General features: G+C 40.1%; 1 protein-coding gene across 1 annotated transcript; it reads right to left on the bottom strand.

Annotated features, from left to right (window-relative positions):
• Positions 1-15,603: 15,603 nt before the first annotated feature.
• Positions 15,604-32,742, bottom strand: LOC307126558 (uncharacterized protein). Its single transcript, XM_079817151.1, has 3 exons — positions 32,682-32,742; positions 31,897-32,077; positions 15,604-18,853 (listed from the first exon to the last, which is right to left on the bottom strand). Exons 2-3 carry the CDS (start codon positions 32,015-32,017, stop codon positions 18,066-18,068), a joined length of 909 nt encoding a protein of 302 aa, XP_079673277.1. The 5' UTR covers positions 32,018-32,077; positions 32,682-32,742; the 3' UTR covers positions 15,604-18,065.
• Between the last annotated feature and the right edge of the window lie 39,347 nt (positions 32,743-72,089).

The raw sequence follows: 72,089 nt of genomic DNA on the forward strand, positions 1-72,089 counted from the left end.
TTAACTTGGCAAAATGCAAATCTGCAAAGACGCATTTGTCATCCGTCACCGTGACATAAAGTGGACTTTTAAAGCTGAAATGATGAGTGAATTAAGCATGCATGGAATAACAAGAGAGGAATAACATGGATTTAACTTTTTGGCAAGGATGTAATGCATCACAAGTAACGTTACAAGGAAGGGAGACGACGGCTAGGTAAGACAAAAAGTTATATTTTTTCATAACTTGTTTATTGACTTGTTAATATCAGTTATTGTGGAATATGTGACAGTCGGGTCCAGTCGGGTCTGTGTCTTCCCGCCGGGTTCGGTTCCAGCTTTTAAATAATAGACGGGTCCAGGTCGGTTCCGGGTACTACATTTTTGGCATTTCTCGGATCTGCACGGGTCCGGGTCCAGCTTTTGAAATAATAGACGGGTCCGGGTCGGTTACGTTAAGCAAATCACGGGTCTCTTCGGGTTCGGGTATGAATTTTTGGACCCGTGAAGACCTCTACAGTGAGGGTCAAATCAGTGACAATGAAAACAGTGGCAATAGCACCCACCTTTCCCCCACTGAGACCAATATTGCATCTGGGGATGGAGGTCCTCCTCCACCAAAGACCAAGAGGAATTCTGCAGTATGGAACTCTTTCACTGTTTCTGAAAATGATCCCTCCAAAGCCATTTGCAAGCTTTGCAAGTCCAAGCTTAGCAGAGGTAGAGATGCAAAACATTACAACACAACATCTAACCATCTGCTATATGTTCATCAAATGAAAAAGCCCACTGTATCAGCCACCTCCTCCTCCTCTCCTCTTCCTTCTCGGGTCACTGGTGTTCAGCTGGGTGCTGCTAAGGGCTCACATTCATCTTCCTCTTCACCAATATTCACTGCATTTGCAGCAAAGCAGCCATTCTCAGCAAACCATCCCTGGTCAAAACAAATTACAGAGATTATTGGTAAAATGATCTGCACTGATCTTGAACCTTTCTCTGCGGTGGAGAGGAAAGGCTTCAAGACACTTGTTGGCTTTTTAGAGCCCAAGTATAAGATCCCATCGAGGCACTATTTCAGTCGAACTGTAGTGCCTGAGCTGTATGAGGCAATGAGAGGGGAGTTGGTCCAGTCACTTAAGGCACCTGAAGGAGGTGTCATCAACCTCACTACAGATCTCTGGACCAGCAATCACAACGCACATGCATATCTCTGTCTTACTGGGCACTGGTGTGAACGTGTAGGGGAAGCTTCAGTACAGAGGAAAGCAGGGCTGCTAAATGTTGGTGTGCTGGACATTGAGCACACATCAAACAACATTCTGTGCTGCCTTAAGGAAAAGATGAGAGAGTAGGAAGAGTCTGTTGGTCAGTCTGTCACAATACGGTTTGTTGTTTCAGATAATGCAGCGAACATGGTAAAAGCTTTGACTCAATATGGGCACATCCGTTGCGTGTCTCATACGCTTCACTTGGTGGTGATCAAAGCACTGGAGAAGGACAGGGTTGTGACATCCCTTCTCTCCAAAGCCAGGAGCATATCTGGCCATGTTCATCGCTCAAGCAAAGCCAGCAACAGACTACATGAGCTGCAAACACAGTTGAACCTCCCCCAGCACACGCTTATAACAGATATAAAAACAAGGTGGAACTATACGTTCTACATGCTCCAGCGGCTGGTGGAGCAGCGGAGGGCTGTGCAGATTATGACACAGGAGACTAACATGGGTAAAGCTCCAACAATCATCTATCCAAATGAGTGGGGGTTAGCATCAGACATGCTCACTGTTCTTAGTCCTTTTGAGGAGGTCACACGGGCGCTCTCAAAACACAGCGCCTCCATCTCTGAGGTCATCCCCCTCCTGCATGGCCTGTGCTCCATCATCAGGTCACTGCATGCTGGTGAGGAATCTGAGGATGTATCTGATCAGTTCATGGCTGGTGAGGATGATCAGGAAGAAACACAGAAGAGACACCTGCCACCAGCAGCACTTCAGTCTTGTCTTTCCTGCAGAAAAAGAAATCGGCTATTCCAATGAGGACACATTTACCATCAGGTGATGTGGAGGCCTACCTGGCAGATGGGGACATTAGCCTTACAGATGACCCAGTGAAATACTGGTCAGGCAAGCTTCAGTGCTGGCCCAATCTTACACGCTTTGCCCTGCAGTATCTCAGTTGTCCACCTACAAGTGTCCAGTCTGAGCGTGTTTTTAGCACAGCTGGAAATGTGGTCAGTCCAAAGCGTGCAAACATAGACCCTAGCCATGTGGAACAACTGGTCTTCATTAAAGTCAATGCAGATCTTAAAAACAGCGTCGGACTATTTGATCCGTAGAACACACAGTCCCCCCAGCCCCCCTCTCACTCTTTCTCTCTCTCTGTCTCTCTCTTACTCACTCACAGACACACACACACACACACACACACACACACACCTGGTGTGAAAAAAAAAAGAACCAAAAAAAAATCACTGATCATAAAAAAATTACAAGTTAAAAAAAGAAAGTTATGTTTAGATGAAAACTCTTGTTCATTACATTTTTCTTCATAATTGCAACCACATGTGTTGTATTAATTGTTACAAAACTAGTTCTGTATATAGTTTGTTTGTTATCGTGATCAAAACCATTGATCTGAAGCTCAATGCTGATGCTGTCATGTAAATAGTTTTCTAATCAGCAATAAATATAACAATTTCTGATCAACCCATAGCAATTGCATGATTAAAAATAACATACTGGTTAAAGCCCCGCCCATTTCAAGACAACCCGACCACTTCCGGGTTAAACCCCGCCCACTTCCAGGTTAGGCCCCGCCCAGTCCGAGTACAGATACTAGGGGTGTAACGATTCATCTACTACATCGATGTATCGATTTATTTTCCTATGATCTAACTACATCGATCTGTGCTCGGCAAGATGGCCTTCCGGACGACATATATCGATCTAACATCGTTTTAAAAGGCAATCAATCGATTGTATCGATCATAGGAAATAACGCATTGGATTTAAGCACGTCAGACTTTATATGGATGTTTTTTCTTAGCACTTTTAATGATAAAGCCGTTAAACGTTACTCGATTAAGTCTGCCTATCTGTGACATCATCGCCACGCACCAGCAGCAGCGCTAAGAAAACAAAACATAGCATGGCGGATGACAGAGAAGCCAACGTGCGAGAAATTATCAAGCCACCAGGAGAAAGAGCTAAGTTAGTAACGTTTTACCTGTACTTTCAACCCTTGCTAAATGTTACCTGTGAATTCCTGACACCAGTGTGCCAGCAGAGCGAGTTTTTGTACTGCTGGCGACATAGTGAACGCACAGAGAAGTGTTCTGCGGTCAGATCATGTTGATATTTTTGAAAAAGAAATCTGTAGAGTCATTGAAGAGTAGTTGGTTACATTTTATCTTTGTTAAATATTGTTTGTTTATTAAACTGAGAGTAGTAGCAGGTTCAGCCAGTTTATTCAACCTGAAGAAATGTTGGTTGCACTTTATTTTTGATATTAATATTGTATTTGTATTATTTTAATGTTGTAAAACAACAGCAAAAGTAGCAGGTAAACCTACTATTAATGAAACCTGAAGAGTAGTTAGTTGCACTTTATTTTTTATACTAATATTGTAATATTTGTATGTTGGAAAACAAAAGCAGAAGTAGCAGGTTAACCTACTGTTGAAATGTTGGTTGCACTTACTGTGCTTTTATTGAAAATGTATTGAAAATTGAAAATGAGAGCAGAAAAGGTTAACTTCCTTTTAATTCAACCTAAACTGTTGGTTGCACTTTATTCAAATAAAATTTGACTGCATTTGCCATTAATTGTTGTTTACTTGTTTGTTTATATCCATAATTAATTGATACCTGATTCCCTTACAAGAAACAACAGGAATCTAGAAAACTTCACCTGCATTGAGCAGTATCCAGATATTTATTTCAGTCACACAATTTTTGGCTAAAAAGTTACTGAATCGATTTCAAGTCACTGAATCGTTTCGGATCGTATCGTTCTAAATGAACCAATATCGTCCTTGAATCGTATCGACAACCTCAAATCGTGATACGAATCGAATCGTTGTTAAAACGAATCGTTACACCCCTAACAGATACAGATACAGATCATTCATATGGTTAACAGATACAGATACAGATAATGCTGTACTCGCTCATCCCTATAAAATATATAAGTTCTTGTAGCTCTATCCCTGTCTCAAATAATAAAAGATGAACAGTTGTTTCTGGCATTTCTATTCACCTTCAAAATTGACGCAGCATTAAAATTTGACTCGTCTGGACTTCCTTATTGTCTGTGAAATGCGTAGTAATATGTAGATAACTAGCTAGCTAGTGATAGCTTAGTGACAGCAATGAAACGTCCAATGCCGTCCAATATTAGTTGATAATATCAATAATACGAAGTAAATTTATTTCGTTTGACACCTTTATGGCTGAGATGAGAAGACTTACCTCTAAACTGGGCTTTCTTTTGATCGTCTGCCTTTCTCTTTTTCCGTCCTTGTGCACTCGAGGGTTTAGACCGCTTCATTTTTGATGAACGCGCCAGTGCTGAGCACTTGCCTGACATAACGCCTGAACGCCTGTGCTCGACAATACTCACCATCAATTCCATCTAATAATCAGGTTAAGTAATTAAACGTGCGACTGAGGGGGCGCCCAAGGATGATCATGTTTAATAAACAGTATGTTTTATTTCGCTTGTTTTAATTCTATGCTTAATGGGAAGCAAGTTTAAGGGTGCCACTAGAGGGCGCCTGGCTGCACCCCCAACAAATTTGTCGCCCTAGGCAACCGCCTATAGCAAACGCTGGCCCTGTTTGGAACAACTTGAGGGTGAGGAAATGATGACAGAATTTTCATTTTTGGGTGAACTGTCCATTTAAGCAGTCATTCTGAACCAGTAATCACTTTTGTGAATTTCACAAACGTTAATTTTTTTATTAATTTACTTAAATTATGACTATATTATCATGTAATTATTTGTCCCATTTTTATCTAAATATTTTTTTTAAATGTCATAAACTTTATATGACAGGATTATTTGTTTTGTATGATTATAGCTAAATTATAAATTAATAATAACATTTATTAGGCTATAATCTATTAATTAACCTGTCTAAAAAATAATAATTCTGTCTGCCAAGCTCTGATAATGTATGGAATATTATATTAATATATTATCCATTAAAAAAAAAAACTATAGACTTATACCTTTAGAAGCAGGGATGTGTGTGTCACATAAGCCGCGTTTCCACCGAAATTACCCGGAACTATTTGTACCAGGAACTTTTTTCCCAGGAACTTTTTCTCCCCCAGATCTGCTACAATCTGCGTTTCCACCGCGGTCTAAAGTACCGGGGAGATTAGGCAAATTAGTCCGGTGACGTGGGAATGCGCGCGACTGCTTCTCCCAGTCACCGACGGACAGTAATCACTTTTGCGCGATACTGTCTGCAACAATAACAAGTGTAGGTGATGCAAGCAGCGCTGCTTTTGCTGATTATGTACACACATTACCAACACTGCTTATTTAAACGTGCACTTTCACCTGGTTTGACCATTTTAATGCAAAATGGGATGATGGGCAATCCAAAATCTGAATGTGTTGTAATAGCTCAATTCCAAAACAAAACATTTTCTATAAAAGGATAATGAGGTTTCAGTCATTCATGACAGATGTGTGAAAAGTTAATTGAATGAAAACAATAGACTGAATTAAGCAGTTGAAAGATTAGGTACTAGACTGCAAGTATTTTATTTTTTTATCACAATAACATCTCTTAACATTCACAAAAAAATAAATAAACCACATGACTAGTATTACAATATGCTTCATTAAATGCATAATTTTAGAGACTTCTTCCTCAAATTTGAAATGAAGCAGGACCACACTTATGGCTTCACTTAAGTTGTGGTTATAAGTTATTATACTACATTCACATAGTTATACATTTAAAAATATAATATTTGGGTTTTCTAGATATGTTTATGTGCATATTCAGAAAGACTTGCGAGCAGCAGCCCTTTTATTTGCTTCCTACACTATATGAATACAATTAGAATGTGGTTATATAGTTAAAATGTGGAAATTAAAGACACAGTGACATTTTACACATTTGACTTTATTTTAGACAGATTAGTTCTTACAAAATTAAAATAAAAGTGTGCAAAGACAAATAAATTACTAGAACAATAAAATGAAAATATAAAATGTGAAAACAACAATATAAAAAAAGTGTATTTTTCAGTAACCTTTCCAAGAGCTGTGCCAACACGTACAATATATAAAGTACAAATGTGGTAGTGCAAATGCTTCATTCAAGCGGCTGGTCATTGTGGCTACTTCTTGAACAACTGGACAAACTGTCCAAGAACAGACAGAAACCCGGTCTGAAAGTCCCTCTGCTTTCTTCCGCTTCTGACTGGTGGAATGCCAACTCTTGCCTCCTCATTTCTCTCTCCTCGGCCTGGCTATCCAGTAACAGCTGCATATATTGGTCAGTTCTTGTCCATGCTGCAGGACGGCCCGGTTTGCGTCCGATCCATGTCCCTCAGTGCATCAAGAAAGTCACAGTCCCTTTTCCTTTTCCCTAAGTAGAAAAATTGCACAGAAACACATGGAAATTAATACACAAGGCAACCATGAAACAATAGAAACCATCAATTAATTATTTAAAGTGTTTTCACTACAAATAATGAACAATTGTTTGGCCAGCTTGAACAATGCCCAGTGTGCAATTTTTATCATGGGCAATTTAAGTTTACAATTAAAAACAACAAAACCATTAAGGATTACACATCAGTTTTAAAATATATACACATTTTTGTCAGCTTTATAAAGTACTGGTGACCGCGGGGGAAAACACGCTGGTCTCCGTTGCCTGCGATTCATCAGGGCCACTCATTACGTCTGGAAAAGCACGTTGAAAAAAGTTACTACAACGTGTAAAAACGTGTTTTTACTATAGTATTACTACAATATAACTGTAGTAAAACCCTGGTATCAAAACCATGGTTTTTAAAAATACCAGTTACTACAGTCATGGTTACTATGGTTTTACTGTAGTATTACTGCAATATAACTGTAGTAAAACCCTGGTATCAAAACCATGGTTTTTAAAAACCATGGTTTGCACCAAAATACCACGGTTTACTACAGTCATAGTTAACTACAGTTTTACTATAGTAAAACCATGGTTAATTTTCGTAAGGGAATACATTTAGTGATTTCTCTAAGTAATGAACAACATTGATTTTGCTTATGTAGTGAGGTCATGTGACTGTGTTAACGCGTCATGATTATTTAAGACGTGGCCAATGAGTTGTCGCTCCATTGAGTATATAACCCGGTTGTTTATGTCTCTTAGAATGCGTCATGGTCGAAAGCCTGCCCCTTTTCCGTCGTTGTCACGGTCTACGGAGGTATGTGTTGCTTTTAGCCGTGTAGTCTAGTTGCTTGAGCCTAGTATTATCCTGTGACCTTGTGTGATCTCATTTGTTTAGTGTTCCGTTGGGTTACTGAGAATCCGGGTGTGTGTGGTGTGCTGTTTACTCCCAGGTAAGTGTAATGCCGTGTTTGGGACATTGTGGGAAGTTTGGTTTGACTGACTTAAGTTATAGCCATTCGTTTCAGTGCGGCGTGCCTTCAGGGCTCCCATCGGTGTGGCATTGCTGCTTAACGTAACTCTGATTGGAGCGCCAGCTGTTGCTGTTAACAAGCATATTGAATGAGTTTTGTATATGCTGTCAAAGTGTTACTTCATTGGATCATCGAGTAGGTAAACCGCAAGGTAAATTTACTGTATTATAGGGTTGGTAAACTGTTAGATAACCTGGTTTTAACTTTGTGTTTGTTCTGTTTAAGGTCCTTTTGGACGTTGAGCAGTCAGTCTAACAAGGCTCCCTCCCAACATTTCTCTCTCTCCACCTCTCGCTCTTTGAGCCACGCTGCTGCTTTTGGCGTCCAGTTATGTCCGTGTCAAAACATGTCTAAGTGGACTTGTTTTTCTTGTGGCTCTGTTATGCATGAATTTTGATTCTATCCGTATGAGTCTAACTGCACAATCTGCAGGCGTATTGCAGTTACATCTACGACTGTGTATTTGTTTATTTTTCTTTAGTGTGTGGTTTGCAATATTTCTCCTTTGTTGATTATATTGTGAATTGTTTCTTTTTTTTCATACAAGTTATTTAATTTAGCACATTTATTTTGATTGTGTTTCTTTGTTTATCTTTATTTAAATTTGTTTAGTTAATTGATCTATTTAAACTTCTTGTTTTTGTTTTATTTAGGAGCTGAGGGCTTTGCCTCACTAAAGGGTGTCATTATTGCCGTGTCACTAGCTTTGTGTCTTTTGCAGTGAACTTGGTGGGTGTGATTCTGATTGGCGTGGTTTCCTTTGTAGACCTGTAGATCCGTTTACTTCTGATATTAGAGGATTTCAGAGTGAATATTTTACCTTTAAGTGGTTGCTTATGCTCACACAACAAAAAGTGTAATTTTAGAAATACCCATGAAAGCTGCAACTGGCTAGTACCGTGATGGAAATCAGATTATCCCGTACTCTGCGCTTTCATGCTTCAGTAGTGGGGTCCTCGGTGTGATCTATCATAACACAACAGCGGGCAGGGGAGATGAGGTTGGGACAGGTGGGGTCTTGTTTACTCTTGTAGATCTCTTATTCAGATGAGTGAACCTTTATTGTCTTATTGCGCCTTAGATCTCTTGAGTTCATTCTCAGGTGAAATCCATTCTTACAAAACCATTTATACCAGATATAAATTAATTTAAAATGCAAATAGTGACAAATGTGATAAAAATAAACTTGAGAGTTCATATATGTGTCAATATTAAAATGCATATCCATGCTTTTTTTCTGATATTTAAAATGTGGACATAAAGTTATTCTAAGTCTAAAAAATTGAAAACTTTATAATCTTTCAACAGTTATTGACTTTATCATCGTTATTAGTTTATGGCTTTAAAACGGTCGGCCATTTTAAACCGCCATTAATCAGCCTGCCAGCATGCTAGAAAAAAAACGGCTAACATGCAAGTAAGGGATTTCATTAGCCTTTTAGACATGATTTGGACCTAAAACATTTTCATTATTTTCTGGGATGTTTTACCGTGACAGGGCCTGACCCTTTAGCTCGTCCTCCTCAAAAAAAAACATTCAGAAACAAGCATAAAATTATACAGTTAAATGACAGAACTCCCCCTTGATCAGTGTCAGCTTCTCCTCAGTAAAATGATGTCACTTCCTCTGAGTCATACCCTTAAAGGCGTATCACACACATTTAATGTAGAGTTTTATGTAAACGTGACAGGACTGACCGAAAACATGGGGATAGTTGTAAAATAGTATTTATTTGTAGAATTTATGTATAATTTCATGTTTTTAATTAATTGATGTGAATAATAATAACTTAAACTTGTTATTGATGGAGTTTTTTTCATAACAAAAGTTTTTAGCATAACAAAACTATCAAAGCTGCAGCTCCAATTCGGCTGAGGACAAAGACAAGTACAGGATTTGTAATTTTAAAAAGTGTTTTTAATAAATAAAAAAATATCTGAGAACCTAATGAATGACATATTCATTTACAAAACAACTCAACCATCAGTCAGTTTTAGACATTTTTGGATGAAATACTTTGTATGAACTGTAAACAATTCAAGGACAGATAATGTACGTTTCTAGATAGAATGTCCCTGATATATGTTTTAGAAGTCTCCCAAAGTAGAGAGGGGTCTTCAGTAGACTGTACATTTATATCCATAAAGATTTTAAATTCACTGGTCATATAAGATACAAATTTCCCATCTCTTAGAAGGCGTGAACCTCCATCTCCTACTTCCTGCAAAATGTCCAACAGTAGTCAATTTCAGACAAACCATAGCATGATCACTAACAACAATGTTCCCGATTTCGCAAGATGAGACATATTGTATGAGGGACTTCGGGACAAATAAATAATCTATACGAGTGTGGCATTTATGAGGAGGGGAATCAAATGTAAATTGTTTGTCCGAAGGGTGCAAAGTGTGCCACACATCGAGAAAGCTCATCTCATCACATATGGCAGATAGGGCACTGGCCTGGTTTGGTAAAGCAGAGCTACGCGAGGGATGCTTATCGATTAGGGGATTGAGCAAGCAGTTAAAGTCACCCCCCACTAAAGCTACAGGGGACGATATTTCTGTGAATTCTAAAAATGCTTTTGTTAAAAGAGCAGGATAATAATTAGGAGGGCAGTAGAGATTCATCACAGTAATTTCTTCTCCCTGTAAGATTCCCTTAATAATAACATATCTTCCATGTGTGTCCTTGACACACATCTTTATATGAAATGGTATTGTCTTACTTATAAGTATTACAACACCTCTACTGCTGGTGGTAAAAGAGGAAAAGAAACCTAGCTAACCCAACCAGCTGATGCTCACCATCATTAAGATGCGATTCCTGAAGCAGCGCCACGTCAACTTTCTCCTTTTTTAGTAAAGCAAATACTTTTTTCTGCTTAACCTTGCCTCGCAAACCCCTCACATTCCATGAACTATTGATGGTCCCATGAGGAGAATGGGTGGCCGAAGAACAGCTCCTCCAGCCCAAGCTCGCACTGAAATGCTGCCCATGACTGGTCATACCCTCCTTTTCCTCTATTGTTCTCAAAAAGTGACCTTAGCCTGCCCACCATGTGCTTGGCCACATTCTGCACAATGCACATGGCCCCACCATCAGCAGCAAGATCGGTAAAAGGAACAAGCAAAGGCTTGTCTCTAAGCAAATTCCCCAACTTCTCCTCATTAAAAGTGGACTCAGCATCCATGACATGCTGAATATCTCTTTCAAAAAGACCAGCCTGCTCAATTTGAGCCCTTACTGTAGGCCCATGTATGTCAGATATGTGTCTGCCCTAGCCCACATATTTCTCAGGTGCCTTGGGTGACATGCTCCACAGGTGACCAAGCACCCACTGACTGGATGCACACTAACATTTGGCAGTCTGTTGTGCGGTGTGTTAGCATACATTTGGACAAACGTGAGTGTGTATCCAAGGTCAGTCTCCCTAAAAACCCCCCGAAGTGCCCTGGAGATATCAATATCCCTGTGATCAAGGTTGGAGGAGAAGTTTGCAGTTTCATTTATAGATAGAGCTGAAAACAGACTCCCTCGATTCCCCACCACCTCCTGCACACCAAACCTTGACCACATTAAATGGATCCTAGGGTCTTTTGCATGTACAGTACATGCTGTGTGCACAGACACAGACACAATGTACTCAAATCAAGCATATCATTACTTTTCTGGCCAAACTTGGTCAGTGTTAGCATAACATCGATGTTTAGCCCTTCAGTAATCTTGCTGATGCTCTTTTGTAGGATATTGAAGCGGGACAGGTCATGAACATTGGCCTTGAGCACTGATGGGCGATCCATGTTCCGTGGTGCCATTGCACGCAGTGCAGACTTAAAGTCCTCTGCAACTGCATTTAAAATCTCAGCAGTTTTACACTTGGCAACACATTTCTCCAAGAACATATCATCTATTGTACCATTTGTTTTTGGCACAACAGAAATGTTCAAGAAATACCCACCTTCTACATGGCCCAGGGTCCAACCACAGCACTGGTGCAGTGCACTTATATGTTTCTGCGTTAGGGTGCTGAGTTTGATGTGTTTCTTGAGAATATCAAAATGATCCTTCATCATGTGTGCATGAAATTTCGGCAGGAACACATAATGCATGCGTCCAACCGCCCCACACAACTCCTTGAGCTGAACAACCACCCCATCAATATCATAGCTGAAGTGCAGACTCTCACAGTCAGCACTGGTGCAGTGAATGGAGATTTTTAGCTCCTCATCATGTAAAAACTCTTCCATTCCAGGAAACTGTGACACAGCAGACAAAATATTGTCTGCATTGACTTTTCCAGTGTCAAAAAGCACTGCCATGTCTCAAATTCTATCTGATTTGTCAAATTGACACTGAATAATTCCACCTAACCTCTCTATTCAGTCTCCTCACACCAACTAACTGCTGCAGTCTGTGACCCTCCTGAACTAGACGATGTTCGTAAACAAAGAAAAAAAATAACTGCCATTCCCACACTTGTCACAGACAGTTCAGTTTAACCAAAAAATATGCATTTTAAATTTTTTTAATAGGTTTTAATGATCATACAATGAATATTAATGCTCCAAAAAATCATAATTACACATATAATAATACATTTAAGGTAAAAATTAGTCGTTAATGTATAATTACTGAATAATTACAACTTTTAATCAAAAAATGCTCTTTAAAAATCACAGAACATACTACTTCATATTTCAACTCCTGATCTAGGACTGACATAACAGTAGTCACGTTACTCAAGCAGATTTTGCCAAAAATGCGGATGTTTTTTTTATGTATAACAGCCATTTTGCTAAATAATTAGTATGATGAAACCCTATGCCGAGATCCCCTAAGCTCAGAATGACATGCATCTGGTGTCATCTTAAAGGCCTCATCCGGACCTTACTATTACCCCTCCCATGCTTCAATACGACCTTCTAGTTAGGAGATATGACCACTTCCGGTTAAAATAAGAGTGTCAATATCTCTTGACTCCTACATACCAGAGAAGTCAGAGTAGACTCTTTGGAAAGATGAGAACAAACCCTTTCGAAAGTTTATGTCGATGACAGCGTCCTGGGCGGAGCTATGGGACACAATATATTCAGGTTTCAAAAATGTATCTCGGCCTAGGAAAAACAAGGTGTCATTGGAATGCACTCACGGAGACCTTTCCAATGACACCAATTACAAGCAGATACGACTTTTCTACACAAATATATTAGGTCCCATAGCTCCGCCCCCTAAGATCAGAATGACATGCATCTGGTGTCATCTTAAAGGGTAACTAAACCCTAAACCAACTTTTTTTAGTTAATGATCTGTAATACTGGGGCTTTATTAATGCTGTTCATTGATTCGAGTAAATGTTTTGACATTTGAGTATAAAGTGTTTTAATTCTATAAAATATGGTGTAAAACCGCCAAAGTGCTGCCCTCTTAAGGTTGAACGGTGGCTACTGCAGATGAATTTTCCTATTGGACGTTGTGGTACATCGTGACGTAGGATGGTACCTCCAACGGCTCACTATCCGCGCCCCTGGCACGAGCTCACCACGCCCTCAGAAATGTTTTTCCCAATCACATGATGAGAACGGCTTTACTCCAGTATGAACTGTCATATTACATGAAGTAAACATTATGAATGAAACTCACTTGACACTTGCTTTAACATTGTATTGAAGAAAATACGGTTAAATAATGCAGTTGTCAGTACACGTCAGGCTTTTCTTGCCATATTATTGCCGCCCGTCATGTGTACAGATAATTTTCACACATGAGACGCGCTTTCAAACCCTGACACGCAAGTGGTTGCCGCGGACGCAGATGGATTAGGTCAGTTCTCTTGTGCTGCTGCTTCATTAGCATCGTCTGCATCGGGAGTTAACGCAGTTTGAGCAGCGGCTCGCATTGATAAGGCTCCGGGTTTGTGTCTGTTACAGACAATCCACCCTCCTCCACTTCAGGTGAAGGTAGGAGAAATGACCGCTCTGTTGCAAAGCTGGCGTCACTCCAGTCATTCTCCATCTTTGCGACTCGCGAGTCTGACAGCGGTCAATCAACCAGTCCCTGCGGGTCTCAGGTGCACGCCCTCCGCTCAGCACCACCCTCGGTTTGTCCCCTCTGTGTCCGCCGGGATCTGCCCACTTTTCCAGCATTTTTTGAAAATTGCCAGTGGGTGGAGTTAAGCTCTGAGCAGGGGTTTAGTTACCCTTTAAAGGCCTTCAATATGACCTTCTAGTTAGGAGATATGTCCACTTCCGGTTAAAATTTGGACTGTCAATATCTCTTGACTCCTACATAGCAGACTTGTTTGTTGGTGTTTATTGGCATTTGTCTGTGCAGTGTGAACTAGAGGGTGACACAGGAGTGGATTTTCAAACCTCTCCCGTCCCACTCCCACAAAAAAACTGGGGGGAAATCCCGTCCTGTCCCAATCCCCGAAAGGTGATTCCCATTATCCCCACTCCGTGCTGTTGTTTTTTAGCTGGAATCTGTTAAAACTGTAAAAAAAGAAAGAAAAGAAAAACAACAACCCCGGTCCAGATCCCAGCATGTCCACCTTAGTTGAATAAAAATCCTTAGTTGTATAAAAATCCAAGATGTAGTTTGTTATTAAATGTCATGTAAATCATCCATGTAATAAACACACACACACACACACAGCACGTGTACTCACTCGCACACATTCTATAGCCAAAGTTTCACTGTTGCTCTGCAAGAACAAGAGATTGTCCACTCGTTCCGGAGTGAGGCTGGTGCGCCTCTCCTCCATGAATCTTCCAGCAACACTGAAGCTCCTCTCTGACGGGGTACATGTTGCTGGGATTGCCGGGAGCTTCCTGGCCACTGGCACCAGCCCACCTGACATCTCCTGCCAGGAGTTGAGAAGGGACTGACTGGTCATCTTTGTAGGCTCGTTCATATATTTCAACACCAGCTCGCAGCTCCGCGGTCCTCCCTCTCCTCCTCCTGCACAGCTTGAGAAGAAACTGTGCAGCTCTGTGTCTGTGGCCACTAGGTGTGGAGGATCTTCTGAGAGAAATCTGAGCGGCTCTGTGTCTGTGGCCACTAGGTGTGGTGGATCTTCTGAAGGAAATCTGAGCGGCTCTTTTTTTCCACAGGCTAGCAGAGAAAGGCTTACCAAAACAAAGTTACTGGGTTGAACTTTTTCACAATTTCTGAGTTGGTAGATGCACTTGTGATCCGATTATAGCACTTAAACACGGAAAAGTCCGATTTTCATTATATGTCCCTGTTAAAATTAACCAGTTATTAATAACGGTTTTACTATACATGTTTTTTTGTTTTTTTTAAACATGAATTTCAACATGAAGCTCATTATAGATGCTGCTGTCAGTCATTCCCGCTTGAAAACTAGGATCAGCCTCTCTTCTGGACCTTTTCGAGGGGGTAGAGGTAGCAAGAGGGCCTTTCTCTAATGGTATGAATTAAAAAACTAATTTAAATATATGACTATGATATTTAATTAATTAAGCATTCTGTACAATTATCGAAATATCTAAATTATTATAACGAGTGCTTATTTAGCAAAAGGCAACTCAAACTGTTAGGGTTAAATTTTAGACACATCCTTCATTTGAAGGGATAGAAAAATCCTCCGGACTTTACCGCATCACTCTCAAGGCACAAACTGCGTTGCGGAACAAGGCCGAAGTCCACCTTTCTCCAGTTCTCGTAGTTTGCTACACACAAACAGCTTTGATGTGTTGGAAGCAAGCCTGCAAGTGGCAGTGGCAGCATCGTGGGGAAAGCAATGCAACACACCCAGACTTTTACACCAAAACAAACACTTACAACCCATGAACGCCTCTCTCATCTACTACACAATCTCACAGTTTGACACTTCTGTCACTGGAAATAACTTTTATCCTATTTGGGTAATTTACAAACATTTCCGACGGTTTATATTTAATCTGTGTAGACTATGAGGAAAAAATACAAAAAAATTATTTAGAGCATTCATTTTATTTTAGTAATTATGCGTTGATCACAGGAATAAATTACACTATAAATTCACATAGAAAACAGTCACAACAGAACTGTCTCAATATTACAGATTATTGTGAATTTTTAATAACATAAATGCAGCCTTGGTGAGCAGAAGAGACTTCTGTAAAAACATTACAAATCTTACCGTTCTCAAACTTTTGACCGGTAGTGTGTGTGTGTGTGTGTGTGTGTGTGTATATTAATCCTGGTGGGATTGAGCTATGAGGAAGAGCAAGTTTACTAATACTTTGTTCAATTTGAATAAATTAATTTGCTTTGCAAGTCATTTTGTGATTCTGCATTTCCTATTGTACGTTTTTTATTGCGTTATTTAGGTCTTAAATTTAATTCATAATGGTCTTAAAAAGTGAAACCTGCAGACGCCCTGCTCTATTGTCACAGTCAGACACTAGAACTGAAGCTGCAGGAGTCCTGGAGCCCATCGCTTTCTGCAGAGTCTCGGTGTAAAGTCATTCTTCTGCTGTGCTTGTGTTTGATGATAGTTTACAATGGCTTGTAATACTGGAGTTCAGTCAGAGCATTACAGAGAACTGGCCTTTGCTCTGTGTTTAGCTGCTGAACTCGCTGTACCACAGCTGGAGGATGACACTCTTCAACCAATCAGCGGCAGCTTCTTGTGGAGTCTGACTGAGCGGTATGTCTATTTTTATTTGTATAATTCTATTATATTTTTAGTGATGAAACTTATTTTAATATAGTTTTTGTGTAATTGTGTTAAAGGACAACTCCAGTGAAAAATGACCCTAGGGGTAATTAACACATGGTTACCGACTAGATCGTTCTCTGGGATGCGTTTTCATGAAAATCGAATGTAAAGAGTTTTATCTCTAAAAACAGATGAGCTTATAACGCTAGTCTATGGGGCGCAGAATAAGTCAAATTAAATCTCTAGTTAATTCCACTAAAAGGCTCAAAATAGCCTCACACTAACACGGGAGCATAATGAGGGTCCCTACATGCAAACCGAAGCACTGAGAACTGTGTAATTGTACTGAAGGGTCAAGCCAAACATCACTTGTCTCTTCATCAGACACATATCCTTCAAGAATTATATTAAATATTTAATCAATATTAAAATAAGAATGAATGATAATCAAGTTATAACAGTGTCCTACATTTGATAAATCAGTTCTCTATATTCAAGGAGTGATTTTGAATATTGTAGTGTTTTAGTTGCTCTGTGCTTTTGAATCCAGCTCTGATGTCTGTGTCAAGATGTGCTGACAGGCAAATGTCCTTGGTGTTTGAAATGAGAAGAGCTCAGCATGTGTTAACTGTATGTCTTCCTAAAGCGACCCCCGGGGTCATCTATGTTACAGCTATGTGAATCTTTTGGGGACTCAAAATGTAACAGAAATGTACCTCTCTGATATACTTTTCTTTCTTTATAGAATAGAATAAAGTCACTTCTGTACTAAATGTAGTATCAGCATGTTTTGGAGAAGTGCTTTGTTGATAGTTAGTTAAGATGTTCCGACCTTGATGGAAACTGGTATTCTCTGGAGTATTGTGTGTGTGCGTTGTATGATTTGTGCAGATCCAGTATTGTATATGGGCCTTCCTGCAGGCGATGCCAGACCTATAGACGCTTTTCTGTGACCTCCGAGGTCACTGGAGACTAATCTGGGCCTGGGCGACATCAAGTCTACGCATTTTTAGAGATATTTGCTCCTATCTGTCTACGTGTGGAAAGTTGCTTACGTTGCATGTTGTAAGAACCAATCAGAATCATTCCACATGGCAGTAATGACGTGTCTAGACCTTGAAAACAGTATAACTGTTCAGAAAATTGTATGTACGTTAGACGGAGGCGGGGAGACTGTTAGAGGGAGCGCGGCCTACGAACTCCTCTTGAGCTGGCTTCTGCTGATGAAACTGCAAACTATTCTTCAGTAAAATTTTCTTTAAGTAATCTGACTCCTGACTCCTGGTCTTCATTTTTTCACTACTGGTCCTGGGTCCTAAGCTGTTACCCCAACAGTACGAACAATTTAATAAGAAGATACTTTATAAAGACAGAACATTACGCGTATAGAGACAGGAGCCATCTTGGAAAACAGTCTCGACGAGTCGAGCCACGATTGAATAATCCGCCGTCTCTCTAGTGTGTATCCTTTGGAAGCGCTAGACTCTGTTGCGTTCAGTTTAAAAAAAAATATTTTTATTAATTTATTTTCTCTGTTGCGTTCAGTGCTTTCTTCCGGAAACAACGGAGCATATGAGATTCCAAGTCACAGTTCATCACTTAGCACAGCGTTCGTGGCTCGACTTGTCTACCGCCTAGCAACCACCCGAGTACCCTAGCAAATGCCTAGCAACCACCTGAGCACCCTAGCAACCGTCTAGCAACCACCCGAGCACCCTAGCAACCGTCTAGCAACCACCCGAATACCCTAGCAACGGCCTAACAACCACCTGAGCACCCTAGCAACCACCCTTCAACAGACTTCTCTCCAGTGTGAACTCTTATGTGGGCGTTAAGATCTCCTTTACGTCTGAAACTCTTTCCACACTGTTGGCAGGTGAAAGGCTTCTCTCCAGTGTGAACTCTCATGTGGACTTCAAGGCTTACTTTATGTCTGAAACTCTTTCCACACTGTTGGCAGGTGAAAGGCTTCTCTCCTGTGTGAACTCTCATGTGGGCGTTAAGATCTCCTTTATGTCTGACACTCCTTCCACACTGTTGGCAGGTGAAAGGCTTCTCTCCAGTGTGAATTCTCATGTGGACTTCAAGGCTTACTTTATGTCTGAAACTCTTTCCACACTGTTGGCAGGTGAAAGGCTTCTCTCCTGTGTGAATTCTCATGTGCCTGTCTAGGATTTCTTTACTTCTGAAACTCGTTCCACACTGTTGGCAGGTGAAAGGCTTCTCTCCAGTGTGAATTCTCAGGTGGACTTTAAGGTTTGCTTTTCGGTTGAAACTCTGTCCACACTGTTGGCAGATGTAAGGCTTCTCTCCTGTGTGAACTCTCATGTGGACTTTAAAGTTTCCTTTGTGTCTGAAACTCGTTCCACACTGTTGGCAGGGGAAATAACTTTTAGTTCCTGTCTTTTGAGCTTTTTTTTGTGAGGAAGTCTTTTTAGCCTGTGTCGAACTTTCTCTAGTCTTGAAATCATGATGTTCATCATAATGGTCTTTCTCTTCTTTCCTTTCATTAAGTTCATGACTGGCCTCTTTTAATGCCGTGAGATCTAGGGCAAAAACAGACACAAAACAATTTAGACATTTAAAGCATCAATAGTAGGGTACAGGGTAGTATGATATATAACCTTTCCTATCCTAGGGATCAGGGGTGGGCAGCTTTGGTTCTGGAGGGCCATGGTCTTGTTGATTTATTGTACAGTCACACTTTTGATCTATTCATCCAAAAACTTTGTGACCTTCCACTTTATAGAGTAAGCTCCATTTGTGACTGGATTCCGTGATTGAAAAAAATATTTTATCAAAAATCTATATTACCTATATATAACATTTCCTGCCACTGATGAGATTTTCTATCATTTATGACACAATGCTTTCCCGCCATTGACGGGAGTTTCCGGCAGTCTATGTTTTCACTGGCGTCATAGGGGACGCTATTCTGTACATCTTCTGAATCAGTACAGAATATCCGAATCGAAACACAACAAAGAAGAAGCAGAAACAAGCGATAGAAGCTTTGATCAAGTACAGCTTTTTAACGTTACTGAATGAAATGTTGAACCCATCAAGAGATATTAGAAATATGAAAGGTATAAGAAGTATAAAATGCAAGTTTTCACCAACATCCACCATGGATTTAATATAATAGCGCAAACTGTATTGTGGCGGAAATAGTCAAATGTTTTTTACATTATTCATTTCAAGGTTCATAGATTGAAATTCAAGCACTTTCAAGTGCTTCACACTTTTTTAACAATTTAAACCAGAAATCAGTCCGCAGGAAGCTAGATATTTAACTTTATAAAGGTGTTAAATATGGATATTTTTCTTACACGTTTCACTTCAGAATGCATTTATGGATTAGACAGGACATTTTTTAAAGGGGTGATGAATTGAGAAATCAACTTTCCCTTAAGCTTTTGATATATAAAATGTCATGGTAATATAATAGAGAGAAAGCATCGAACATCAGGGAAAACAGCTAGTGTGTGAGTTCTGTTTACATTTTCCTCATTTGATCTGTAGTTCAGCTGTTCTTTAGAACGCTGTCTGTTTGTTGTAGTCTGGTTTGTTATTGTTTGACCTCGTGCGAACTAACGCGTTTCACTGGGCGTGGCCATAAGCCAGCGTGCTATATAGAGCGTTCATTGTTTACTTTGAGTCAGAGAGAAGCATCGAACATCAGGGAAAACAGCTAGTGTGTGAGTTCTGTTTACATTTTCCTCATTTGATCTGTAGTTCAGCTGTTCTTTAGAACGCTGTCTGTTTGCTGTAGTTGGCTGTTTGTTGTAGTCTGGTTTGTTATTGTTTGACCTCGTGCGAACTAACGCATTTCACTGGGCGTGGCCATAAGCCAGCGTGCTATATAGAGCGCTCATTGTTTACTTTGAGTCAGAGAGAAGCATCGAACATCAGGGAAAACAGCTAGTGTGTGAGTTCTGTTTACATTTTCCTCATTTGATCTGTAGTTCAGCTGTTCTTTAGAACGCTGTCTGTTTGTTGTAGTCTGGTTTGTTATTGTTTGACCTCGTGCGAACTAACGCGTTTCACTGGGCGTGGCCATAAGCCAGCGTGCTATATAGAGCGTTCATTGTTTACTTTGAGTCAGAGAGAAGCATCGAACATCAGGGAAAACAGCTAGTGTGTGAGTTCTGTTTACATTTTCCTCATTTGATCTGTAGTTCAGCTGTTCTTTAGAACGCTGTCTGTTTGCTGTAGTTGGCTGTTTGTTGTAGTCTGGTTTGTTATTGTTTGACCTCGTGCGAACTAACGCATTTCACTGGGCGTGGCCATAAGCCAGCGTGCTATATAGAGCGCTCATTGTTTACTTTGAGTCAGAGAGAAGCATCGAACATCAGGGAAAACAGCTAGTGTGTGAGTTCTGTTTACATTTTCCTCATTTGATCTGTAGTTCAGCTGTTCTTTAGAACGCTGTCTGTTTGTTGTAGTCTGGTTTGTTATTGTTTGACCTCGTGCGAACTAACGCGTTTCACTGGGCGTGGCCATAAGCCAGCGTGCTATATAGAGCGTTCATTGTTTACTTTGAGTCAGAGAGAAGCATCGAACATCAGGGAAAACAGCTAGTGTGTGAGTTCTGTTTACATTTTCCTCATTTGATCTGTAGTTCAGCTGTTCTTTAGAACGCTGTCTGTTTGTTGTAGTCTGGTTTGTTATTGTTTGACCTCGTGCGAACTAACGCGTTTCACTGGGCGTGGCCATAAGCCAGCGTGCTATATAGAGCATTCATTGTTTACTTTGAGTCAGAGAGAAGCATCGAACATCAGGGAAAACAGCTAGTGTGTGAGTTCTGTTTACATTTTCCTCATTTGATCCGTAGTTCAGCTGTTCTTTAGAACGCTGTCTGTTTGCTGTAGTTGGCTGTTTGTTGTAGTCTGGTTTGTTATTGTTTGACCTCGTGCGAACTAACGGGTTTCACTGGGAGTAGCCAGCTGTATTCAATAACGACATTTAATGCAAGTATAAATTGAGTAGTACTCCGCGGCAGCGGAAGCGGCAGCCCTCGTGTGAAGCCCTCCTCGTGTGAAGACCGAAGAGTGTAAAGACCATTCGACTCTACTCTGCGCGACTCCACTCGAGCAAGGACAACGACAAGGCACTTGAGTATAGCTATATATATATACTTTGTCTTGTTTTCATCTGCTAATTTCTCTGACCCGTATTCACAATGTGCTTCCAAATCTCTACTATTATCACACACACCCGTAAATCACGCTCTGTACATTCTAGACACCTTAATCCTACTAATCTGCGTAGTGTACCCATTTCCTCTGCTACATTAATGTCCATTCCAATTGGTCTCTGGAATTGCCAGTCTGCTGTAAACAAAGCAGACTTTATTTCATCTATTTCCACTCATTCACATCTCAGTCTCATGGCTCTAACTGAAACCTGGATCAAACCAGAAGACACTGCCACTCCTGCGGCCCTCTCAAATAATTTCTCTTTTTCACACACCTCTCGCCAGATTGGGAGGGGCGGAGGTACTGGTCTGCTCATCTCAAAGGATTGGAAATTTGAGCCCATCCCTTCTCTATCTGGCAACTGCTCATTTGAATCACACTCAATCACTGTCACTCACCCTGCTAAAATCCATGTTGTAGTTATTTATCGTCCTCCAGGTCAACTGGGTAACTTCCTGGAGGAATTGGATATGTTACTCTCTCACTTCCCTGAGGATGGCACTCCTCTGGTACTGCTCGGTGACTTCAACATTCACCTTGATAAACCCCAGGCTGCAGACTTCACCACTCTTCTGACCTCATTTGATCTTAAGCGAGTATCTACTACAGCTACTCATAAATCAGGTAACCATCTTGATCTTATCTACACACGCTACTGCTCCACAGACGTCACTTTAGTTACTCCTTTACACACCTCAGATCACTTTCTCATCACTCTTAACCTCCTACTAACTCCTAACACAACACACACTCCTCCGCTGATTACCTTTCGGGGTAATCTACGCTCACTCTCTCCCTCCCGTCTATCCACTATGGTTTCCTCCTCACTCCCTCCACCTGCTCAGTTCTCAGCACTGGACACTAACAGTGCTACTGACACTCTTTGCTCCACTCTAACATCTTGCTTAGACAACTTCTGTCCCGTTTCATCCAGGCCAGCCCGCACCACTCCCTCTGCCCCCTGGCTGTCTGATGTTCTCCGCAAACATCGCTCTGGGCTCCGGGCGGCAGAGAGGAAGTGGCGCAAAACTAAAAACACTACTGACCTGACCCTGTATCAGTCTCTTCTCGCTTCTTTCTCTAGTAACGTCTCTACTGCTAAAACTACATACTATCACAACAAAATACACAACTGCTCTGACTCTCGTGCACTCTTCAGAACGTTCTCTTCGCTCCTCTGTCCTCCCCCCCCCCTCCTTCATCAACTCTTACAGCTGATGACTTTGCATCATTTTTCACACAAAAAACCTCCTCCATCAGCAGCCAATTCTCCGCACCACAAACCGACACGCACATCTCAACAACCATAACATTTACACTCCCCTCTTTTTCTCTGCTCTCTGAAGCAGATGTCTCCAAACTCATCCTTTCCAACCACCCCACTACCTGTCCGCTTGACCCTATCCCCACTCACCTCCTTCAGGCCATTCCTTCTTCTGTTACTCCTGCACTCACTCACATTGTCAACACCTCTCTTCACACCGGGACCTTCCCCACAGCATTTAAGCAGGCTCGGGTAACCCCACTGCTTAAGAAACCCTCTCTGAACCCAGCACTTTTAGAAAACTACAGACCGGTATCCCTTCTGCCTTTCATTGCAAAGACACTCGAGCGTGTTGTTTTTAACCAGCTCTCTACGTTTCTTGAACAGAACAACCTCCTGGATATCAACCAATCAGGCTTCAAAAGCGGCCACTCAACTGAGACTGCCCTGCTCTCGGTTACGGAGGCACTGAGGCAGGCAAGAGCGGCTTCCAGATCCACAGTACTTATCTTACTGGATTTGTCTGCTGCTTTTGACACAGTTAACCACCAGATCCTCCTGTCAACTCTAATGAAGATGGGCATCTCAGGAACTGCTCTCCAGTGGCTCAAGTCTTACCTCTCAGGTAGGTCCTTCAGGGTGTCATGGAGAGGTGAAGTGTCTAAGTCACATCATCTAGCCACTGGAGTTCCACAGGGCTCAGTGCTTGGACCACTTCTCTTCTCCATCTACATGTCATCACTGGGATCGGTCATTCAGAAACATGGCTTTTCCTATCACTGCTATGCAGACGACACTCAACTCTACTTCTCATTTCAACCAGATGATCCCACGGTTGGTGTTCGTATTGCTGCCTGCCTAACAGACATTTCTGCCTGGATGAAGGAGCATCACCTGCAACTCAACCTTGCAAAGACTGAACTGCTTGTGGTCTCAGCCAACCCAGCACTTCATCACAATCTCTCCATTCAGCTAGGATCATCAACCATAACTCCGTCCAGGACAGCCAGGAATCTTGGAGTTGTGATCGATGATCAGCTAAAATTCACTGACCACATTACTGCAACAACCCGGTCCTGCAGATTTGCATTATACAACATTAGGAAGATTAGAGCCTTCCTATCTGAGCAGACCACACAACTCTTGGTCCAAGCTCTTGTTCTCTCCAGACTGGACTACTGTAATGCTCTTCTAGCAGGCCTTCCGGCATGCACTATCAAACCCTTGCAACTGATCCAGAATGCAGCGGCGAGGGTGATCTTTAACGAGCCGAAGAGAGCGCACGTCACGCCTCTCTTCATCAGACTCCACTGGCTACCAATAGCCGCTCGCATCAAATTCAAGGCACTGGTACTCGCCTTCAAAGCAACCACTGGCTCTGCACCAATTTACCTTAACTCGCTTGTTCAGACATACACACCCTCCAGGAGTTTGCGTTCTACCAGTGAACGACGCCTTGTGGTGCCATACCAGAGAGGCATGAAATCACTGTCACGGACCTTTTCCTGGACTGCCCCCACCTGGTGGAATGACCTGCCTATCTCAATTCGAGCAGCCGAGTCTGTAGCCATTTTCAAAAAACATCTAAAGACGCATCTCTTCCAGCAGCACCTGACCAATCAAGAATAGCACTTAACATTCTATTCATTTTTCTGTCTGTCTAATTTATTTAAAAAAAAAAAAAAAAAAAATCCTGTGTGTTCTGTGTTAGATTAACTGAGACTTGTTACAGCACTTGCATACTGTAGCCTCTGACTGTTGTAGTTGCTTCTATTGCTCTCATTTGTAAGTCGCTTTGGATAAAAGCGTCTGCTAAATGACTAAATGTAAAATGTAAATGTAAATAATAATATTCTGTAAGTTTCAGAGCTGAAAACTTCCTTGTTCATTTCAATGTGGATTCGTTTGTAAAAAAGACAGGTCGATACTGGATTTGCAGACAGACTGAGATTAAAAACAATGCTATGCCATTTGGATCCAACAGGAATGATGCAACACACCTATGTGAGTAAAACAAGTTTTTTATGTGTGATAGTGTTGCATTGTTACAGATCGTTTGATATCTACTGATTATGTGTCTAACTAAACATAACTTACCACGCTGTCACAGGCTGGAGTATCCTTTGTATTTGAGGTGTTGTTGGTTCATTGTCCTGAGTTTCGAGATCAGACTAGAACATGTACGGGCCAGGGCTTGCAAAGCCCGACATCCAAAATGTATCCCCGGCCTGCCCGACGGGCTATCTTAAATAGTGAAATAACATTCCTTTCTTGATGTGCATTATTCACTGTCTTGACTTGATATTTGAATAAAAAATACAATCACGGAAGTTTTGAACATGCTGATTTGTCTGCCGATGCACGTTCTTGTGTGTGTGTGTTAGTGATGCAATTTGCGGTTATATCCACCGATCGGGCGGGCCAATAAAAATAGCATTCCAATAAATTGCGGGTGGATGAGAAATAAATAATTGTGTTTTTTTGATAAAGACATTTATGTTAACCATGTGGGCGAATCATTCAGATTGCCGTTTTTCCTCACACGCTTTCAAAAAAATTCCCACATGGACTGATGGGGGAGCTGAAGCTCATTATAATATGCAAAACTGTAATCCAATCATAACTGTGGCCGTTTACTTCAAGGTCTTCAATGCAGCTCGCCCATAAAAACCAAGCGAGTCTCAAAACCAGGGTATAATAAAATAGCATATTACTTGTTAATTTTGATGTTTTTGAATGTAAAAACACGCAAACGTCATAAGTTGACTTTATTACAAATCCTGACGATGCATATGCATCGATCTTGAAACATGTATTTTTGAATCGTTGATTTCAGTCAATAATCGATTTAAAATGCTAAGAATCGAATTAATCGCGATTCAATACTTTAAAATAAACATTAGACTATACTACATGCGTGAATTAATGGATACGTTGCACTGTCATCATTGCACGCCCTCACAGCTCTCCTTCACAGACACACTCTGCACTCTTTACCACCTTTCACTGGATTGCGCTCACACGCCGTCCGTTGCTCTCAACTTATGTTCATTATCTGTAGTCATTTGTTGTCTCCATCTGCTTGTTTGATTGTAATAATAAGCAGGCTGACTGTAACTTTGTTCGTCAATTGATTGTACTATTGTACTACTTTGTGAAGCGACCTTGGGTTCTTGAAAGGCACTAAATAATAATAATATTAATAATTATTATTTTTTTAATTATTATTATTAACCAACTAAATGACTGCATGCTGAAGATTGGTCAAAAAACACACGAGGAGAAGCGTTAGGATAATACAACATCAGCCATGACAGACATGCGTATTCGGACGGGATTAGATTTCTCAGAGGGCCGCTGAATTTGTCGAAAAACAGTAGGTAATTTACCCTGGAGGTTGTGTGAGAAAAAAAAAAAAGTTAATTTGGATGGGATTTCGCAAAGTATAAATTTCTCTAACGTCTCCCTGGAAAACTAGTCCCGTCTGAATAGGGCCATTGAGTGCGTTTACATACACGTTCTTAAGCCTGGAATTCCCTCCCTCTATCTCTACTCAACACTGTTACTATATCCTCTGTCAAATCTTAACTAAAAACATTTTCTTACAGTATTTCCAACCATCCTCTGCCCCCCCTCTTCCCTGTATATTTGTATGTCTGTTCTACATTGTTCTTCATTGATACTATGTATACGTATGTATTTTCTTGTACAGCGACCTTGAGCTTGGGAAAGGCGCTATATAAATAAAACGTATTATTATTATTATTATTAAGCCGACTATGCTTAAGCTGACAACGAACATGATAATGTAAATGCGGTAACATATGTGACAAGAACGCATCCTTGGAGCAGATTTAAACGCATCCAGACAGAGCGAGCGTTTTGCATGAAAGAAAGGAGGAAATATGTCACAAACGCAGACTCTTTGGCCCAGTCCATACGTACACTGGTATTTTTATAAACAGAGTTTTTCCCTCCTCTGTTTTTAAAAAATTCGGTCCACATGAAAACGCATTACACGCTAGGAAGCACCAGGGCTCCAGACTAACTTTTTTCACTAGGAGCACAGTGGCCCCCAACTGAAAATTTTAGGGGCACAACCAGAAAATGTAGGAGCGCACACCGTAAATCAACATGCTAACCAAATCTACTAATTTCCACTGTATCACTAATAGGGATGGATATCGTTAAGGTTTTAACGGTATTACTACTCGTGCCGATACTGCTTATTGATCCGGTACTTTAACGGTATTCTTATCGGTTCTTTTTATTATACTGTATTTAAAAACAAAACAAAAACATAATTAAGAACATAATTAACATGGCTTTATAATCTGAAAGGTAAAATATCTATTGCAAAAGAAACAGTAATGTTTGAACTAGGGCTGTAATCTCCCAGTCGATTAGTCGTCGATACGTATTGACTCGACCAAAATTCTGATCAGTCAATTTTTTGCAGCGTTCATTTAATCAGTTTGGCCGTGTTCATTTCATCAGGTGGAAAGCACTAATTGCTAATGGGGGTGTTTTCAGAGCAGCCCTGTTTCACAGGTAACAGTCTGTCTTCAGAACACCCCCTTGTCTTCACTTCATTTGGATTAGCCCAACCCACTGGAGAAGAGACAGATTGAAGTAACGTTAGGCTACTTTGCTGTATAGGCCTGTTATTTATTTAATTGTGAGAGTGTTTTCCTAGTCAGTCCTCTTCTACCATGTCAACAAAGACATCAGCAGTGTGGCAGCATTTTTAAAAAATAGAAAATGGGGAAGCTGATCTGATCCTATGTTCGAGCTGCAAAGAGCGGCTGAAATGAAAGTGTCTGTCAGTTATTATAATACATATGACAAAAACAATTGTCTAAATTATGTTGCATATTCCTCAAAAGTTCTTGTGAGGATATCACTAGTTGACAACATAACAGTTATTATATTATGGGAAATCATAGGCTATGATATTGCGCAGGTGCACGTGATGCAACGCTGTCAGAGCCGACAGACTTGTGTGTCAGACTCATTTCAGTTCAAAAACGATTTAATATACTGCAAATAGCCTACTAGTTTATGTTTATTCATAATTCATTTAGGCAGACAACAAGGATACCAAGTACTGTGCACAGTGCGCAGCTAATTCATTTTAACAGTTTTTTGCCTAACGTCATTTTTAGGGGTGCACCGATCCGATATTAGGATCGGATATCGGCCGCGATACTGACAAAATAGCTGGATCGGGGATCGGAAAAATGAACAGATCCACAAGCCGATCCAGGTGTTTTTTTCCGTCGCAGCAGAACCGACGTCATTCATCAGCTTCACGTGTGTCGCATGCTAGAAGAGACTCGGCTGTGTGGAGGAGATATTTCACGCTTGCCACGCGAACTAGTTCGCAATGTCTGCAAAGTAACTTAAATGTTTCGAGGGGAGGTGGTATTACTGCAAAGTCAGGGTTTTTCCTGCATTGAAAATTTTTTGACGGCCGCCAAAGCCTAATTTGATGAGTTATTGTGATTTACGAGCGATGTAGAACAGATGCTGCGCTTGTGACTGAGTGACAGAGAGACCGATCAGAGAATTCCTCCCCCGCGCACACTCTCTGGGTCTTCAAAATAATCAGCGTTAGCTCTCTCATATTTCACATATTAATCCAAATCAAAAGGTTGGAAGACCGAAACCATGTTGCACGTGACACATTCGGACAAATTTGTCCTTGAAATATCGCTGGTTGTGAATTGCGCTCAAAAAACATTGCCTCTTCTCTTACCAGCTGACATAAAGCATACTTTCAATAAACGGGAGACAAATTTTATTCAGTTATGAAGTGTTTTCTTTGTGTTGACATCTTTCGCGATGTTCTTACAGACGGGATTCACACACAACGTGTCTGCTAATGTCCGATTCGTGACCTGATGACTCATTTGAACAGAATCATTTTAACGACTGGTTAGAACAACTGATCTGTCCAACACTGAACTCATGAATCAGTTTATTAATTTACTCAGAACGCATCTGAAATGAGAACACAAGTGCTTACCCAATTAAGCAAGAGTGGGTAGTAAGAATTATTTTTAATTATCGACAGTATTTCAGCTTATTTCTGTTGACAATGTGTAGTAAAATAAATAGGCCTAGCCTACAATCATTTAGACAGGAGTGAGGTGAAACCAGAACAAAGTTGTTATTAGCTAGCTGATCATTTTTATTAAATTGCATATGGCAGAAAATTAAGACTATTTGTTAATTTGTAATGCTACTTTTTAATATTGATATGATTATATACCAAAACAATGATCTGTAGTGTAAAAAATGTTTGGTAACTGTCAGATTACTATTGTATGTTTGACTGTTTTTTGTTTCCACTGCTACATTTTATTTATTTAAAGAAGTTTGATTACATTCTATTTTAGATTTGAAAGCACAATTGTTTTTTAAATAAATAAGAATTCAACACTTTACATTCATCTGTTATTTTGTCTTAGTTATGTTTAGTTAGTAAAGTCTGGTGCCTTTAGTCTCTTCAAGGAAGGTATAAGGTGGAAGATATACAGTTTATTATTAATTCAACAATAGTATCGGATCGGTATCAGGTATCGACAGATACACAAAGCCCAGGCATCGGTATCGGTATCGGGACTGAAAAAGTCGGATCGGTGCACCCCTAGTCATTTTTAGTCGAAAATTTCAGGACTTCAGTCTACAAACCTACAAATAAATCTAATAAAGTAATGAAATGTAAAATAACACTGCATAGTTTTCACTGTATAAATTGATAGATTAATGCTTATAAAAGCTAAAGTTATTCATTCAAGAGATGTGAATATTTTCTATTTGCCTTTTGTTCGATTCGAATGAATGGCTCAATCGTCAGCAGGTTTATTAGACGCTGCCCCTTTAAGACCGAATGCAGAACTAATAATATACAATTCTCCTATTTCTCCAAACTATTTACGCCCATTTAAGATATAAACTGTTAAAATGACTACTCTCCAATCCGGTCATTTTGACACAGGCTATTTGTTGTGTATTTGATAGTATAGCACACGAAGCCTAAAATATAATGTGCAAGTCGGTCCATTTCGAAGCACACACACATAAGCCGCCTTGAAGTTGGAAAAAGCGTCTCTTGCGCGGATTATTGTGCGTTTAATAGCTCTTTATTATCAAACACATCCCGCAGTTTACAACAATCACTGATTCTGACGTTAAGTTTAGGTTTAGGGAGAGACAGCGCAAGGCTGTGAAGGGAAGGATGTCGCGCTCGACGGAACAAGGCTATAGGAATAGTTTTACCTCATATCATCTTTTTATAATTCTTGGAAGCCGAAATTGAAAATAAAATTAGATTAATATCACAGCACATCCCTAAAGTTTAAGCAGACTAAACTTTTGTGTAATTCTCTTGGCCATCCTTACTCATTAAGCTGACTTGCGTTCGCTGGAGCTCCACGTGAGAGAGCTCTCGCTTTCTCTCTCTTCTGGATTGCGAATAGCAAAAATGCATCACGGACAAATGGTTTAATATTATCTCATATAGAAACAGCTGGCAAAGATATAACGTCTATCAATTATTAATAGTAAGTGTATTTTCTTAATTTCTCCAGTGCAGACAGCAGGCAAATTTACTGGGCGCACATGTGCTACTGGATGTAAAATTCAGTCGCACACTCTCAAATTTGTGTCACAAAATGCGACCATTTGGTCACAGTCTGGAGCCCTGAGCACTGTCAAGAGCATGCCAAGCCAACAGGTGGCAATATAACCCTAACCATAAAGCCATGTTGGCCAATCAGAAGCCTGGAAATAAGGATATTGCCAGTTCCGGTTCTGACGCAACAAGCCAAAATCTCCGGTTTCACTGTCCACACGACAGCGCTGCAACCGGAGTTTCTAAAAATCTTCACCCTGGTAGGAGTTTTCAAAAAAGCTTGGTTTCAGTCTCTGGATACTGCGTTTGCGTGTGAACCACACCGCATAGAAAAAGATGCGGTTTTGAAAATACCCGTGTTCGTGTGGGCGGGGCCTTTAAGACCCAGAACATCTGCAAATCTCATGCAGCAGAAGTAGAAGAGGTTTAGTTAAAACGCTGCATCTGTAACTGCACGAGAGAATAATATGAGTCGTAAATTTCCACACGTTGCAAGCTTTATTTAACTTTATTACAGCTGACATAATATTTGGAATACTCGGAGTCAGATACGGAAATTATTATTTAACCCGATTTATTAATAAAGTCATGTAAACGCGGTTTACTTGCGGGAAAAACTGTTATTTCAATAAGCTGATATTTGTGAGTTTTCGGTTTACTGGTGTGCATGTAAACGTGCTCAATGTTTGGTCTAAAGATGCACATCATTAAAGGAAATGTATGTAAGATTGTGGCCAAAACTGGTACTGCAATCACTTTCAAATTACTGTAGAGCGGTGTATCCCCTCTCCCTCCCCCTGACTCGAGGTTGCCAGATAGGCAGCAGGATCCAGCAGGAACGAAGGCTGCTACAAGAGCTTCCAATGGCAAGTGACGAGTCCTACACAGCAAGTTTTTTTTTCATTGTCACAAAGTTTTTCTGATTCATAACGAGGTCTTTTAGGTTTCGTAAAGTTATATTTTTTATCCAAAAAGTTTGTAGCTATAGCTGTGGTAACTAGAGCAGAGCTGGCAACCCGGATGGTGAAACACTACTGACTTTGTGATTGGTAGATAGGTGGAAGGCGGAGCTTCAGGCCAAAACACAACATGTCAACATCAACATCAGTTGAGGGCTGCAACTTCACTTTTAAATGACAATATCCTGGCCGGACTGCGGTTGTCAGTGATATACGTATTTGAAATGAACATGATTTATTTATGTCTAGTGACATATCAGGGTGATTTTATGATTAATTGAAATACATTTCTTACATACGGTTCCTTTAATGTTTTTTTTCTAAAACACATTTATAAAGGCTACTTAAATGTCCTAATTGAGCTAAGGCCTAATCCTGGCTTAATCTAAGACTGGTCTGTTTAATCTGGTCGGGTACTTCAGTATTAAATTGTTGTATGATTATACTTCTGTATATTCTCTATTTCTGTAGAGCTGGACATTTTAATAAAGATCAAATGACTGAGTTCAGCTTTGAGAATGAAACCAACCTGTTTGTTCCTCTGTTTCTTCATCTTTCACTCTGAATGTTTCCTCAATCTTCATGTCTTTACTCTCCACTTTAATAAACTCCATCTTTATGTCTTCAATCTCCTCTTTAATAAACGCCATCTTTATAATAGTGTCACGTGGATCTCAGTCACTTCACCCAGAGTTTATCTTGTGTTTGTCCTGTTTAAGATGATTAAAAAAGAAGAAGAAAAAAAGAAAGTTCATTTCTGAGTGTCTCAATCAGTTCAGTAGTTCAGTCACTGGTAAGAGTCAGAGAGAGATTACAGACACATCATGGCATTTATGATCTACATTTGATATAATGAATTACAGATTGTATTTTAAGGATTACACTTTCATGAAAACATTAGCAGTTAGTTTGTTAAAGTTGTCATAACACATGTTCGTGTTTGTTCTCGTTCATTTAACGTTACACTGTTTTATTCGCACGAGTCGCGATTCGAATCACTGAATCATTTCGCAAAGTATTTGATTCAATTGACTCGGAGTTTCGAAAAGCTCAGCTTCTCCATCACTACTCGCCAGAGACTGAACTCGTGTTTATGATGAACTGATTCACGATAGAGAGAGAGAAATGAGACGCATCTTTTCTGTTACTGGTGTGGATGCGATTTACTCCCTCAAAATAGCCTTCATTAAAGTTAGATAAAGCATTACAATGTTATATTCAATAGTTAATAAACTATTTTCACGTAGCGTTTAAAAATTGTGAATCATTGAACGGTTTCTATCGATTTAAACAGATTAAATGCTTAAAACAAACCTTTCTTTAGGCGAATCTCAACAGAGCGCGGCGCAGCCTTATGACGTCACATCACCACACCAAAAAAAAAGTCCCGTTCACACTCTACTGTCTTGTAATCACAGAAGTGCAGAGATATGTCTGTCCACTATTTTTACCAGACAATCCCTATATTAAACTTAAACCAGTGACAAATGTTATAAAACAAACATGTTAAAAAGAGTGTATGAGTTCATAAAGCAGAGTTCATACATGTGTCCGAATTGAAACGCACGAGAGTCAGTGTATTTTGCCAATATTAAAAATACTAATTAAACACTATTCATAATAAAAAAATACTAAACACATACTAATTAAACACTAATGAGTGAACACAGACACAATTCACACCTGCTCCAGTTTCTATTATATATTAATTAAAATCTGCCAGTTCAGTAAATGTCCTGTTTATACATAATACACAAATAAATAATTATTTCTTCATATTTTATTTATTGTATTAATGTGTTTTCCTGAAAGTATTTTTAAGATTAATTTATAAAGTGGCAAACACAATAAAAATGATTGTGAAATAGTGTTTGAGTTCATTTTGACTGAGCTCATCTGCTGTAAGTAAATGTGTTCATGGTTTATTATTTACTTTCATGAGTCTTTTAAACGTAGACTTGAAATTCAAAACGGAATGGTTAACATTTCAGCTGATATTAAAGGGATAGTTCACCCAAAAATGAAAATTAGCCCATAATTTACTCACCCCCAAGTCATCCTAGGTGTATATGACATTCTTCTTTCAGACGAATAAAATCATATTACATAAAAAAGTTATATTACATATAAAAGTTATATTACAAAAGTCCAGGCTAATCCAAGCATTAGAATTTGATTCATAGTGGCTCTGTTTTTGAAGTCCATAAAAAGTGCATCTGTCCATCAAATAACTGCTCCACACGGCTCTGGGGTGTTAATAAAGGCCTTCTGAAGCGAATCGACACGTTTATGTAAGAAACACTGCATGAAAACACTGAAATCCGGCACTATCCGGGCATGGTATACTCCTGTGTAATTTGATGTTTACCGGATGTATGTGGGAAAAAGCGGATCAGAGTAACACGGAACAGTATATTTCCAGAAAAACCCGGAAACCTCACGTATGCGGACATATACAGGAATCCGTGAAATTTCACGGACATATACAGCTGAAACACTGCTGGGTGTGCTAGGACTGAAGACTGTTAGGTGTGAAGAAGACCTTTCATATGTTAATGACTGACACTAGGAGCTGGCTGTTCTCAGAAGGAGGGGGGGCAGGGGACGACTTCAGGATTGAGAATTATCTCTGGTCTACTGTAGGCTACAGCAAACAAGCTTTTTGCACAGAAAAAAGAATTCTTAAGGCCCTGAAACACTAAACTGAACTAGCAATGACTAAAGCCGACTGTGGGGTTGGTTCACGTTGCCTGGGTCTGGGCCAAACCATCAGAATGGTGTGTCAGGGCCTTAAAACCACTGCATGAAAAGAGTCTCTAAATCAAATATTTTTTATAAAAACAATACAAAATAAAAACCCTGTCTGAACATATACGTTCACAAAAAAATCTGAATATGTAATGAAATAAACAAAGAAATGTAATGGAATTAACAAAGGATAATTAACCAAACATTTTAGACTATCCCCAAACAATTTTTGCAAAGTTTTACAAATTGTAGGCAATAATAGAATTAAATAAAAAGGAGATGAAATGTGGAAAATGAAAAAGTTTGTTTTAAAAACACCAAAAACTGATATGCTCAAAATAAAAATATGGAATAAAAAAGAGCAGGGATTCACTTGCTCAAGAAACACAGAAACACAAGCAGATCTTTCAGCTCTGCAACTATTAACAAAAAGTGTCACTCCAAGATTCTTAACTTTAACACGCTGCAAAAGAGGGGCGTTTTGAGGTTTGAAATCCACCACTCACAATAGATGTAGGTGCAACCAATAAGGTTACCAATAAAAATAAGGCAACCAATAAAAATAATCCTAATTTTACAGAAAAAAACTTCAGTTTTTTTACAGTATTTTCTTGTAATTTTGAATTATGTTTAAAACGATGTAAAATTACAAACAATATCTAAATAAACAACTTGACTGTTGTTTTAAGGATTATATCATTAATGACAAACTACAGTAATTCTCATTTTTTTATACAGGAACATCACTGTATTAATTTTCTGTTTTCATAAATAACAAATTCATGCAAAATTACAAACAATATCTGTAAATTAACAACTGTAATACAATATTTAGCTCATTATATTAAAGGTTTATGTTTATGTCCATACTAACAATTTAACATTATTCTTTGTCATTTTAAAGTAAATCTTATTAGTTTTATATTTACACTGTAAAAATAAAAACCTAAAAAAACAGCAGCTACAGCTGCAAAACAAAAACCGTAAAATTAAAGTCAAATATCTTAAGTCAAATAAAGTTAAAAAACTTCACAGAAATTTACATTAAACGTTTTAGAGAAAACACTATTAGTTTACAGATTTTTCCTTATTTAAATTAAGATATTTTACTTTAATTTTCTGTTTTACAGTGAAGGTGTATTTTTACATTCAATTCTGGATACAAATATAACAAAATATATAGCAAACTAAATATCAAACAATAATTGTTTTTAAAGAGTACAAATCTGCACTGCTCTCCAGGTTGAAACTTCCAGGCCTCTGCCCACACCACAAAACACCATTTGACCAATTAATTAAATATAACAGCAAATAAAAATAAATATACACATTTTCTAACTGTTGTTTAAAACAAGTTTTTTTCTATATTTGCAAGGCTATTTGCTGTCTTTCCGTGTTCTTTTGAGCGTGATTGGTCAATCTGAACGTCATCCAGAAATCTGGCCAATGACAGTGCGCGCCTTCAGTTTGAATTATACACCCGTTGCCGTTGATCGTGGCTCGCGGGGACGCGACGCGATCGCGGCTTCTAATCTTCACGTCGGTCTATTAATGGCATTGCATGGACCATTTAAACCTGTTAAAATCTTATTTTGGACGAATTTTGATGGTGGGATGTCGACTGAGAAGGAAAAAACATGAATACGAACAGACTAAGTTTCCAGTGGCGGACAGCAGACGGCAGAAGGTAACGTAAATCCCTTTGTATTGTTTCTACTGCTCATCAAGATATAACGTTAGTGCATTAAAGTCATATGCTAATCGTGATTAACTTACATATTCTGTTTCTGTGTTTTGTTGTGTTGTAATATTGTTAAGATAGGGCTGGGTGTTATGGCGATCTGATGATACTGACTATTGTTAGCGATTTTGCTGTAAACGTTAACATTACCTTTTTATATTGCGGAATGTGAATATAGCGTATATAACGCAGCACTGACTGTACTAAAACTTTTTGATATTTTGACAAGGAAACCTGCATGAATGTAGAATAATGAACGGGACATGCATGTGTTAAAATAAGCCTCTCTCAGACAGCAGGCGATCCCGAAATCAATTATCTTTCTGTAAAATGCACACAATTATCTCAGAAACCTTGTCATGTGAGGTATTCACTTGATTTAAACAGTCAGTTATGTCTTAAGTAAATTAAACAGTTCAAGTTAATGTGGGGAAACCCGAATGTGTGTCATTCTGTGCATCCGTTCTTAAAGGGGCTGCAGCTTTGTCATCATTTTAATAAAACAAAAGAATAGAGAAGACCTTCTGCTTCTTTAAGAATCAAGTGATATTAATTAATTGAATATCATACAGTGAAGACTTTTAAAGCAGTATTATTCTGTAGCATTTTAATAAAATATCCATCAAAATAAATATATTGTGATATCGTTATTGTAAAATATAATTTCTCATGTATGTATAATTATATGGTCATAATGCCCATCCCTACTGTCAGCTAGTTTTAAGATCAAGCTTGTCATAAAATGTAACAGAGTTTTGGAATAAGTAATCCGAAAACACTGCCATGTACACTTGTTCAGCAGAGAGGACAGGAAACCACCATACTTGGACTCTGAAGAATTATAGGCAAACCAGGATTTTGGATCTACTGTGAAGTTTTTGTATGGGCCTGGTGAGTATGTTTTGCAAGTCCTTGTCCGTAAGTTGATAATTAATATTAATGTTTTATCAAACAAATTAATATTCATTTGTGTGTGTGCATGTTTATTCCCCCCCTCATGATCCAGAAGTTTTGGATCCATGATCCTGAAGAACTTTTACAGATGTTGACCCTGAATGTGTAAAAGGTAATCTTAAAAATTATTTTTATGTTCTCTGTTTTTTTCTGTAATGTAGACGCATGCATTTTCTGTGAAGTTGCTTTGAAACAATATCAGGGTTTTTCCTACATTGAAAATTTTTTGCCGGCCACCAAAACAAATTTTTGTCCCGCCAAAGCCTTATTTGATCAGTTATTGTGATTTATGAATGATGTAGAACAGATGACTGCTGCACTTGAGTTAACTGAGTGACAGAGAGAACGATCAGAGCTCCTCCCCCGCTCGCACGCTCTCTGTCTTCAAAATAAGCATTCTTAGCTTTCTAATGTTTCACATATTACGTTAATCAAAATCAAAAGGTCGGAAGACCGAATCCATGTTGCACGTGGCGCTATCAGACGTCTTCCTTTAATTACCGCTGGGTGTGAAATGCGCTCAAAAAACATTGACTGATTCTCTGACCAGCTGCATAAAGCATACTTTAAATAAACAGGAAACAAATCCTATCTGGTTATGAAGTGTTTTCTGTGTGTTGACAAATCTTTCGCGATGTTCTAAAGACGGGATTCACACACAACGCGTCTGCTAATGTCCGATTCGCCACCTAATGACTCCTTTGAACTGAATCATTTTAACGACTGGTTCCCAGAACAAAGTTGTTGTTAGCTAGCTGATTGTATATGGCAGAAAATTAGGCTATTTGTTCATTTTTTTAATATTGATATGATTACCAAAACAAACAATTATCAGTAATGTTGGGGTAACAGCTTAGGACCCAGGACCAGTAGTGAAAAATGAAGACCAGGAGTCAGGAGTCAGATTAATTAAAGAAAATTTACTGAAGAATAGTTTGCAGTTTCATCAGCAGAAGCCAGCTTCAAGAGGAGTTCGTAGGCCGCGCTCCCTCTCACAGTCTCCCCGCCTCCGTCTAACGTACATACAATTTTCTGAACAGTTATACTGTTTTCAAGGTCTAGACACGTCATTATTGCCATGTGGAATGATTCTGATTGGTTCTAACAACATGCATTGTAAGCAACTTTCCACACGTAGACAGATAGGAGCATATATCTCTAAAAATGCGTAGACTTGATGTCGCCCAGGCCCAGATTAATCCTCAATGACCTCGGAGGTCACAGAAAAGACGCCTCAAAGTCTGGAATCGTCTGCAGAACGGACCATCTCCAATACTGGATCTGCACAGAATCATGAGACGCACACACAAAGTTTCCCAGAAAAACAGTCTCCATCAAGGTCGGGACATCTTAACTAACTATCAACAAAGCACTTCTCCAAAGCATACTGATACTACATTTAGTACAGAAGTGACTTTATTCTATTCTATAAAGAAAGAAAAGTATATCAGAGAGGTACATTTCTGTTACATTTTGAGTCCCCAAAAGAGTCACATAGCTGTAACATAGATGACCCCGGGGGTCGCTTTAGGAAGACATACAGTTAATACATGCTGAGCTCTTCTCACTTCAAACACCAAGGACATTTGCCTGTCAGCACATCTTGACACAGACATCAGAGGTGGATTCAAAAGCACAGAGCAACTAAAACACTACAATATCCAAAATCACTCCTTGAATATAGAGAACTGATTTATCAAATGTAGGACACTGTTATAACATTGATTATCATTCATTCTTATTTTAATATTGATTAAATATTTAATATTTAATATCATTCTTGAAGGATATGTGTCTGATGAAGAGACAAGTGATGTTTGGCTTGACCCTTGACCCTTCATTCCCCCCTTTTAGACCATATGTGGGGGTCCCATACCGCCACGTCTGGTCTACAAGTGAGGTCACTACGGAAGGTCAAGTGGTGACGCATGTTTCCCTTTTAGGGTCACAATTGTCTCTTCACCTCATCACGGACATGCTGGCCACTAAAAAGACCAGTCCCCGTTTTGAGGCTCTTTACCCCTTCCACTCACAAACAGGGCCCCAATGTTCTTCTTTTCTCAAAACTCCTGATCAACAAACTGATAACGTGCTTTCTCTCATTGAGAGGGGAACAGACAATATAGTACAATAGTATTCATACAATTCTTGAGGGTTTCAGTAAAAGGAAATATAAAATAAAATAAAATAAAATAAAATGAAAGACAAATCCATATTTAATCTCTGGAAGCCGGGCTAAATGAGCAATCTCTGTTGCTGCATTCCCATCAAGTTAGAGGTGTGTGATGCCTCTAAAATCTGAACACATGACTGAAATTTGCAAGGTTAAAGTGACCAGAATGATCTCAGCTGACCCTTGAATGCCAATCTTCAAGGTGTTTCCTGGCTCTCAATTATGCGGTATTTGGTGAGCGGTATAGAGGGGCCAATATCAGGGCAGGGGCTGCTGTGTCCAGTCTTGACCTTGGCCCCTACGAAACACAGCTTCCCCCCCCAACAGAGATGCTGCTGGCCTCACAGACATCTGCCTCACCTCTCATACACACCTCACATAAAACACCCCCCTTTCTGGGAGGTGCCCCAATGGTGGTGACCCCCATTGGCTTAGGTTGTCCTCTGCTGGCCAACAGAAGAGCTTACCCGTCATCGGCGAATCACCTCATGCTCATTGGTCATCGCTTAAGATCGTTGACCCTCAACAGGATCCGATATTCTCTGGAACCTTTTGGAAAGTGCATTCAAGAGTCAGCAGAGCCCCGGGTCTGCTTTCAAATGAGTAAAAACATGGAGACAGGTTAATAATAGTTCCTGATCACACAGTTTTCCTGATACGAGTGTTCTCGTCAGACATCACACACGCCTAGGACAGACCCTCAGTCACCACTCAGAGAGCAAATACACACTTTAGAAAATATAAAGGAAGAAACAAAATCATACCTAGGGAGGATAATTCAATTCATGATAATAATATAGAAAGATAAATATTGACTAAGTCTTTGATTATAAATTTAATTAAGATATATATATACAATTATATTGGAGAGGCAGTGGATTCTAGAACCCACCCTTTAAGTTTCTCCTGAGGCCAAAGTGGGGGTATTAATGGTCTACCAATTTAGGCTGGTTCCTAATTTCCAATTAAAAATAGGATTGTAATTACTTTTTCAAAACAGATCTTTTCAGGTATAAAACTCAATAGTGGCCTGAAATAAAAAAATAAATAAAAAGTAAATAAATAAAAATAAACAACATAATAGTCCATCCAATTGCATTCAGTCTCATATAGCATGCCCCACCTCAAAAGAATAGAAAATAAAATAAAACATTCACATCATCCATCTCATTATTTCCACTTAAAACATAAACTTGTTCCTAATTTTTACTCAAGAACCCTTTTGCTAAATTTACTTTTCCCGACAGACCCATTTTTACTCATCATAGCCCACATAACCGTTGATGGACTTATCCATAAAAAGAAAATAGTTAATGTTAAAACCTTTTCATCAAAATGACTTAATTATCAATTCGTATTCCATTCAATAAGCTTGTTCACTCATCTTTATCTTGTTGACATTATGCTTAATCATACTAAATACCAAATTATTAATCACCATGTTATTAGTAAAACATTTAAGATCATTCATCAGGGTTTTCCTTAAAGTACCCTTTTTTAATTTTCTTTTATTCTCAATGTCTTGTTCATTAAAACTCTTCAGGTGTAAGCTCCAAATGACCAAAATCTTAAACCTCTTAATTCATGTCACTTGGCAGTGATACTTCATCAAATCCTCACTAGCCTTATCTTGCCACTTACACCCAAACGTGTCATAACTTTACAAAGAACTTACAGATTTCATAATTTCCCATATTACTTTAAATTTGGACTATAAGTCATCATCAATTTCTTTAAAGCTGTTTTTCCATTTAACTTTACGGGTGTTCCTAAATTCTATTTCACAACATTAATCTTTGGGCTATTTCTCATTATTGTTCTATCAATCTGCAGATGCCACACAATATCGTCATTATGGTTTCTTATCTCTACTGCTCTGCAGAAACCAAAATATTATATTCCTCTTATCTCAATCCCAGTGACACAGAAAGACTTAAAGTCACTTGCTTCTTTAACATTAATTGTGGTTCTCTATATAAATCAAAGTATCATAAAAAAAAAATTAAATAAAGTAAGAATAAAACTTTTAATTTTTAGAAGTTATCTCTTTGGTCGCCCTCCGGCCTTTCAGAATTTTGAGGGAGTCTCTGGATAATTTAGATAGTGACTTCAGCCAATTTGTCACTTTGTCTCTGCCGTCAAGTCTATAACATTTACGCCTACCATTTTTAATCAATTGACATTATTAAATTTAAGCCCTCATTTGAATTTAGACAAGGGTTTTAACCCATGATGGACGGCAATCTTTAACTTTATAATTCCACTTGAACTAATCCAGAGAGTAATTCAAATCAACATCATAAATGACAAAAGTCGCCATAACAGACAGAGCTGGATAACAATCCATATAAAGCTCGTCCCGTGTTCTGGATCATCTTTTCACCAGATTCCTTCAAAATGATCAGTCTCTCTAAAGGTTGTCATTTACCATAACCAATCTGTAATTCAAAAACTCATTCCAGAGGTTAATGACACCCAATTAGGACAGAACAGTTCTAGGAACACATACAACACATACAAAACATAAAGAGCAGTCACACCCACACACACATTAAACATAAAATTGCTCATTCGCAAATTTTACTTTTAGTGTTTACTCAAATTATTATTTAAACTGAGCTTTTACTTCTGCTCATTATTAATTTATCTCTACAAAAGTCAGCTGGATTGTTTTGGTTCTGATATAATTTCTTTGTTTTGTTTCAGCATTAGCAGGGCGATAACAAATTGCACCATCCCTGCTCCCACAAGCAGTCTCTCTCTCTCTCTCTCTCTCTCTCTCTATAACCTTTTTAACAGTCTTCTAAGACTTTAACTTCAATGTCAACTTCTTCTCATACCCTTTTAAACACTGTTTTCCCTAAAACATGTCTTATTATTTTCAAGTGATGCCATGTGCTTTTACTCATCAATATCTTCTATCATCTGTGGCACAGGCTTAGATATCAACCTTGAGCTGGTTTTGAAATAGAGAGAGACTTCTATGCATTCAGGACTGGTTCTGCATTTTCATAAACTTTTAACTTGTCACTCTAGCACAGCATAAGACTTGGCTAGAGATCACATTTATCTTCCAATAAACGTCAGACTTCACACTATCTCAGCGTAAGACCTGGCTAGAAATTAAAATTGTTTTCAAATAAGCGACAGATATTTTCCTTTTAACTCTATCTTTTGCCAGAATTGACGGTTCCAAATAACCATAATTTTATATTCGTCTTTTGCCCATACAATAAATTTAAACTTCAAACATCTAAATTGAGTCTGAGTTACTCTTCCAATTTTAGCCACAGCACCAGAAATGACATGGTGGGGCAGATTCAGATAAGCAAATTGTTTTATTACAGCTCTGCATGAGCTTATCTTTTGAAAACAAAATATCAGCTTCTAGGGTTTTTAGCTTTTAACACTATTTACACATTTAACACAATTCTCCTACAGTGTTTTTACCAACATCCAGTCAAATAAACTTTATCAGAACTTTTCACGAGTCAGAGGAACAGGAAAATGTATTATACATTTTTATCATTTAAACTCTCCTACAGTGTTTTTACCAACATCCAGTCAAATAAACTTTATCAGAATTTTTCACTAATCATTTTAACATTTTTATCATTTAAACTCTCTATGTCTCTAATTATATAGTTATGTCGTTATTCAAAATTTATAGTTATGTCGTTATTCAAAATTTATAGTTATGTCGTTATTCTTTTAACCATAATTTATTTTAAAATGATCATAGATCTTTCCTTTTAAAAGGAATTCCTTAAGGCTTCAATTTATTGAACTTATTCCTTATTTCCTTATTTTCAATCTGTGCACTCTGTTTAAATTCCCTCCGTGACTATATCTGCTTTTTCCTTTTCCTTTTCAAAAACAACTTCAAGTCCTTTTACTCAGACTACACAGACCAAATCCTACGTAATTTTCAGTGATTTCTGCCAATTTATCTCACAAACAGTTAGGAATTAAAATTTTTAGCTTTTAGCCAGTCAAGTTTCTGATTAACTTTTCAAATTAGAATTAAAACTTTTGCTGCCCATTTACTTAATAATTCTTTCAAATTTCTTTGACGTCAGGGCTTCAGAGCAGCGCTGCTTACAGCGTTTGCTGTCTTTCGTCTCAAAATCTTTATCTGGACTGATCATATCACTCAAATTGTTAGCCATCATTTTAGTCAAAGTTCATACTCACCTGAAATTATACCAGCAGAGATGGAGGCGGCGATCTTTAACCAACACAGCTGTGGCTTCTGCGTGATGAAACTGCAAAGTACACTTATACGAAAAAGTCACTTACTGGTCCATTCCAATTTGGGTCATACCTTACATTTTTACTCGGGATCGTTCCTGATGCATCCCTGGCAAACAACCCTGAATCTATTTTTATTTTGTTTAACTAATAACTTAATCCCTAACTGTCTATTGTCCTAAATTCGGGGGCCCCCTGTCTGAGTTGGAAGAGACGGAGAAGGTTTGCGGTGTGCACTGGTCCCCTTTGTCCAGTGCCGCATGCCCCTGAGGAGTGGTGACCTCACCTTAGCTTCAACAATCAGCTCTCCTTCCGCATGCCACTATTTCACTCTGGTAACAGTTCTACTGGCAACCCAGAGCGCCCGCTTATACCCTTTTGTGTTTCTTAACAAAGCTTCTTGACTCACTCGAGATAGCTGAACACAACCCGTAGTATAAGTAATCCTTATTTCCTCTCGAAATTAAAGGCTCTCCCGTACCCCCAACCCAGTCTCTTCCAGTCAGACAAGTCTAATAATAAAAATATACTACCTTATCTACTTGTTTGCCAGAGGTGTACCAAGGAATGATTGCTCGCCAAATTCTCCACCATAAACTGTTGGGGTAACAGCTTAGGACCCAGGACCAGTAGTGAAAAATGAAGACCAGGAGTCAGGAGTCAGATTAATTAAAGAAAATTTTACTGAAGAATAGTTTGCAGTTTCATCAGCAGAAGCCAGCTCAAGAGGAGTTCGTAGGCCGCGCTCCCTCTAACAGTCTCCCCGCCTCCGTCTAACGTACATACAATTTTCTGAACAGTTATACTGTTTTCAAGGTCTAGACACGTCATTGCTGCCATGTGGAATGATTCTGATTGGTTCTAACAACATGCAACGTAAGCAACTTTCCACACGTAGACAGATAGGAGCATATATCTCTAAAAATGCGTAGACTTGATGTCGCCCAGGCCCAGATTAGTCCCCAGTGACCTCGGAGGTCATAGAAAAGACGCCTCCAAGTCTAGAATCGTCTGCCGAAAGGACCATCTCCAATACTGGATCTGCACAAATCATACAACGCACACACACAATACTCCAGAGAATACCAGTTTCCATCAAGGTCGGGACATCTTTATATTCTATAAAGAAAGAAAAGTATATCAGAGAGGTACATTTCTGTTACATTTTGAGTCCCCAAAAGAGTCACATAGCTGTAACATAGATGACCCCGGGGGTCGCTTTAGGAAGACATACAGTTAACACATGCTGAGCTCTTCTCACTTCAAACACCAAGGACATTTGCCTGTCAGCACATCTTGACACAGACATCAGAGCTGGATTCAAAAGCACAGAGCAACTAAAACACTACAATATTCAAAATCACTCCTTGAATATAGAGAACTGATTTATCAAATGTAGGACACTGTTATAACTTGATTATCATTCATTCTTATTTTAATATTGAACATAAAATCATTCTTGAAGGATATGTGTCTGATGAAGAGACAAGTGATGTTTGGCTTGACCCTTGACCCTTCAGTTCACACTGAGATATGGGTATTCGTGTGTTCACACTGGGATATGAGTATTCGTGTGTTCACACTGAGATATGAGTATTCGTGTGTTCACACTGAGATACGGGTATTCGTGTGTTCACACTGAGATACGGGTATTCGTGTGTTCACACTGAGATATGAGTATTCGTGTGTTCACACTGAGATACGGGTATTCGTGTGTTCACACTGAGATATGAGTATTCGTGTGTTCACACTGAGATATGGGTATTCATGTGTTCACACTGAGATATGGGTATTCGTGTGTTCACACTGAGATATGGGTATTCGTGTGTTCACACTGAGATATGAGTATTCGTGTGTTCACACTGAGATATGAGTATTCGTGTGTTCACACTGAGATATGGGTATTCGTGTGTTCACACTGAGATATGGGTATTCGTGTGTTCACACTGAGATATGGGTATTCGTGTGTTCACACTGAGATATGGGTATTCGTGTGTTCACACTGATGGGATACGGGTATTCGTGTGTTCACACTGAGACTGAGATACGGGTATTCGTGTGTTCACACTGAGATATGGGTATTCGTGTGTTCACACTGATGAGATACGGGTATTCGTGTGTTCACACTGAGACTGAGATACGGGTATTCGTGTGTTCACACTGAGACTGAGATACGGGTATTCGTGTGTTCACACTGAGATATGGGTATTCGTGTGTTCACACTGAGACTGAGATACGGGTATTCGTGTGTTCACACTGAGATACGGGTATTCGTGTGTTCACACTGAGATACGGGTATTCGTGTGTTCACACTGAGATATGAGTATTCATGTGTTCACACTGAGATATGAGTATTCATGTGTTCACACTGAGATATGGGTATTCATGTGTTCACAGTGAGATATGAGTATTCATGTGTTCACACTGAGATATGAGTATTCATGTGTTCACACTGAGATATGAGTATTCATGTGTTCACACTGAGATATGGGTATTCGTGTGTTCACACTGAGATATGGGTATTCGTGTGTTCACACTGAGATATGAGTATTCGTGTGTTCACACTGAGATATGAGTATTCATGTGTTCACACTGAGATATGAGTATTCATGTGTTCACACTGAGATATGGGTATTCATGTGTTCACAGTGAGATATGAGTATTCATGTGTTCACACTGAGATATGAGTATTCATGTGTTCACACTGAGATATGAGTATTCATGTGTTCACACTGAGATATGGGTATTCATGTGTTCACACTGAGATATGAGTATTCATGTGTTCACACTGAGATATGGGTATTCATGTGTTCACACTGTCTGGTGGCCGTTTTGAAAGCTGTCTGAAAACTTTCACTAAAAGAGTAGCCACTTAAATGTGCATTCATGCGTTTATTTAATTTATACTGTGAACATTGTTGTTACGTACTGCTCTGAGACAGAAGGTAAAGGATCCAAATGCAGTTTTATTTGTAAGGGGTTATCCACAATCGTAGGCAAAAATGTTTGGTGATGGTGGGATATATTTTACTATATCTCTTTACATAAATTTTTTTTCTACTTAAAAACTATAATTTCTTTATTTTACTAACCCAACCAATTACTCATCCGGGCTTTCCAATAGGCTGCACGCACTTTTCGTAATCCATTACGGAGATATTTCAATAAGATATTTTATTTTGTAGCCCATGCTATGCATTGCACGACAAAAAGGTTCGGTCTGAGTGTTGTTCCCGTTTTCTTGTTCTTGACTTGTTGTTCTTCTGTGTTTTTAATAAATCATTCTTTCATTTGATTTGGCATTATGGCCAAATAAATTGTCTTTTAAATGTATTAACCAGACAAAAGTTAAGTTTGCTGAAGTCTGGGTTTATCTTAAACTGCTGCTTCAATGCAGGAAAGCCACAGAAGAGCTGTGATAATGAGCAAGATTTCCTGAGACACTACAATAGGCGACTAATAATTCATTAATAAGGGCTGTTTTTTGTACAAAATTATTTGTACAAATTTTAGTAAAATTTACAGTGTAAGATATGTAAAAAAGACAAGATGCTAACAATGTCAAGATCAATATTTGTGTAGCCTGAACCATGGTATTTTCACAGACTAACACACACGTCACGTCATAGACTACAGTATTTAACTACTTTCATTTATAAGTAGCGTGTAGCTTGTCAAACTACGGTTTCAGAGTAGCTTCCCCTGTTGATTATCTGTTTGTTGTTTCATTATTTCATAGTATGTTTGGGTATGTTTAAGTTTATTTATTTTGATGTATGTTTGTTTCAAGGTTTAATCACTTTGGTGTTTTGTTTTCTCGCTCTTACGTTGATTCCCCGATGTTTCATGGTGGTACTTATGGTGATCGCATCTGTGACGGATATTCAATAAAGTGTGGGAATCATCAGTCAAAGAGCTAAACATTTCTTAAGCCAGGGAGCTACAAGGTTTGATTTTGAGTTAGACCTGAGTTTCAGTTGTCGTGTCAAAGCAATAACTAAACCAGCATACTATCATCTCAAAAATATTGCAAGAATTAGATGTTTTGTTTCCAGGCAATACCACCAGCACGGTGGACTATTGTAATGGTCTTCTCACTGGCGTTCCCAAAAAGACCATTAGACAGCTGCAGCTCACACAGAACTGCTGCCAGGATCCTGAGCAGAACCAGAATATATGACCACATCACACCAGTCCTCAGGTCTTTACACTGGCTTCCAGTTACATTTAGGATTTTAAAGTATTATTACTGATATATAAGTCACTCAATGACCTAGGACCTCAGTACATTGCAGATATGCTGATAGAATGCAAACCTAACAGATCACTCAGATCATCAGAATCAAGTCAGTTAGAAATACCAAGGGTTCACTCAAAGCAAGGAGAGTCTGCTTTTAGCTATTATACCAGCCGTAGCTGGAACCAGCTTCCTGAACAGATCAGATGTGCTCCAACAGTAGCCACATTCAAATCCAGACCCAAAACGCATCTGAAGCTACATTTACTGTATGAGCACTGTGCCACTTGAAAGGTGGATTCTGAAATCCACTGCCGCTTCAATATACCTGTAGATATAGATATAACAGTTTTTATGATATTACTTAATCAATAGAACCACTGATTGTTTCTTCATACATGTTTTCTAAAGTTTGTATTTGGTCTCTGATTGGTGACTGAGTGTCTGTCCTAGGGATGTGTCGCAAAAGCATCAACAAGTGCTATATGGACACGTGAACCTGATTAACTGACAATGTGTGGAAATTTACCATGACTGTTCATTTTCGCTGAGCCAATCAAAATCATCCACCTTGCAGTAATGACGTGGCTAGACCTTGAAAGCAGTATAACTGTTGAGAAATTATAGGTAGGATAGACTGCTAGAGAGAGCGTGGTCTATGAACTCCTTCCTAGTAAGACTTGAAGCTGGCTTCTGCTGATGAAACTAAAAACTATTCTTCAGTAAAATTTTCTTTAATTAATTGCACCCCTGACTCTTGGGGCCTCATTTATAAAACTTTGCATAGGATTTGCGTCAGAAGTGGTGTACGGATGAAACATAGGACGTGCGTACGCACAGAAATATTTGGATTTATAAAACTGTGCGCACTGTTATTCGGTGTACAATCTGCCTAGATCCCACACACCTTCTACCTATTTTTAGTTTACAACCTCAGGCTAGGTAAAGCAGGTCAAATCCTTAACTAGATCATAAATATATATTCATACTCACTTTCTAGAAGAACAGACCCCCTCCGTGTCTGGTTCAGATCAACTCGTTTAGAAAGCAGAGACGTGGCAAACGATTTCTTTTTATAAATCAATTATAAGTAGATTTATTTTTCCAATAACAAAAAGTTTTACATACAATCAAATAAAAGTTTACAAAAAGAAAAAGTCTTAAGTAACAAAAGCGGCAGTTCACAAGTGTCACCAGCAGATGTCAGGCTCGGATCATCAAGCAATGGAGAAGCAGCATAACGCTCTCAGCTTCTGGTGTTCATACAGAGATCAATACCTTATATACCATTTCATTATCACACCTCTTCATCACATATTCAATTACACAGGCACAGTTCATCCAATCCTAGATTTTGAACGATTGTCCACTCCCTCAATTCCTTCAACATTTTAGTATATAACGCTCTGTATTCTTTCATTCTTCTTCTTCTGGCTTGTTTCCTTAATCTCCTCCTTCGTCTCGTCTGCAAGACATCATCCTGGGTAAAACCTGTTTCTTCATTCAATACTTGGTTACATTTATAAATGACTTTTATACATATGACTTAGTGTTTTTCTTCATCTTTTTAATAAAGCAGATTGCCTAAAACATATCTCAGCGTGTTCATTTCAATTATTCAATCAAATACTTTTACAAAGTCTTTGTCTCCATGTCTTTACTATCAAACCAAATAAAACATTTTTACCAAATCATGTGTCTGCATTCTTGCTATGAATCAAAGTAAAACATTTTTACAATATCATGTTGTCATGTTTTCCCATGCTTACAAAATCATTCATGAAAGTTGTATATAAAAAAAACCTCCTTTAGGCTCCTCGGCCTTATCAACAGCTAATACATAAAAGTTGTAAAATAAAAACTTTTTATAAAAGTCTCTTGGCCATATAAACAACTTCTTTATTTCACTTTGCTGCTTCTGTTCTACATGTGGCTCTTATAAAGTCCAGTATAAAGGTTCTCTATAAAACCTCCACTACATTTTCTATATATTTCCAACATCATAAAACCATGCATAACATATCTGTGTGGTTAACATATGCCTCTTTACATTTGGCATCACCCTTGGTTACACATTGGGGGCAAGACCTCCATACATTAGGCCGTCTCCCTGTACATACATTGGGAATAAAAGAATCAATTTCATCATTATTCTAACATGCCCCTTATGCAAATTTTAGTCTTTTATTTCCAAATCAAGATAATTCACATAACACTTCCTTTTCTTATCATACTTGGTTAATTGAGCATAAACCTGTCCAGTTTCAGTATAAACATTTCTTTGAGATATGTTCATGTATCTCGCCACCCAGGGTCTCCTGTTCATTGGTCTGATTAATTCACCACCTATTATTTTTCCGTTAATTCTGGTTGTGGAAGGCCAATTTTTTGTACTCTGCTTAATAATCGTCAGGTATGCTCCAAATCTCTTACGCATCCATTTACCATTAGTTATTTCATGCGGACATGCCCCAATTAACTGCCCATCAGGAGCTTCACAGATAAAGGTGCGGCCCCTCCCATTACTCAGACAAGCTTGACACTGGCTGAATTTCGGGATAAAAGTCTCCGGTATTACTACCTCGCTCTGGGCCGTCGTCACTTTCCTGGGGTTCCAATAGGTCAATTGGGGATTGACATTCGGCCTCTCTCTCAATTGGAAGTCCCGCATCTCTTTTAGCTATAAGATAAAATATCCCATTATGTTTAATCACTTTCAAATCACGGCCCCTTCCTTCTGCATACAATTTATGTACAAATAATTGCTCTTCCTTACTCCACAGTCTATGAGCCAATAGGTCGCTATACACTTCTTTCTCCACTGGGTGGAGCTCCATGAACATATATTTCAGTTTCTCCATCATTTGTACATTAATCACCTCTAACATCTTAAACACATCAACACAGTATTCCATCACATCTCGTTCATTGTACCATATTACATTATTGGTTTTTAGCAAAGCATTTGTTGCACAGGCTACCCATGCACAGAATAACTTCTGTCTCCGGCCACAATAGTTCATATATACTCATATATACTCACAATAGTCCAGTCTTATACTCTGCTCACACTCCTTATAGGTTTGACTATTCCCCGAGGGGAGTCCCGGGGCCCTTGAGCCAAACTGTTTGATCTCGGTCTGTCCTGCTCACAGCACTTAATATATTTGCCCAATCTCCACGCAGCTACCATACATAATCGTAATACCTTTCCTAATCCTGTACACTCGATTAGAATCAGTACAAATACTACTGTCATCATGGTCAATATCAGTTTAAAGTTATTCATCAGCCACTTTATTGATTCATAGGTATTCTCTCCGATTCCGGACATTTTTAAAAATTTCTTTTTCACCTTATCATTTATATTTTGAATTCCCTCTCTCAATGTTGCTCTTCTGGGCTCTATGTCATGTAGTTGTTTGTTGAAGAATAGTTTTTTAGCCAACATAAAATAGAAAGGAAATGGTGGCATACATCTACCATTCTCTTGTGAACTGAAGGTTCCTAGGGTGTCAGCATAAATTGTTTTTTCAGTTGCTACTGGTTCTGAAACCATTCTGCATATTCCTTGATTTATCTCATTTCTCCTCCAATTCCCATCTACCTTTTCATTGTTACACGTCCATCCCGTGTACATCCATCGGTAGATACTTGCACTCCACACTACTGTCCAAAATCTTTTGAAGTCAACCATTTTTTCCTCTTTTGACAGTTTTCCCCTATCACCCCATGTCATCATAAATGCGGGCTCAGGGATATTCTCTTTTCCATGGTACTCCTTTATTTCTTTAGGAATTTTCCACAACATAACTTCTTTATCTCTTTTCGCTCTCACCCTTACAATTGGAATTGGATAATATTTTCTTAATAGGTTGTTGTCATAACTGATAACTACCCCTTCTCCTTTCTCCATATCTGTTATTTTGATCGGAATTACTTTTTCATTCTCTCTTGTGGCTACATCTTCCAATATGTCAAATAATCTAAACTGAAGTATCATCTGATCTGTCATTGTGCTATCTTCCGTGATTATATCTATCCATTTTTGAGAGTGCTCCAACATAGTCATTAATTTTACACCTTGACTTATGATTCCATTTGCATTACTAAACAACAACCAATGTTCTCTGTCATCGTAATTATTTTCTGCTCCGTCTTCGTCTGCCTCACATTTCCATTTCTGCATGCATGCACATCCGATCCAACTCATCTCATGTTCTTTACAATTTTTACCATTAAATTGTTCAATCAATTTTTCTATTACTTTTCTTCTCCATATATTGTGCAATTTCCAATTATAGCTTGTTTCAGTGCATTTCTTTAAGTCACTATCACTACACTCTTCCCAGGATTTATTTGTATTAATGCTTATCTGATAAAGCTTCTCCTCGTTTTCTCCGAATTTATTTCGTCCTAATGCTATTTCAGCCATTCTTGTACTTTCGCTATACCACTTCAACCCAGGAATTGGATTGCTTAATTTCTCTCTTGTTTCATACATCGTGTATTTTTTGTCTGTGAATTCTTCTTTACATTCGTTTATGATATTTCTGTCCTTTACTCTTTTCATCTTTTTCCCGTTTGTCTCAGGCGACTTCGCCTGTTCTAGCTCTCTCCCTTTCTCACTCTGCCCTTCGTTTATCAGAAAGGTAGTGTCCACCTCATAATCTGGATCAATGTGTACTGTGTCTATTTCATCTGTGTCTTTATCATTTAGTTTAGTCTTAGTCCATAATATAATTAGGGCTATCGCAATGGTTATTACCAATCCCGCCACAGCAGGTCTTTGTACACACGGCTGATTCCACCTTCGTTGTCTCCTGGGATCTCTTGACCTTGAAGGCCCACTCTGGCTTTCTGCCTCCATTCCTGTAATACATCAAGCTTCCCTTGGTGTTTTAATTCTCAAGTGGTTCACAAATTCATCCACTCTAGTCTTCCTTACAAGTCTTGTGTATGGAGTATTGAAGAGATTTTTAATACTTCAATTGGGCTTATTTCCCCTTCTTAAAAATCCTTCAATATCCATTCCCCTTCATTGCAGTTGCAAGGTTAATAAAAAATATAGTTCCATACTTACATTGCTTGATGATCCGAGCCATTTCTTACTGCCCACTCTTCAGTATATTACTATTGCAATTGTATTTCTCTATTTTGGCTTTTCTGCCAGCCACAGTCTCTTTCATAGCTTTCATTTTACACTTTGGTTACATAGCTGTCTTTTAGCTATATCCTTTTGTTCTTTGATTCTAATAACCTTCACCTTCCATCCAGAAAATTTACAGCTCACACACTGAAATCTCATGGTTACTCACTATCATTTAGTTAAAATGAGGTTATTTTTGCTCCACACGCCATGCTGCTCCAGCTGGACCGTGTGTTTATCTATGATTTTCATTACTCTGTCTTTCTTAGTAATTAAATCTTTGAATGGTTTAGTTGGATGTTTATTTGTTAATTTTATCCACACAGAATCTCCCACCTGACATCTATCCTCAGGTTGTTCGATGTCTGTTTTGGCTTCTCTAATCCCCGTATTCATATTAACGAAGTACAAAGCCTCTTCCATATGTTCATCCCATTCCGTATTGTTATAGTTTGCCCGAAAAAAGCTTTTCAAGCTGCCGATTGATCGTTCACTCAATCCATTGCTTTCTGGACGATAACGCACGGACTTAATCAATTTGATATGTTTCTCCGCTAGCCAGTTTTCAAGCTGATTTCCTACAAAGTACGATCCATTATCTACTCTGATGAATTCTGGTCTATTCCACGCGGACATTAATTCACTAAGTGCTTTGATTATATTTTTAGCACTAGGGTCTTTTAATGGCTTAGCCCAAATCTTATTCAGATATGCCTCCACTACTATTAAAAAGAATTTATTACCCTTTTTAGTGCGTGGGTTGAGTGGACCAGCTATGTCTAAGTCCCACTCTACATTTGCCTTGTCTGGGAGTATCCTGCCATAATCTTTCCTGATTGTTCTGTGATATCCCTTTCTCATGCAGCTCTCGCATTTCAGCTTGATATCTCTATATTTCTTCCTCCAATTAGGAATATTTATGTTATTGTCTGACAGTATTTTCCCCATTAGATTTACACCGGGGTGTTTTAAACAGTCATGCAGCTTTTGAAGCGCACCTGTTCCCTTATCTTCGATTATAACCACTCTCCTTAGCCTGGCTAATTTGTCAACTGCTTCATTCCCTTGTGATAATTCTGTCTTCTCCTTCGAGTGACCCTTCTGGTGGATTACGACCAAGTCTAAATCTTTCACTAAAGAATTTATGTCCTTCCACAGCTGTTCATGTTCAATGGGCTTTTTATTGTACTTACAGAAACCATTCTGTTCCCAAACTTCCAAGTTTTCATTCAGACTTGCCTCTACATATTTACTGTCAGTGACTATAACAACTTGTTTGGCATTCATTTCTTTCAATTTTTCTAGTGCCTTAAGCACTGCCATTACTTCCGCTGTTTGGGCTGTACCAGGACAAGATCCCTTGTCTGTTACTTCGTTACCTTTTTTCTTTTTGATTATATACGCCCAATGGGCTTCGTTGTCTGCCAAAGTTTTAGATCCATCAGTATATACCATTATTCCTTTAAACAATGGTAAACTTTTCTTTTGACACTTCTTGCGTTCTTTGTTTATTACAGTTATACTGGGATCCAACACTATGTTTTGCCATCTCTGCCATCTGGTATTTTGGGCCTTAGCATCCTTGATCTTGTTTTTGTTCAGATGAGCCATTACCATTTCATCTGTATTAATCAGTATTTGCCTTCCTCTAGCCAGACCTTTTATCTCTGCATATCTCTTGCTGATTGCTGCTAATTTCTTTTCAACTGGCAGAAATTTTTTCTCAGGATTTTCCCAGTTTCCTGTCATAATGCGTATTGGTATGCAGCTCTTTTCATTTCGCATTATCAGTTGGTAGCCTGCCTCATCTATGTCCAGATCAATCTCGAGATTTTTGTCATCTTCTCTGCCTTCCAACTGTCCTGAACATAAGATTGCTTCCTTTAAAGCACACAGTGCATTTTCTGCCTCCTCAGTCCAGCTCAATCTGTCCCCTTTAATCGTTGCGTAGATTGGTTTTGCCATTTGACTAAATTTAGGAATTACGTCTCTGACATAATTCATTAGCCCCATCATTTGTTGTACGTTTTTGACATTCTCTGGTGTCTTTATCTCAGCTATTTTTTCCTTCATCGTTTGTGTAATGCCTCGATTCCCTGCAGACACCCAGAATCCTAGAAATTCAACTAGGTCTGTCATGACTTCACTTTTCTTTATGTTGATTTTTAGTCCTGCCTCTGCTATTCTTTTCAGCACTTCTTTCACGGTTTTCACGTGTTCTTCTTCGTTTTCATTCGTAATCAAAATGTCATCTATGTACACTTCCACGGGCAGATCTTTTAATATTTCCATCATTACTGCCTGAAACACAACTGATGAGTTCACATACCCTTGTGGCAAACGCTGGTATAGATAATGTTTATTTCCAACAGTGAAGGCAGTTTTCTCTTGACTATTCTCTGATATTGGGACAGCCCAGAATCCATTAATCAGATCCAATTTCGTTAGAAATTTGCCATCTTTCATTTTCTCAATTGTGTCTCTTGCATTAATCAGGTATCGACGGTCTGGACGGGTCAGTTTGTTAAGGGCCCTGAAATTTGTCACCATACGAAATCCTTGATTTCCAGGTTTCACCACTAATTGGACGGGACTGTTTGTGATAGCTGAAGTTACTTCCCTAATAACTCCCTGCTCCACTAATTCTTTTATTGTCTGATCCAATTCATCTTTACCCAATTTGTTTATCGGATATTGTCTCTGTGGTTTATGTGTTCCGCCCAAAATCTCATGTGCGTATTTTTGGTCAACCAAACCAGTGTCGTTTTTATATTTTCCACATGGAGTTTCTCTCAATGCTTGTATCAATTCTTCCTTTGATTCTTCACTACCAATCATCTTCTTTTTGATGCGAGTTAACTCCTGTTCCGTATCTACCTCCTTCAATCTCAGCACCTTTTTAAGATCTCTTCCTGCAAGTAAATTCTCATTACCTTTTATCATTTTTACACCAAACTTTTCTCCCATTGGTTCCTCTTCTATATTTCCATTGTATGTCTGAACTAGCACTTTTCCTGTGTAATTTATTGGCTCTGTCGTGGAGGATATCTGAGCTCCTGTATCTAACAGGAATTCCACACCTTTCACTTTTACAAACAAATCTTCATCTCTTTCCAAAACTCTCTTATCACAGATATGCTCCTTTAACAGGCCAATTTCGTTTCATTGTTCATTATTTTCTGTGTTGTCTCTATCTCGGACATTTTGTCCTTTTTGCGTGGCTTCTTGTACTTCTGTACTATGAGTCACTTTGTTTCTGCCAAATCTTTTCACACTGGAATCAGTGCCTGTGCGTTTTTGAATCACTCGATCTTTCTGTGCTGAGGTTAACTTCTCCCACTCTCCTGCTGGAACATAGCTTGTTTTTTGCGCACTACCATATCTGTCATCCTTAAAGGGTTTTCTGGCACTACTATTCTTCTGCCATGCTGGCTTCCTTGCATTCCAGGTTCTGGGCCTATTAGACTGACCTTTCTCACCATGCCTAGCTTGGAATCTTGTGTTATATGGTCTCGCGTTCTCCACGGTGGCTCTCTGTTTATTCATTAATTTATCTTTTTGTTGTTTTTGAACCCTAGCTCCTTGTGGTTCCTTTCTTTTCACAAACTGACTATTTAAATCATATTCAGCTAGTCTCTCTTCTATCTGTTTTTTGGTCGTGCTATTCAGTATGGTTCCTAACTTTTGCCCTCCTGGTATTTTATGTCCTACGTCTCGTAGCAGCCTTACTTTATCTGACATTGGGATTTCATCCTCAATTGATAACCATACACTAAGTAAGGGCATTTGCTCTCTGCTTGCATTTACTAACATATCTTTCCATTGTTTGTATTTGTCTTCAACTCCTGTAAGGTCTCTAACCTTTTCTAAGGCCTTCGCCGTTATGGCATGTCCTGTGCACGTGTGCACTAATCTTGTTATTGCCTCAGAACCTAAGCCAGCCTGCGTTGCCGCTTTAATGATTCTATCCATATAACTGCAGTAATCTTCATTTGATTTCTTTGAACCTATTTGGTTTCTCACAACGTCAGTTAATTTTAACTCTAATAACTTTGCTTGGACATTTTGCTCCTCACTTTTCTCTCCCTCTGTTCTCCGTGGAGTGCTGAACTGCAGCTGCCTTACTGGAGTTTCCCTTTCACTGGGGGTTTCCCGTCTCTCTTGATATACGGCCTCCTCGCTCTCTTCCTCCCAGATTTCTTCTGTGGCTTTGTTCAGATTCTCAATTTGTCTAAAAGCTCTAGTTGTTTCTAAATCTCTTTGTAATTGTTTATTCTGATTCTTCAATATTTTTATCATATTATCTAATTCTTTTACTATTTTTCTACTATACTCATATCCCTCTTGGAATAAAGTTTGTTTGCCTGCCTTCGACCAACCTTCTTGTTCGGCTATTTCTGTCGCAGACGGGGACATACTGGCAGTCTTTATTTGACCATAAGTTAATTCCTTTTCAGGTATTACTCTTTTATTCCATTTACTTAACAATTCCTGATCTCTTTTCTTTCCACTGGGATTTCTATACTTAGTTCCCCTTAACTCTACTTCTGGCCAATCATTCTGTATTTGTTTTGTTACTCTCTGTAATGTTATTTTCACACCTTTTTTGTGCTTTAATCTAGTCTCTTTTCTGAGCACTATCTCTTCCTCACTGATATCACAATCAGTACTAATCCTTGTGGAATCTAATTCCTCATCTTCACTCTCCTCAGAACTTGAATTGTTTTCTCTGTCAGTTCTTTTTCCTGTTACTCCAATCGGAGTTCTATTTTCAGAAATTAGGTTTCTTCGCTCACCTAGCTCAGTTTCTTCCCTAGCTTCTTCCATGTCTCTATTTATTGCTCCTTGCCTTTCAGGAGTATTAGCTACTTCTCTCATCAATTGTTTGTTCTTCGGACATTTTCTTCAGAAACTTTTTAATTGATTTCATATACTTTTGTTTAACAACTTTCTGGATGGAAGTCACAGCTAAAATCGCAATTTGCTCTTATTGTCGATTTTACTTCATCAAGCTTTCTCTATCCATGTCAGTACTTAGTATATCTTCAATATTACACTCTAATATGGATCTGCTTTTCACTATGATTCCCATTCAACGATGTGCACTTCGTTGAACAGTTCACATAGTCTATACTAAATCTCTTTCACTAAAGATTTAGCCAATCTCTATTTTTTCAGCCTATTAATGTATTTATCGGAGCGCGCTTCTCTTATATGAGCTCTCAACGCTTTTCTATATTCCGACTCAATACTTATAGAGATTTTAGTAGTGTCGTGCATGCACTTAATAACCCTACCCAGGTTATAATAATAATTCTTCCCTGAATTATTTTTCGTCTACAGGATTCCTTCCTTTTTTAGACTTTCATCTCACTCTTTGAGATTTCAACACTACTGGTTTAACCTTTCATTAGGTTTAATATAATTCGTTTCTAAATTATATTTTCGTTTGACTTTATAAGTCCTTCTAGGATTTTTCCTTAATCCTATCTTTAGGCTTTTTAATAACCCATTCCCAGGTTATAATAATAATTCTTCCCTGAATTATTTTTCGTCTACAGGATACCTTCCTTTTTAGACTTTTATCTCTTTCTTCGAGATTTCAAAACTACTGTTAGTTTTAACCTTTCATTAGGTTTAATATAATTCGTTTCTAAATTATATTTTCGTTTGACTTTATAAGTCCTTCTAGGATTTTTCACTAATCCTATTTTTAAGCTTTCTTTCTTTTGTACTTTCTATACAATAGTCACGTTTTTCGTTAGCACTTTTGTTTATTGATTTTGGCCAGAAATCAATAAGCAATCGTGCCCCGCTAGTTGGGCGCCATGTTATTCGGTGTACAATCTGCCTAGATCCCACACACCTTCTACCTATTTTTAGTTTACAACCTCAGGCTAGGTAAAGCAGGTCAAATCCTTAACTAGATCATAAATATATATTCATACTCACTTTCTAGAAGAACAGACCCCCTCCGTGTCTGGTTCAGATCAACTCGTTTAGAAAGCAGAGACGTGGCAAACGATTTCTTTTTATAAATCAATTATAAGTAGATTTATTTTTCCAATAACAAAAAGTTTTACATACAATCAAATAAAAGTTTACAAAAAGAAAAAGTCTTAAGTAACAAAAGCGGCAGTTCACAAGTGTCACCAGCAGATGTCAGGCTCGGATCATCAAGCAATGGAGAAGCAGCATAACGCTCTCAGCTTCTGGTGTTCATACAGAGATCAATACCTTATATACCATTTCATTATCACACCTCTTCATCACATATTCAATTACACAGGCACAGTTCATCCAATCCTAGATTTTGAACGATTGTCCACTCCCTCAATTCCTTCAACATTTTAGTATATAACGCTCTGTATTCTTTCATTCTTCTTCTTCTGGCTTGTTTCCTTAATCTCCTCCTTCGTCTCGTCTGCAAGACATCATCCTGGGTAAAACCTGTTTCTTCATTCAATACTTGGTTACATTTATAAATGACTTTTATACATATGACTTAGTGTTTTTCTTCATCTTTTTAATAAAGCAGATTGCCTAAAACATATCTCAGCGTGTTCATTTCAATTATTCAATCAAATACTTTTACAAAGTCTTTGTCTCCATGTCTTTACTATCAAACCAAATAAAACATTTTTACCAAATCATGTGTCTGCATTCTTGCTATGAATCAAAGTAAAACATTTTTACAATATCATGTTGTCATGTTTTCCCATGCTTACAAAATCATTCATGAAAGTTGTATATAAAAAAAACCTCCTTTAGGCTCCTCGGCCTTATCAACAGCTAATACATAAAAGTTGTAAAATAAAAACTTTTTATAAAAGTCTCTTGGCCATATAAACAACTTCTTTATTTCACTTTGCTGCTTCTGTTCTACATGTGGCTCTTATAAAGTCCAGTATAAAGGTTCTCTATAAAACCTCCACTACATTTTCTATATATTTCCAACATCATAAAACCATGCATAACATATCTGTGTGGTTAACATATGCCTCTTTACATTTGGCATCACCCTTGGTTACACATTGGGGGCAAGACCTCCATACATTAGGCCGTCTCCCTGTACATACATTGGGAATAAAAGAATCAATTTCATCATTATTCTAACAGCACGCACATCCTACGCAGTTTTCCCTTAATAAATCACAACCGATCCTAAATGTAGCGAGGCTTTTGCGGCTTCATGTCACGCCTATAGTTGCCCATTAATAGTCTGTGAAAGCCCACAAGTTAATATTCATCGATTGCGAAATCATGGCAAACACACAGAGGAAAAAAAAAAAAAAAACTTCACTCAACTATGGCAAGGTGGAACAGAGGAGAAAAATTTTGTTTTGGAGGGCACTATGTGGGCATTACTAATGCCAAAAAGGTACTTGAGCGTCAAAAGGTTGCAGACGCCGTAAATGCTGTAGCTTCACAACCTCGGACTGTGGCCGACATAAAAAAGAAATGGTCGGACATCAAAGTCGAGGCAACAAAGCGTCTAGTGTTCCATCGCCAGAGTGTGTCCTCGTTTGCCAGCAAGTCTTCTTGCTGTGTGAAGATGCGTTCACTCCGAATCCTTCTTTAAGAGCGCAATATCAGCCATTGTGTCACGTACAGGGGAAGAGGACCCAAAAGCAGAAGGTGATTTGACAAAGTTTAATAGATGAATTCAGTTCAGGCAAAATAACTCAAGTGGCCACAAGGCATGTAAATCAACCAGAAAGTCTCTCAGCGTTAAATCTAACAGAAGAATGTCTCAGTTTATGGGAACAGAAAGTCTTTAAAAAATAAGGGAACAGAATAGCACGGTCAGGATCGGCAACGGGATTCCCCGGAGGTTGAGAGAGAGGCTGGGTCCGTAGAGAGCAAGAGAACGCCAAACCGTAGACCACTCACATAAACTGGAGACTTGAACAGAGCAGAGACGAGGTGATAATATCTGTCAGAGATGAACACGCACCAGACCGGAATCAATAAGACAAGACAGAGGCTGGAATATCAGGCAAACAGGTACGTAACATTTGGCAATAATCTGACAAAGAACAAGAGAAAGGAAGGACTAGAAATAGAGAGTCTAATCAGAGAAGGTGGGAAACAGGTGAGAACGATAGAGATAATGAACGTGAATGTGTGTGCGTAAGGGAATGTAATAATGAGTGTGACCGGAAGAGGAAGGAAAAGAGAAAAAGAAAAGAACCAGGATCATGACAGTACCCTCCCCTCAAGGAGCGCCTCCTGGCGCAACGGAGGAGGACTGGCGGGAGCGGTAGAAGTCATCAATCAGCGAGCGGTCCAGGACGTCCCGGGATGGAATCCAACTTCTCTCCTCAGGACCGTATCCCTCCCAATCGACCAGGAACTGATGACCACGACCCCGAGGGCGAACATCGAGAAGTTTACGAACACTATAGGTGGGAGCGCCCTCAACACGGACCGGAGAAGTGACAGAACGAGGCGGGACACGAATAACGGGCTTTATACACGACACGTGAAAGACAGGGTGAATGCGTCGGAGATTGGCAGAAAATTTGAGTTTGACTGAGACAGGACTGAGAATCTTAAGGACACGAAATGGTCCAATAAATTTAGGAGCCAGTTTACGCGAAGTGGATTGAAGAGGAAGATTAAGGGTGGACAACCAAACCCTCTGCCCAACAGAATACCGGGGGCTTTTGACTCGACGTCTATTACCGGCCCTCCGAGTACGGGAACGAGACTTGCATAGGGTGGATCTGACCGCTCTCCAAGTATGCTTAGCACGTCGAATAAAGGCCCCGATGGACGGCATCTTTGAGTCAGTCTCTTGCGACGAAAAAAGCGGAGGTTAGTAACCGAGACAACCCTGAAAAGGCGATAGACCTGTAGCAGAGGACGGAGCGGAATTGTGAGCGTACTCTGCCCAGGGAAGCTGTTCTGACCAGGAAGCAGGATTGCGAAAAGCAAGACTACGGAGAATGCATCCGACTATCTGGTTGGCTCGTTCGGCCTGGCCATTGGTTTGTGGATGAAAACCGGAGGAGAGACTAGCCGAAGCTCCAATAAGACGACAAAATTCCTTCCAAAACAAAGAAGAGAATTGGGGACCTCTATCGGACACGACGTCGAAGGGGAAGACCATGTATTTTAAAAATCTTGTCGACAACTATCTGGGCGGTCTCCCTAGCGGACGGGAGTTTAGGCAATGGGACAAAGCGAGCGGCCTTAGAAAAACGGTCCACGACAGTAAGTATCACGGTGTTCCCCTCAGAGGGAGGGAGACCCGTGATAAAATCCAAGGCGATGTGCGACCACGGGCGAGATGGTAACGGGAGAGGACGCAGCAACCCCGCCGGGGGCGAATTACCAGACTTAGTCTGGGCGCAGACAGTACCCGAAGCGATGTAACGGCGTATGTCACGCTCACGAGAGGGCCACCAGAACCTTTGGCGGATAGCAGCGACGGTGCCCCTAACACCGGGATGAGCAAATAATTTGGAGGAGTGACCCCATTGAAGAACTGCGAGATGAGTAGCGGGAGGAACGTACAAAAGGTCTCTTGGGCAAAGACGAGGAGTAACGCCGTGAGCCAAGGAACGCTTGACCAGACGTTCTATTCCCCAGACAGCTTTGCCCACCACCATACCCTGAGGAAGAATCTCCTCCTTAGTGGGAACAACTTCTGGAGAAGCGAACTGTCGCGAAAGAGCATCAGGCTTAAGGTTCTTAGAGCCAGGACAGTAGGTGTTGAAAAGGCTCAGTAAGTTGATCGTGATTGGTGAGTTGGGAATTATTGACAGCCGTAGCTTAGTCCCGCCCCCCAGAGTTTGACGCACATTGTTATGTTCCGCTTGAAAGCTGTGGAGGGCTCGCGTGTATTCAAGCTATAGATGAGTGTGCGTAACTTTAAAAGTAAGTTCAATTTTCACCTAATACAGTCGTTAACCTTGGTATTTATTGATATTTGTGTTGAGTTTACCTTGATATTGGTGTATTATGTGTGAAAACGTTCTGATGTTCAATATCCATATTTCTGTGAAGCTAATGCTAGCGATATGACAGTGTTCACTATCTTTGCACGTGTGGTCCCACACATGCGGTATAATTAAAATGACAATAACTTATTTTCCATGTTTACTTTAGTGTTTACACTGTACAAATGCCAGTAAGCCATATTTATGTGAATTGTGAAGATTATATTGTTTGAATAGTTATAAGATGATCGTCACGTGTACATTAATAGTCTATTGATTACATTTGATATAGTCACATGTCAGGTTTATTACTTTGATTTAAATGTTTATCATTTATTACTGTAATCTGATTATTTATAGTTCTGTTCTATTGTAGAAACCACACACACACATACACGCATTCAAAGTCACATACAACTGTCAATGCATCGCATTGAGTATGTCAGCTGGCTTGAACCTTATTAAACAACAGTGATTGGACTTTTGGACTTTGTGCATTCTTACCAATGCCCTGTGATGATCCCAATTAAGCCAGAACCAGTCAATACAGTCCTTAAACCTATCTAACATTGGTCCTTCGAGCCGGAGCACGGTGATTGCCACGGGATAAGATGTCCAGAGCCCATTCAGAGTCACAGCATGAGCCTGATGTCCGCAGCAAACGGCTATCACGCCCCCCACGCTACTTGGAGGATTATGAGGTGGAATACAGAGGTTCCCAGCATACATATCCACCTACTTCCAGGGTTCAGCCAGAGCCCTATCACAGTGAGTTAGAATTTGAGGGAGCTGCCAGGATGACACCCCTCACCATGTGGCATATTACTAATCAAGGTGAAGCTACTGAAGATACTGGAGAACAGTATGGAGATAGAGATGCTCAAAGGGTGATTTGGCAGCTACGAGAGGAGAACAGACGACTGCATAAAACCATAGAGGTCATGAAACACAGCTCTGAAAGGGATGAAACCAACTCATCGCAGTGTCCTGTGCCTTTACCTCGCACTCACTCATTAAGAAAGGCAGCTAAGAAACACGAAAGAATTCTTCCTGTCCCAGCTCCACGTCTGAGCCAGTCACCAATAGCTCAAGTGAGTAATCAAACTCCTAACAGGATGGGAAAACCTGTTACAGATGAGGAAAAGGAAGAGTTAACTGATGAGGATCTAGAAACTGAGTTGTCAGGTGAACTTTCAGAAATGAGACTGCAGACCACACCAAAGAACAGACATGTGCAATATCAACCGAATTTGCCATGAACATCGCAACCCCAGCACAAGATAAGTGTACACACTGTACGTGGCCCAAGCTATTCACATGATCAGAGACACATCCCACCACAACAACATATACGCCATCCGTCCCCTTCAGCTGATTTCAGAGAACCAACTGATTACCACCCAAGGCATTATATTCAGCCAAGAGACGTTGTGCACCGCTCTAATTCTCCACCCACCAGAGAGAGAATTTACAGAGGTCCTACCCCTTCAATACCTGATTTCACGATGGAGGACCCACGGCAGTTCGCTAGACTCAAAATATCCCTTGACAATTTGCTGCCATACGATGCTACTGAACAGTTTAAATATCAAATTCTGCTTGAGCATCTGAAATTTGAAGAGGCCCTTTTAATCGCTGATTCTTACAGCAACTCCCGTTATCCATACACCCAAACGATGCAATCACTGACTGAACATTATGGACAGCCTCATCAGTTGGCATTACAGAAAATTGCTGACTTAATGGATGGGCCAAATATTCGCAGTGGTGACACTCAGGCCTTTCAGAGGTTTGCCCTCAGAGTCCGAGCATTGGTGGGTATGCTTGACCAGCTGGATGAGAAAGGAGCTATTGAATTGCAGTGTGGATCACATGTGGCAAGACTCATGTCCAAACTCCCGCATGATCTAAAAGCTAACTTCAAGAGGTATGTTCACCCCCTAAGAAATCCCATTCTAAACCTGCTTGATTTTTCACACTGGCTTGAGTTCGAGCTGCAGGTGCAGCCCACTGACTGTAAACTCAATACAAGTGAAACAAGAGGACGTGTTGGTCAGCAGAAAGAGGCTCCGCGACAGCGTAGGCACACTTTTCAGACAGCAGCCATTTTGCATGGGGCAGATGAGTCTACAAACACTCCAACTGCCAAACTCTCAGATTTTCAGAATCCAGGAAAAAATGTGTACTGTGTGTACTGTGTGACAATAATAACCACTATCTTAACCAGTGCACAAACTTTACACAGCTAACCAGCGAGCTTAAAACTAACTGGATTAAGTCAAATAAGAGATGTTGGAGGTGCGGACGGAAACATCAGGCAGCCCAGTGCAAATTGAAAGCGACATGTAAAACTTGCAAGGGCAAACACCTAACTGTCTTGCATGACATCAACAGCAAATCAATAGAGATGAAGGACTTTCACGAGAGACCCCAAGAGAGTCAGATGCTATACCTAGATCGTCCAGCAGGTGGCAGTCAAGTCCTTCCAAAAATCTGTAAGGTACTGTTGCATAATGGCAAGCATTCAATGATGGCTTATGCTATTTTGGATGATGGCTCTGAACGTACAATTCTGCTTCATGGTGCCGCACAACAGCTTAAGCTTAATGGACAGACAGAAACCCTCTCTTTGAGAACAGTGCGACATGACACCCAAGTCATACAAGGTACAAGAGTGTCTTTCACTTTGTCCCCAGCATTTCAGCCAAGCAAAAGGTTCAAAATAGCGGGTGCGTTCACTGCTGAGAATTTGGGATTGGCGAAACATTCGCATCCAGTTCCCCTTCTGCAAAGGAAATATCAGCATCTCAAAGGACTCCCTCTTCATGCCTTTTCTCAGGTTCAGCCATTGTTGCTTATAGGTTCTGATCATCACCACTTGATCATACCCATGGAGCCAGTGCGCTTCGGCCCACCAGGTGGGCCAGCTGCTATAAGGACCAGATTAGGCTGGACACTGCAAGGGCCAGCTAATGTAGTCCAGCACCAAATCCCAGCGCAACAATGCCTTTTCACATCTGTGACCTCCACCTCATCAGAACTGTTGCAACACGTGGGAAGACTATGGCAGCTTGACATACTACCATACCGCAATGAGAAGGTGGTGACACGCTCACGTTGTGATCAGGAGGCTGTCACGCTGCTTGAGTCCAAGACAGCAAGGGTAAATGTACATGGAGTGTTTCGTTATGCCACACCACTTCTGCGGAAAAAGGACATGCCCCAATTGAAAGCGCCCAAAGAGTCTGTGCTCCCTCAACTCAGAGCATTGGAAAGGCGTCTCAGCAAAAGTCCAGAACTCCCAGAGGTATATAACCAAGAAATTGAAAGGCTGGAGCAATCTGGTTATGTTGTCAAGCTGGCTACTGAAGCAGTTGATCAAACCCCTGAATCGTGGTATATACCGCACCACATGGTACACCATAATGGGAAGCATAGAGTAGTGTACAATTGTTCCTTTCAGTACCAAGGCCATAACCTCAATGAGTATCTCCTACCTGGGCCTACCCTCACTTCCACTTTACTAGGAGTGTTACTTCGTTTCAGAGAGCATGCTATCGCCATCACAAGTGACATCAAGGGCATGTTTCACCAGATTTGTCTGCTCCCAGAGGATAAACCACTTCTCAGATTTCTGTGGAGAAACATGCAGCGTGATACACCAGTCAGTGTCTATGAGTGGCAGGTTTTGCCGTTTGGGACTACATGCAGCCCATGCTGCGCAACATTTGCTGTTCTCAAACATGTCCAAGAGAACACTGTTCCAGGAGAAGACACACGTGTGGCTGTGGAGAAGCATTTCTATGTGGACAATTACCTGCAGAGTGTAACTTCTACGGACAAAGCGACTGAACTGGTGAACAAGTTGCAAGCTCTTCTAGTTTCTGGGGGTTTTGAGTTAAGACAATGGGCTAGCAACATTCCTTCTGTTGTTGCCCACCTTCCTGTAGAAGCCAGATCCGAGAAAAATGAGCTTTGGCTTTCTGAAAAGCAATGGGACGTCTCCGAATCCACCTTGGGTCTGCGTTGGCTTTGCCAGGCAGATACACTCAGTTACAAAGCTCGTCTGAGGGAACCACAAGTGCCCAAAATGAGGTATGTCTATCAGGTATTAGCTAGTCAGTACGACCCGCTAGGCTACATTATCCCCTTCACAACAAGAGCCAAAGTACTGATACAAAGACTGTGGGATAAGAAACGTGAGTGGGATGACCCATTGCTGCCAAATGACCTCTTGCTAGCCTGGCACGAATGGGAAGAAGAATTACAGTACTTGAACAAGATTGCTATACCACGATGCTACACCAGCACAGAACTGGATTCTGAAGTGTGCAGAAGAGACATCCACATATTCTGTGATGCTTCAAATCATGCTTATGGGTCAGTGGCGTACCTTAGAACAGAAAGTCCTCAGGGCCAAGTCGAGGTTGCATTTGTCACGGCAAGATCAAGGGTGGCACCAAAGCGGCAGTTATCTGTACCTAGGCTAGAACTCTGTGCTGCTCTCAGTGGAGCCCAATTGGCAAGACTTCTGGAAAAGGAACTCACCCTTAACATTCAACAGGTGACGTTGTGGAGTGACTCCAAAACAGTATTGGCTTGGATCCAATCAGATTCATGCAGATATAAAGTGTTTGTGGGCACAAGAATTGCAGAAATTCAGGAGCTGACCTCTTCTCAATCATGGCGTTATGTGAAGTCTGAAAACAATCCGGCTGATGACATTACCCATGGTAAAACACTTCATCAACTCTCGGTGCCAAGTCAGTGGAAACAAGGACCACAGTTTTTGTGGCAAGACCCAAGTACCTGGCCTAATGACCCAGAGGAATCAGTCCCAGAATGCATGGATGAAGATGAAGAGAGGAAGATAACCTTCTGCGGTCTGACCACAGTAGACTTCTCTGACATAATGCAAGAATTCTCACCATACCACAGTTTTAATCAGCTGGTGGAACATGAAGCACAAGAACAATTAAAACAAGCCAATCAGACAAGAGATTTATCTGCCCAAGACTATGCAGCAGCGGAGATCTCGCTCTTAAAGCAAGCCCAAGCTAGGTGTTTCCCAGCTGAACTTGAATCATTAACACGTGGTAAATCCTTGCCTTCCAACAACAGATTAGTATCACTTGCACCAGAGATTGACCAGTCTACTGGGCTCATAAGAGTCGGTGGCCGTCTGCGACGTAGTGAGCTGCTTGGGCCAGCTACTGCACATCCAATTGTCCTTGATCCCAAACACCCACTCAGTCAACTCCTGATTCAACATTATGATGAGAAACTCCATCATCCTGGCTCAGAAAGAGTATTCGCTGAGCTGCGCCGTAAATACTGGATCATTAGAGGCCGAGAAGCAGTACGGCGGCACCAACATCAGTGTCATGAATGCAAGAAATGGCGTGGAAAGCCTGAAGTGCCAAAAATGGCTGATATACCACCAGCCCGACTCCGTCTCTACTGCCCAGCTTTTTATTCGGCTGGTGTTGATTGCTTTGGGCCTTTCACAATCAAGGTAGGCCGGCGTAACGAGAAAAGGTGGGGGATCATATTTAAATGTATGACGACTAGAGAAGTCTACATTGATTTGCTCCCCAAAATTGATACGGATTCATTCCTCATGGCCCTGCGCAGATTCATTGCACGCAGAGGAACCCCCCATGAACTCTATTCTGACCGGGGAACAAATTTCAAAGGAGGAGAAAGGGAACTATCAGAAGCATTTGCAGCCATGCAACCCACTCTGCAAAGTCAGCTTGCAAAACAGAAAATTCAATTCAAATTTAATCCCCCTGGAGCTCCTCACTTTGGTGGACTATGGGAGAGGGAGATTAGGTCTTTGAAATCTGCTCTCAATGTTACACTTGGAGCCCAACATGTAACTGAGGAAGTGCTAAGTACGGTACTTACAGAAATTGAAGGGATGTTAAACTCCAAACCCCTGGGCTACGTGTCATCGGACGTAGCAGATGTGGACCCCATCACACCAAACAACCTGTTATTGGGGCGGCCAGACCCTGATTTACCTCAAATTGTATACCCTGAGTCTGAATTACTTAGCAAAAAACGCTGGAGACATAGCCAGGTCCTTGCCGACCATTTTTTGGCCCACTACATCAAGAGATACTTACCTGAACCTCAAACTCGCACAAAGTGGATGACGGACTGTGGCAAAGACCTAAAGACTGGAACAGTAGTGGTGATAGTCGATCACCAATTGCCTCGAGCCCTCTGGCCAGTGGGTAAAGTTTCAGCTACCGTACCAGGAGCGGATGGGAAAATCCGAACGGCTGAAGTGCAAGTGCAGGGTCGGAAATACATCCGACCAGTGAGTAAACTTATTTGTTTGCCACCTCTACCTGATGATGACAAGGACTGATAAGCCTTTTCTAAAGTAGAATTTACTACGTAAATTGGGGCGGCTGTTGAAAAGGCTCAGTAAGTTGATCGTGATTGGTGAGTTGGGAATTATTGACAGCCGTAGCTTAGTCCCGCCCCCCAGAGTTTGACGCACATTGTTATGTTCCGCTTGAAAGCTGTGGAGGGCTCGCGTGTATTCAAGCTATAGATGAGTGTGCGTAACTTTAAAAGTAAGTTCAATTTTCACCTAATACAGTCGTTAACCTTGGTATTTATTGATATTTGTGTTGAGTTTACCTTGATATTGGTGTATTATGTGTGAAAACGTTCTGATGTTCAATATCCATATTTCTGTGAAGCTAATGCTAGCGATATGACAGTGTTCACTATCTTTGCACGTGTGGTCCCACACATGCGGTATAATTAAAATGACAATAACTTATTTTCCATGTTTACTTTAGTGTTTACACTGTACAAATGCCAGTAAGCCATATTTATGTGGATTGTGAAGATTATATTGTTTGAGTAGTTATAAGATGATCGTCACGTGTACATTAATAGTCTATTGATTACATTTGATATAGTCACATGTCAGGTTTATTACTTTGATTTAAATGTTTATCATTTATTACTGTAATCTGATTATTTATATTTCTGTTCTATTGTAGAAACCACACACACACATACACGCATTCAAAGTCACATACAACTGTCAATGCATCGCATTGAGTATGTCAGCTGGCTTGAACCTTATTAAACAACAGTGATTGGACTTTTGGACTTTATGCATTCTTACCAATGCCCTGTGATGATCCCAATTAAGCCAGAACCAGTCAATACAGTCCTTAAACCTATCTAACAGTAGGAGATGGAAAAGTCAAAACGCATTAAGAAAAGTGCCCAACGGGCCTGATGGGCATTGAGTCTCTTAGCAGAATGAATGTACTCTAAATTTCTATGATCTGTCCAGACAATGAACGGAACAGAAGTACCCTCAAGCCAGTGATGCCACTAGACGGATTGCCAATCATTCGCGATTTCCCACGTCATAATTGCGTTCGGCGGGGGAAAGGCGATGTGAAAAGTAAGCGCAGGGGTGAACCCTCTCACTAGAGGATGAACGTTGGGAAAGGACGGCTCCCACACCCACCTCCGACGCATCGACCTCAACTATGAATTGTCTGGAGACGTCTGGAGTTCTTAAAATAGGGGCAGTGGTAAAAAGGGATTTGAGGCGATCGAAAGCAGACTGAGCCTCATCAGTCCAGGAGAAACGGACCTTGACAGACGTGAGCGCCAAGAGAGGGGCGGCGATCTGGCTAAAGTTACGGATAAACCGACTGTAAAAATTTGCAAAACCCAAAAAACGTTGAAGGGCGACACGTGAGTCAGGCACTGGCCACTCGGTGACTGCAAGGATCTTGGAGGGGTCCATGCTAACACCCTCCGAGGAAATTACAGAACCAAGAAAAGAGATTGACTGAGCGTGGAAAGTACATTTCTCTGCCTTAACAAACAGTCGATTCTCAAGGAGACGTTGAAGAACCTGACGAACATGTTGAGTATGTACTTGGAGAGAGGGAGAAAAAAAATCGAAATTTCGTCGAGATAGACAAAAACAAAAATGTTCAGCATATCTCTGAGAACATCGTTAATTAACGCCTGGAACACGGCAGGAGCATTGACCAAACCGAAAGGAAGAGGGCGATATTCGAAGTGTCCTAAAGGAGTATTAAACGCTGTCTTCCATTCGTCCCCCTCCTTTATGCGGACAAGGTGGCATGCATTGCGGAGATCTAGTTTTGAAAAGATCTTGGCCCCCTGCAGGATCTCGAAAGCGGATGACATGAGCGGAAAGGGATAGCGGTTCTTGACCGTGATGTCATTCAACCCTCGATAATCTATGCAGGGGCGCAATGAACCATCCTTCTTCTTAACGAAGAAAAAACCCGCACCGGCAGGGGAGGAGGAAGGTACAATGGTACCGGCGTCAAGCGAGTCAAATAAATATCTTTCTAGTGCTTCGCGCTCGGGAGCAGACAGAGAATATAGTCTCCCACGAGGGGGAGTGGTACCCGGAAGAAGGTCGATACTACAGTCATAAGGTCGATGAGGAGGAAGAGAAGTGGCCCTGGAACGACTAAAGACCGCTCGAAGATCATGGTACTCCTCCGGGACCCCAGACAAATCACCTGGCTCCTCCTGGAAAAAACAGAGACAGACAAGACAGGAGAAACAGCAGACGTTAAACACTTAACATGACAAGACAAACTCCATGAAAAAATGGAGTCTCTGGACCAGTTTATCTGAGGGTTATGCTCAACTAACCAGGGATGTCCTAATAAGGGGAATGAAAAACAAGCAAAGAAATTGTCTCTTGATGATTGCCAGAGATGGTGAGACTCACCGGAGCTGTGGCAAAGCGCACTCTAGAGAGGATACTACCGTCGAGGGCGTGAACAGGGGTGGAGTCCTTAAGTTCAGTGAGGGGAATCCCCTGTTCTCGAGCCCAAGTCTCATCCACAAAACTTCCCTCGGGTCCCCAAATCGATCAAAACCGGGCATGAAACGGAATTTCCCGGCCAACGGAGGAGGGCGGAGAAAGTAGTGCGTGTGCGTGGTGACGGGTCTAGGGTTGAAGCGCTCACCAGTAACCCTCTCTCTACTGGTGAGCCCTGGCTCTTGACCGGGCAGGTGGAGATTCGATGAGAAGCAGACCCGCAATACATACAAAGGCGACCCAAGATGTGGCGCTGACGTTCGGCAGCGGAAATTCGCAGGCCACCCTGTTGCATAGGCTCGGAGTTATCAGCCGAAGGAGATGGTGTGGAAGAGAGCACATGAGAGAAAAAACACGACCCTTCAAGAGTGCGACTGCGGCGACGAATCTCAAAACGCTTCTCAATTCGAATGGCAATGTCAAAAAGAAGATCCAGTCGAGTCGGTGGCTCACGAGCAAGAATCTCATCCTTAATATCGCCATTAAGCCCTTCGAGAAAACAAGCTACCAGGGCTGACTCGTTCCATTCACAGAAAGCAGATAAGGTACGAAATTCAATCGAAAAATCTGCTGCTGACCCTCTCCCTTGGCAAAGCGTACACAGGAGCCGGGAAGCCTCTGCTCCGAACGCGGAGTGGTCAAAGACCCGCAGCATCTCCTCC

This window comes from Gobio gobio, assembly GCF_949357685.1.
Source record: "Gobio gobio genome assembly, chromosome: 5".
NCBI lineage: Eukaryota > Metazoa > Chordata > Actinopteri > Cypriniformes > Gobionidae > Gobio > Gobio gobio.

What these genes read in the sequence shown, in the direction of transcription:
- LOC307126558 (XM_079817151.1), bottom strand. Translation starts at nt 32,017, where the DNA reads ATGGCGTTTATTAAAGAGGAGATTGAAGACATAAAGATGGAGTTTATT. An exon ending in AGAAACAGAGGAACAAACAG is followed by an intron (nt 18,854 to 31,896) that starts GTTGGTTTCATT and finishes TTTTTGCCCTAG; the next exon opens with ATCTCACGGCATTAAAAGAG.